Here is a 71,069-nt window from a genome sequence, read left to right on the forward strand (position 1 = left end):
AGGAAGTTGTGAAGTGTGACGCCAAATGTTGGTTATCATAATTAAATTACTGAACAGTAAAAACCAGTGAGACAGCCCTGGCTGGTGTGCCTCAGTGGATTGAGTGCCAGCCTGCAAACCAAGGAGTTGCTGGTTCAATTACCAGTCAGGGCACATGCCTGGGTTGGGGACCAGGTCCCGGGTGGTGGGTGGACGAGAGGCAACCACACACTTATGTTTCTCTCCCTCGTTTTCTCCCTCCCTTCTCCTTTGTCTTAAAAAAAAAAAAAGGTATCAGTGTGACAGGCTCAAAACTGCCTCAATGTCCCCTCATTTTCTAGCACTTAAAAATGGCAGAGGGGGATCCCTGCTTTGCAACCAGAGGGCCGAGACAAGTGAGGTGCATGGTGTGGAAGGGAAAGTGATTACAAACTCACCCAATGCTTTTCCTCTGTCCACTTCTTGTTTCACCCAAACCAGACTGGGCCCATAAAATGTGCATCAGAGCAGAGAAAGACTGAGCACTCTCAGGCTAGGCCCGAGTTTCAGGCGTTCACACCCAGAATGTCTCCCAGGTCCACATCACCCTTCTAGAAAAGCAGATTATCTAACCAATGGACCGACTGCGGGACTGCCTACACCTTGATGCTCAGAGGATGGAGCCCAAACCCCATAGCTGGGGACCCCCGGGGGCCCAGGTGCACTCTTTCCCACTTCCTCCCCCTGCCCCACTCCACCAACCCTGGGACTGGCCATGTCCTTCTTTTTTCAAAGATTTTATTTACTTATTTTTTTAGAGAGGGGTAAGGAAGGGAGAGAGAGAGAAACATCAATGTGTCCTTGCCTCTCTTGTGGCCCCCACTGGGGACCTGGCCCGCAACTCAGGCATGTGCCCCAACTGGGAATTGAACTGGCGACCCTTTGATTCGCAGCCTGCGTTCAATCCACTGAGCTGCACCAGCCAGGGCCCTTCTTCTTTTTTTAAAAAAATTTTTTACATATTTTATTTTTAGACAGAGGGGAAGGAAGAAAGAGAAGGGGAGAAACATCAATGTGTGGTTGCCTCCCGCATGCCCCCCACTGGGGACCTGGCCCACAACCCAGGCATGTGCCCTGACTGGGAATCAAACCCTTTGGTTCACAATCCACTGAGCCACACCAGCCAGGGCTGGCCAGGTCCTTCCTAAATACCAGGTCTTTTGATGCCACCAGGTTTCCATATATATTGAGCTGGCCAAAAAGTTCTTGTGCTTTCTTCCCTATAAAAGACGTTTTTCATTTTCACCAGTAACTTTATTGATTTGGATATTTTGAGAATGTCAGCTATCTCCCACGTGGTATAACATTGATTGTTCTCAGTTAATGTCTTGATTACTATCAACTTCAACTGGTCTACCCAACCAGGGAGCATTGTCCAGCATAAAACTTCACAAACCACTTTTGACACAATCAGTCACAGCACCTTCTCCATACACAGCAGACTTTTTGCATTTCAGTTGCTCTTTACTTTTCTTGAATGACACACGTCGCGTATTTTCTTCCACTTTCAATATTAAAATGGCTGCACAAAAATTCACTAATTTTTTAAATGCAGACTGATATGACAGCTGTCACGATACAATCTTACAAAATTCTTCTGAAGCTCCGTATGCATAGGGACCACTTAGAAGGAGCACAAGGGCTTGCTCAGTGGAGGCTTCCCCCGGGCCTGTGCCTACCACGACACTGATGTGACATCGATGGAGCCAGTTTTGGCGATGAGGCAACACCTGTCTGCTGGTACCTGTCTGCTGGGGTGAGTGGGCGCTCTGGGGAAAAGGCGGGTGAGCACTGAAGGGGGAAAGGTTCAGGGAAAACTGATGGATCAGAGCTGTTCACTCGGTCCCTGTCTGTTCCGAAGGCTTTCACCTCTCCCCCAGCACCATCCAATAAAGAGTGAAAACACCCACCTGCTTGTGTGAAGAGGTAGAGGTTTATTGAAATATAAACATTCAAGAACATGTAGATAGAAAACAACCACAACATATACAGACACTTGCTGCAAGAGGGCATCTGAGGTATTTCTCCACTGCCTAGGCTACCCATGTGCTATCCTGCTTTTCCTGGTTGGAAACCACAGAAGACAGGCAGGGTGAGTGGATGGCGCTGCCCTGGCTGCCTGCCATGCGGCCTTCAGGACTGCACTGCCAGGGAAGTTCCTCTTGGCCCAGGGACACCTGCCGGCGCCCCCACTCTTGGGCTACAGGTTGAGGCCCCTCTGTTGTCCTGAGGTCAGCAGGGGCTCACTGAGAGGAGGAGGCTGGGCAAGTTGCCTACGGGAGAGAATCCAGTGACCAGAAAGACACAGTGTGCTGTCCCTGCATCCTCTGGCTGGGAAGAGTCCATTCTTCATGACCAAACCCCTGAGAAAGATACACTGGCAAAATGTCTGTGACATCAAGTGGGCCCAGTGCCAGCCAACTGGGCTCCTCCCTGGCACCAGACCCCAGAAGCCCTTCTCTGCCCACACCCTCACTTGCCTGGTGGGTAAGGGGGGAAGGCTTCTGAGGCTGGAAGGGCGTCAGCCCAGGTGGAGGGGGGCTGTGCATGTGTGTAGAGGGTTGGGGGAGGGAAGAGACACAGTCCAGCAGAGCTGCAGCTTACCAGGCTGAGGCACGTTCTGTGCTCGAGCTCTGGAATTCCCTTTCCTTTCCTAGATGCTACGGAATGTCAGCTGGGCGTGGGCTTGTGCCGACACGGGCTCCCACCACAGCCGGCAACGTAGCGGTGGGTGGTGTCTGCTGAACGGTGTGAGGTGAGCCTTGTGTGAGAATCGCCTCCCCCTTACCACGCAGGAGCAGTCTGCTCCGCCCCAGGGTCCAAGAGGAGATGGAGCTCTCTCAGCATCACACCCTCTGTCAGGGCCACAGCCTGCCTGTCCTGAGGTGGGAGTGTGGAGTGAAGGGGAGACGTCTGGCCCCCACCGGAGAGCGGGCAGTAGGGGCTGGGACTAGGCCTGCTCTGGCAGGAACTGAGTCAAGGACCGTCTTCAGACACGGTGTGGTCGTAGGACCCAGCCTGTGCGAGCGCGGGCTTCTCTCCCACCGCCTCCCTGCCGCTGTGATCCCTGAGTCGTCTCTCCTGCCTGCCTCCCAGCCTCCTCACCGAGCTCTCAGAGGGGCTGGGGTACCAAATCATTTGTTTGGCTTTGGGGTGATCTGCTTTCACTTCTTTGGTGCTATAGTAACAATAAAAATTTTAAAATAAAAGAACAAAAGTCAGCAAAACACATATAAAAAAGATTTCAGAGATGCAAATACTTCCTGAAGAATCAAACATCAACAATTACAAATCTGAGGTATTTCAATGGACCTGACATCGGCAGGCTTGGGGATACTGGGGCAGAGACGGCCCCGTGAGAAGCAGGTGGGTGGCCAAGGGACAAGTGGGCTGTTCTTGGGAGAGCTGGCCAGCAAGGGAGAGTGGGCAGCAGGAGGTCTGAGGGCCGGAAGAGGGTTGGTATGAGGTGGGTGCCACAGCAGACATCCAATGGGCCCTGGGACTTCAGGACTGCCTGCACGTGACCTTTCGGAGCCATGACAAGGGGACTAAAGGGCCATGAGGACTGATTCAAATTTGAGGGACCCATACCTCAAGAACCAACATGGGAGACGAGGAGAGCCCCATCTCATGCTCAGTAGAGAAAAGCTACGAAGGCATGCTCTTGGCTCCTGGCAGACCCACATGAAAGAGTGGAAGATTGGGGCACTGAGCAGGGGAAGGAACGGTGACCCCGGGGTCATGACAGAAGGCAGGGCAAGGAAAATAAATTAAAGGGGAAGGGATGCAAGGGCTTCCAGCCCTGTGTCGGTTTACAGATTGTCGATACACTGTGCCCAGGAAGGGGGGTGGCCTGGGAATCCCCAGGAAGCTGGCCGCCCACAGACCCCACCCGTTTCCCCAGGACAATCCCTGATTGGACAACGCTGCCCTGTCCTGCCCTCCAGCCTCTCCCTGTCCCCAGAGTACAGCAGGACCGGAATGGAGCCCGGACAAGTGGACACATCCAAACTCTCAACATCTGGCCAAATGGTATTTGACATGGGATCCGTGAGATGAGGTAAACTTTGTGCAGCAACTCCCTCCACTCTCAACAGGACAGTGGGGAGGAGGAGCTGGGTCCTGCCCCTCAGAGGGACCAGCTGGTGGAGGGCTCTGCACTGGGGGTGCCCCGGGATGAGGTAGGACTGGGTGAGCAGTGAGAACTGCCACTGCTGCTGGCGCTGCTGCTGACGTTCTGGGGAGCAGACCCGGCGACGAGGTGGACCATGGGCTTCTGGGCAAACAGCACGCCTGGATGGGAGGAGAAGAAAGCGTAAGCACACAAGAGACAAGAGCTGTGTTCCTTCCATTTCCACTGATTATTACTGCCCAACTGTGCAAGGCTCCGCTCTGGACACCGTGCCAGGTGCCAACGCAAGTCCCAAACACTGCCCTGCTTCCGGATGCTTAGAGGCCGTGCGGGGGCACACTCAGGTTGGTACAGTAATCTTGCTGAAATGTTACAAATGCTCTGAGCAAAGGTTTTGGAAAGCAAGGGAAAACTGGCCAGGAAAGCTCCAGGGGGAGGCTGTGTGGACTGCTAGAAAAAGCAGCCAAATGAGGAAGGGAGTGGTGTGCCAAGCAGGGGAACCTGAAGGCGAAGAGAGCAGAGAGCAGAGGCAGCAGACATGCTGGAGGCCACACAGTGCTGCGGTCGGACTAGAGTGCAGGCAGGTGAGGCTGTGGGAGGCCTGGGTCCCACCCTGTAGGTGAAGCTCCTCGGGCTTCGGAAGGGAGGGAGCCCCTGAGACGTGTGTGTTGGGACACTCTCTGTGGGGCTGGGAGGGGTGCGGGTGACGGAGGCCTGCAAGGGGGCTACTCCGACGGGAAGAGAGGACTGGCCTAGGGCACCGGTGGCGAAGAGAGGACAGGAGAGCGCAGCAGGGTCTGCTCAGCTCTGGGTGGGGGCAGCATGGGTGCGAGGGGCCCTCAGGAAGGCCCTCCAGGTTCCTAGCCTGGGCGACTGCCAACTGAGAAAGCGCACAGGTGGAACTGGCATTGAGGGAGGCGAGGTCTGGGGAGCCTCCAACCCGCTTCTGAGGGAGGAGGCATTACGTCCCTCCTCCTGATGAAGGATCAAAATGATGGCAATATCAGGCCCCCATATCCTCCTTCCCCGCTTTCTCCACGGACCTACTCCCAACCCCCAAGCCTCTCAGGCCATCACAATGCCACCAGAAGGCCATGAGCACCCAAGCCCTACCCACTGACTCGCCCAATCTCCTTGAAGGCCTTCTGCGTCAGGCAGAGACCTCTGCTTGCGGCCTGAGCGCTGCTGCTTCTTTGCCGGCTGCTTCCAGGGGCCCTGCCCCTTCCCTGCCCCCACTCCCCCTCCCCCACAGCAGGGGTCCAGAGGATGAGGCCTACAGGGTGTGTACCCTGAGGGAGCCTTGTCCCCCGAGCAGGAGCACACAAAGGGCAGAAGCATGCCCCGAGGATGTGCCCCCGTTTTGAAGGACGGGGCACCTCCACGCCCTCTGTAAAACCGGGGGCTGATGCCGGAGCTCCTGGCAGAGGCCACCGGCTAGAATACCTGGGTACATTAGCCCCAACTCACCGAGCTATGCTTAACAAGAGTCAGCTGGCTTTGTTCCCAAACTTAGCCCTAAACCCACAAAATGGGAGTTGTAAGAGAACTGATACCATGAAAACTAAGCTGACCGTCTTGGGTATACTTACTTGATAAAGGTGTTCAACCACCCACCCACCCACTACTGCCAAATTAGACTGAGGGAGAAACAACTGTAAATGACGGGAGAGTCACAAACATACAGGCACTTGGACCCATGTCTGTGTCTGTCCTTGATCCATTTTAAAGAAAAAGAACGGCAGCAGCTTAGAAAGAGAACTGTTGGAGCACAAAGACAGGAGGACCGTGCATGAGAAGACCACAATGGTGGACTCAGAACACAATTACTTTCACTGTATGCGAAGGCATTAACACAGAGTTGACTGGGACTTCACACTGGATGACTTATGTCACAGCAAGCCAATCATCAGCCCGAAAGGGTTCGGCCTCAGGTTCCTCTCATCAGGTCAAAGGTGGAGGGGGACCTGTCACCACGTTAGCTGTCCTCAGCCTCTACTAGTCCAGAAGGACAGTGTAGCTGTGGAACTTTGAGACCACCTAAAAGGAAGGCATCCGGGAAGGTATGCAGATAGGAGGGTGACAAGCGGGGCCGGTTGGGCCGCTGCGCACGGGCCTCACCTGCGTAGGTGGTGCCGTCGATGTCCACGGACATGCTAATGCTCCCGACGCCGCCTGTAGGCAGATTCAGCGCCGTGGCCGAGGCCTCTGATCTGTCTTCTGCTGGGACAAGGGGGACAGCAGGCGTGGTCAAGCTTTTCAGCGCGTCTGTTGCCCCAAGGCTCTCCCGTGCCCGGGTCTGGCCACGGCAGCCCGAGGCGCTGTTAGAAAGCATCTAGACAACCTTCTCCTGAGCACAGGGTCTGGCAGGAGGACCCAAGGCTGCTAATGTCCTGCCTCTTGTTTTCTCCATGGGCCACTTTAGCCCATCAACTCTCTCTGCTTGAAGAAAAGGGGATCACCATCAGTAAGGAGGCTGCCCTTGGCTCACAGCTGTGTGCGGGCACTTTCACAGTGATCTGGCAAACTTCACCGAGTGCCCACTATCCATCTGCTGGGCAGCCAGAGATCAGGGAGATCTAGCCAGTCTCTGCCTCGAAGGCCTCACCCTGCCCCCTCCTCCCCTTTACCAGGCTGGGGGCTCCTCAAGGAGACGGTCTACCTGCCCAGCACCTGGTACTCCATCTCAGCCTGGGCATCTGGGGCTCGTGAAGGCCACTGCCCAGCCCACCTCTGCCCTGTGCAGGACCGGGGCACCTGGCCTCGAATGGCGAACGCAGCAGAGACCCGCTGCCTGGGCCATCACCTCCAACCGCCCTCTGCTCCTCACCCAGGGGAGAGTGGACAGGGAGCGGCTGCTTGGGAATGTGCACAGCTTCCTCCACCCCTGGTTTCTTTCCCATGCACATGTACTTCATGTTTGTTCTGGGACAGCATCAAGGGCAGGGACGGCCAAGAAAATGTGTGTGAGGAGGGGAAGGGAGGAAGAGGAACTAGGGACATGGAAAGTGTGGTTCCGGAGACATGAAGGTCGGGCACCTGAAAAACGTGGCAGGGAAGGGAAGGGTGTCAACTACGCTGCCAGGCTCCTCTTTCCTCCCTCCCTCCTGTCCTGACAGCCACAGGCGGCCTGGTCTGAGGAGACCCAGTCCCTCTCAGAGCCTCAGGAATGGAGGTGTCGACGTTCTCCCAGATGTGCCCTGCGCTTGCTCACACTCCTGCACCCTGTTAGGCACTGGGGCAAGGCTGAGCCCTTTAACTGAGACAGATCAAAGACTGGGGCGGGCAGGGGAGGGAAGACAGCTACTGTCCCTGAAGGTCTCTGACTCCTTCTTGAACACTGCTTCTTCCTATCTGCTGGAGAGTAAGTCACTGCCTGAGGCAATTTCTGGTCCCCAAGAAAATAACCTCATCTTGGTGAACTGAGATCTCTATGGCCACGGAAGCTCCGTGTGACTTTTTGGCCTCTAGACCCTTCCGGGGGCCTGCAGGGCAAAAGCTGGAGGAGCCCCAACCCAGTCTTGGGGGACGTGAATGGGCCCCTCAGTGCAGTGTGGCCTGGCACACTCACCCCGCCCATTGACCCGAATCTTCATGGGCAGCTGCCGTGCCATGCTGAGAAAGTTGCGCTGAAAAGCCTGCTGCACCAGGCGCTGCTCCTCCTCTGACAGCCTGGATGCCTTCTTCTCAGGGGGCTCCCCCGACTCCAGCCGCTCCCGCAGCTGCTCCAGTGTGGCTACCCGGGTGCCAGCCTGCTGGCCTGCCAAAGTCAGGGGCACAGCCAGTCGATTTGGCACAGGCACTGTTGTCACCGGGACTCCATCACCTGGCAAAGGCACCAAAGCTAGACTGATCAATAATCCACCCTCCCACCCAGGTCCTGGACACAGAAACTTGGCTCCATTCCTTCCTCCTCCCCCAGGGCCCTGCAGACCTTTCCTGAGGGTAGTTGCTGGAGATATCCGAGGGCTGCTGGCACTGGTACCACTGCTGGAGCCCAGCCCAAGGATGGGGAAGCGGATCTTGGCTGTGGAGAGAAGGGCAGGGGCCCCGGCGGCGGCGGCAGCAGCAGTGGCAGCGGGTGAGTAGCCAAAGAGGGAGGAGCTGTAGCTGGGCCGCCGGCCCTCCCGCCTGTTGCCGTCAATGGCTGCCTGGAGCTCAGCTGGGGAGCTCAAGGCTTTCTTCTCACACTCGTAAGCATAGAGGTACTTCATGTACCTGAAAGGAAGGAAGGGAGGAAAAAAGAGTAATCCAAAACATGGCACCAGACACCGCCTCATTTAAGTTGCTGGGTCTGTGGAAGCAGCCTCTGCAGGCAAGCCTCCAGGACAGAGGCCCCAACCTGGGGCATCACTCAGAAGACAAAGCTCCGGGACCACCGAGCACCCTGGCCCAGGCCCTCTAATTGCCACTCAATTCTGAGCACTGTGCAAGGGGGAGGCGTCAGGCACTCAAGGAAATAAGGGCCATATGCTAATGCTTCGTGGTCGTGCTGGTGCCTTTTCAGTGCCCTGGGGGACGCTGGGACCATGCTGTGACATGGCTCTGTGGCTCCTGATCTCCTAACCGTCCCAGTCGGGCTGGTCAGACAGGCAGTTTCCCCGTTGTGGATCAGGTGCCCCCGGAAGCAATTCTCCACCCGAGAACGCTGAAGTAAGGACTGCTGGAGAGGCTGTAGCTTTGCCCCCCACTTCCGCTGAACAGTCCCCACAGGTGAACCCTTTCTACTTTTCAACAAGGACGTGACATGCCAGCTAACTGGTATGTCAGCTGCTCATTCCATATTCTTCACAGAGCAACTTCCAGAGTGCTACGGAAGAAGAGAATCCCTCCTGGCCCTCACTCTCCATTGTTGCTCTTAGCTTCACTATTTCTATCATGTTTTTTTTTTTAAGATTGTATTTATTTATCTTTAGAGGGGAAGAGAAGGAGAGAAACATCAATGTATGGTTGCCTCTCATGAGTCTCCTGCTGGGAACTGGCCTGCAACCCAAGCATGTGCCCTGACTGGGAATCAAACCTCGATCGTGTGGTTCACAGGTCCTCGCTCAATCCACTGAGCTATACCAGCCAGGGCTCTATCATGCTTTTAATTAACTCATTGGTGACAAAAATTCACCGACCCCAGTGGGGCCCAACCGCCTGCCTTCTCCTGGGTCCTGTGTTGCTGGGTAAACTGAGTGTCAGCTGGGAAGCGCCAGGCTTAGGGTGGAGGCGCAGTGTGGGAGGCAGCGTCCCAGAAAGGGTGTGGGTTTCAGGGACGAGGCCCAGGTGGAATGAATCTCAGCTTCACCACTTATCAGCTGGTATGGCCTTCATCGATTTAAACTCCGAGACTTAGCTTTGATGACTTGGAAAACGGGAATAACTCCTACTTTACAGGGTTGACGGTGAGGTTTGAAGGCACCATAATGGTGAAACGGCAGCACAGAGGCCATGTGGGAAATACCGGCTCTCATCACTTCCGTCTCATGAGGGGTTCATCTCAGAAAGCTCCTGGAGACTGTCAATGGCTGTCTCCAAAATCCTCCTCACCTTGTTCACTATATAATGGAATTTTCTTCCCTTCTCTCCTCTAAGTTAAAACATCCCCTTTCTGCCCTCGCCGGGCAGCTCTGTCGACTAGGGTGTCATCCTGACATACCGGGGTTATGGGTTCAATTTTCAGTCAAGGGCACCCCCCCGCCCCCGGCAAAAAAAGAAAACAAAACATCCCGTTTCTCCAGTCTTTGCTTCCTTTCCCCAAGGCCTGGCCACTCACTGGGTCCTCAGGGTGAAGGCGGCACTGGTGATGGACGTGGGGAGGTTTAGGCCCTTGGTGATCTCCCGCCAGATCTTCTTGTTGATGATCTCCACCAGGCCCCCCTTCTCCGTCACCAGCTTATACAGCATATACAGGTCAAGGATTTGCTTGGCCATGATAGGGATTCGGTTGATGGGGGTCCCTGTGATTGTCCAGAGAGAGAAAGAGGGTTGCATCATCTTCAAGCGGAGAGGAAGACCTCTATGTATGCCCACCTTTTGTTCAGTTAGAAACATGTTCAGAAATCTGCTTAGAAGTACAATTCAAGTCAAACTCCCAAAGCCGGAAAGCTGTCAGACTAGCTACCACTTCTCTTGGGATGAAGAGAAAGAGGTCCAACTCTCAGGCTGTGTGGCCCTTGGATGAAACACTCAGCCTCTCTGGGTCAGTGTCCCCATCTATAAAGAAGAGGATTGGACTAGATTTCTTTTATAGCAGCACCGAGTCCAGATGCTTTCCCGATGATGTGGCAACTCACTGCAGCCTTCACGTGCCAGTCAGCCCTCTCCCCCAGGAGGCCGTCCCTGACTCCTTCAACTGGGGGCTCCTGCCCAGCTCATCGACCTGAATTAAGTGCCTGCTTCCTCCTCTCCTGCTGCAGGGGAGAGAAATGAGTTTTTCTGTCCTGTATCTCCACCGTGTCAAAGGATCTGCAGGAAACACAGGTTTCCAGGGGCAGGGGGAGGGGTGAAAAAGCTACTCATCGATTCTGTCCTCACTAATCGCTCCACCCCTTCCCTGGCCTTTGAAAGGGAGGGGTGGGTCAGAGCAGCTTCCACCCACTAGTCCGGAAGGGAAGTGAGAGGAGCCAGAGCTGTGACCAGGAAACCTGGCTCTGAGCAGGAAGGCCCACTAATGAGCACCAGGGGACGCAAGGAGGGTGGGGCCAAGTGCCTTCCCCAGGCGCTCCTCAGTTCATCTGGAGGCGTGATGGATGACTGTCATTTGGCAGCCTCTGGATTAATGATCTTGAGGTCAGAGGGGAGAATTCCAAAGGGAAGGGTCGCCGTCCAGGGCAGGGTATGAGACCTGTTGCCTTTTAATGGCAAGCTGCTAGTACTGTACACAGGCTGCTCCTCCCCTCGCCCCTCCCACTGCCCCATCTCACTGCCCGCCTGGCAGACATTAGGCCAGCCTGACTAGAGAAGGGCTTTGTTTCAGCTCCTGCTTCTTTTCCCTCGAGAAATGGCATTCTCTGCCCAGCCCTGGAATGTTGGCCTCGCCAACTCTTTTACAGGATAATTTAAGCCAGAGAATGGTGTGAAGGCTCCCACATTTACGAAGAGGAAGCAGCGTGAGCATGAACACGCGGGACTGCTACAGCACCTTTCTCAGCGTGGGGACGGAGCAAGAGGCCTCCGAGGCCTTTGCCTCAATCAGTTGGTCTTTGGAGAGTCAAGAACAAAAGGGTCACAGAGTTAGATCCCAAGATTCATAGGTAAACTTTCAGAGGATTGCTGGGACACTCTAAGACACAGCTTGTACATTGGTTAACTTTTCCTCCCCATGCTGCTCTGGACATTGGCCCTTACTCCTATCACAAGACAAGAGCTTGGTGCAGCAGAACCAGTCTCTGGCAGGACAGAACCGAGGTCTATGTCCTTTTGGAGGTCTGTCTGCCCAAGCACACTGAAGGCCTGGGCATGTTCACACCCTCCATGGCATCGCCTAGAGACTGCCAGGGAGGGAGACCACTTGCAAGGTCCCCTCACAGAGGCCTCCTAAGCTTACATTTCCAGAAGGTCCCAGGACATCTTCACATGTGTGACCTGTTCATTCCAAGTCAGAGTGTTTGCACTGAGGTTTTAGGCAGGAAGCTCAGAGGCGCACTGACTCCTCGTCTCTCTTATCACCAACCTACAGATCGTTAGGGAGCACCACTGATTCTTCCTGGAGGTACCTTGCAAAGGTGCCTTCCTTTCCAGTCTGCAGCTACCATGCTGAACCAGGCCCTGGCTGGCTAACAGACGCCTGCGGCAGCTTCTCATCCATGCAGTCAACTTGCACCTTCACCATATTACTCACCTCCTTGTTCAGAAACCTACAGAGACTCCGACTGCCCACCCACCCCAGCCCACAGGTTCAATCTCATGACTGAGTTCCCTGACACTCCATAAAAGATAAGGCACAAAGTGTATCTAGTACACCCAACAGCTCACTCACCAACTACTTGGGTCTCCGTCTCCTCACTATCACCCCCGAACTAAGCTCATTACTCTTCTACCTTTTGCTTTGTGCTCTCCCTCCTCATCAGGACTGAAATGACCACTCCTGCTCAAGCCCTCTGGGCACTAGCCTTCGATGTTCACTCCCTCTAGGAATAATGTTCCCACTACCCTGGTGCACATGGTTGTCCTTCCTTACAAAAGTTGTTATAACCCCCCATGTTCAGCATATAATTACTCTCTAGTCGTTTAATGGACGTTCACCTGGAAACCCAGGAGGACTACAGATCTCTGAAGGCGGTGGTTGTTTTTCCTTCACCATGGCTTGAATACTATACTTCATAGTATTCAGTAAACTAAGCTACTATGCAGATTTGTAAAAAAAATCCTTTACTTAGAGTCAAAGCAACCAGCTCCATGGTAACCCAACTGGGAATCTTAACCACAGTTCCCTCAGGCTGTGCTGGGTCTGCCTAGACCTGTCACTAGCTGTGTCACTGCTGACAGCCCCGAAAGGAGCCACCTTCCTGGCTCAGGCCCTAGAAGGCTCATTATGACGCGGACTAAGGAAATGAGGCCCAGAGTCGTCAAGCACTTGAGTTCAAGTTCTATAATAAGGTGATGGTTTTGAGCTCCATTTGTGAATAGCTGTCAAGAGTTTGCACTATTTTCATGGGAGCCTCTCTAGTGGTGGTAAATCAAACGGGAAGGGTGTGTTTTACTTTTAGAAACGGTCGTGCATGGAGGCAGACCAGCAGAACAAGATGAAGTGACCAGGCTATTCAGACTGATTTTGTTTGGCCATACACCAAGAGACTTTCTAGTGTGGTTCTAACGGCCTCTGAAGGCCAACTCCCCAGGTAGAGTTACAAATTCACTTTGAGTAGTCACTGGACTTAACGTCTAACCATCGGACATGGCTTGCTTGAAAAACAATGTTATAGACAGATATGGAAAAAAATTCGCCTTTTTATCTTCACACAGAGTGTGACTGCGTTTGCTGAGAAATGCTCAGGGGCAAAGGAAACAACAGGTAGAGACAGGGCCTGAAAAGGTAAGGAAGAGACAAAGTGGTGTTTAAAGTCAAGGCTGTAAGCCTAACCAAAAGGGACCTCTTTCCAGAACCTCTACCGAGAAACCCCAGGCTAGGGGTTGTACTGGAACCCTGGTGGTGGCCCTGAGTCCTGCTTCCCCCAGCCCTGCCCTGTGTGGCTGCAGAGACCAGTGGGGGAGGGGAGGGGGTCGGCCCTCGGCAGAAGAGCTAAAAGCAGTTCCCAGGGCAGGCAGATACCTTGGGACTGCCAGAAACAACGCTGAGGCTATTCTGAGCACGAGCTCTGGATGACGGTCTGGTTTTCTCATGTTACCCAGATGATCCAGACACCAACCAGCCATGGCTTCATTCCCCTGACAACTGAGGGACAGGCAAGATCCTCAGGCTCCTCCACCTCGGCAGTCTGCGCTATGCCTGATGGACCTGATAGCCAAGGAGACCCAACTATGACAAGGCAGGGGAGAGGCCTTTGAGCAGGTTTACCTGCCTGAATAAAAAAGAAAACAATACATCATACCGGGTGTGGGGATGGGAGAGCAACATATTCATACCTCAGTTTCCCCATCTGTGAAACAAAGATTTTGGACTAGATGACTTTCAGTTCTGAAGTCCTAGGAGACTACGAATAAAAACTTAACACAAAAATTGATAGTTGTGATGATTACCAAAGGGGGGGTGACCTGGTTTTAGGAGCTTGCCTGAATTATGAAATAATGTTGCCAACTGATCTTGGCAGGGTTTGGGATCTTCTGTGTAGGGTTCTGAGTGGCTTAGGACTATCAGTTAAGTTTAAGGCCTTAAAGGGAAGGCTCAGTCTCTGGACTGCTCTCTGGGCTGGACTGCGCCTTATTATAACTAAGGACCCTCTTTACCTGAGAGGGACAGGCCTTTTCGCACAACAGATGCAAGAGCCACTTGTTTGGAACCAGGAAGGAGGCAGATAGCCATAGAGAGAGCCTCTTGCAGGTCACTAGTGTTGGCCTTGCAGGAGGCTGAATCTCAGCCCCATCTAGCTTCTCAGAGGGGTGTGAGCACCTGCCAGGGAAGCCTGAGAACTGTCAGTCACTGAATCAAAGCAGGAGCCAGGACTGAGGGTAATTAATCATGCTTCCTCTGACAGGAACCCAGGGGCTTATCTATCCCAGCCCCAAGAAATGCCACTGCTCTCCAGCTCCCTCCTCAATAAAGGAGACTGACAGTCCCAACAAAGCGGCCTCTTATCAGATTTCAGCCAGGGAGACTAAAGCAGCCCAGAGGCTAAGTGGAAAGGCTTTTATGAGGGCCTGTACCCAGGGAAGCTGTGGAGCTCCTGGGCTTTTTAACCCTTGGTGGTGGGAATGCTAACGGTACCGGCACCAGCAGGCCAAAGCTGTGATCAGGAGCTTCCCATGCAGATGAGCCAAACACACACGGCTCCCTGGCACCTGGCTGCCTCTCCTTCCTGCCACTCAGACTATGAAGACAGAGTTGGGGAGAGGTAAGGAGATGGCCTCCTCTGGCACAACAAAGATGGGGTAGGGTGGGAATGCTGAGGGAGGGTCACTTCCTCCCCAGAAGAGAAGGGGTACTTCCCAGTGAAGACCAGGAGCAATCAGAAAGGAGGGAGCCCAGGCAGAGTCACATGGCGGCTGCTTTCCTACCGACTGGTCAGGGGTAAGGGCCCAGGCCCAGGCCCAGGGTGTGGCTACCCTGCAAGGAATCTCGCAGCTTTTTCTTGGCTTTGAAAAAGATCACTAATCATCTCCATAGCCTGTCAATAACGTTGGGAGGCCATACAGGAAGCATGGAAGAGTTCAGACCCAGGTTAAGCGGAGAAGATAATGCAGGCAGGCAGGCAGGCTTCCTGTCAGTCCCTCTGCATATTAATTTTTTTCCCTACCTAAGTCCTGCTCCCCAGGAACAAGCAGAGAAATGAATGTTCATTCCCCAATTTGTTTTTGTAGAAAACACCTGCCTCCAGGAACTGAGCAGCAGTGTCTGGCAGGGTACAGTGCAGCGTGAAGCTGACCACTTAGCAAGACTGCGCAGAGGCCAGGGTGCACAATACCCTAGAAACGGACTGATGGGCACCCTAACCCTCCACTCTGACTTCTCACCGAGTGGGTATGACATACAGCTCGCATGTACTTCTGCGTACACCCATGCAACCATTCCTCAGCTGAAACAGAGAGCACTGCCAGTCCCCTAGGAAATGTCCCCAACCAACAGCCACTGCCCCTGCAGCCCACCCAGAAGGTAACTACATCCTGACACGTACCCCACAGCTGATTTTCTATAACCTTAAATAGTGGAATCATGTAGCATATATTCTTTTGCTCAACAGTCAGTCCGCTGTGTGGCATTCCACCAGCGGTATGACGACGCGCCATTTATATTTACCCATCCCACTACTGATGCGCGTTTGAGGCCTTTCCAGTGTTTGGCTAGAATGAATATTCTTGCATGTGTCTTTCGGTGATGTAAGCACTTGTTTCTGTCGGGTACACTTAGGAGCAGAACTGCTGAGTAATAGGGAGGGCATATGTTTAGCTTAAGTGAATACTACAAAACAGATTCCCAAAGTCATGCCATTTATATTCCCTCCTGCAATACTTGGAAGTTCTGGAGGTACCACAACCTGGGAGGCTAATTTGAAACTCATTACCTTTATTGATATCGTAACTTAGATTAACTGCCTTAGGGGAAATTCAGCAGTATGGTAATGTTGTATTCTACCATGGGAGATAGTAACATTTTACTTTTGACTGTGCTGTCTCCTTCTTTAAAAACTATCCCCAGAGAAGTTGGCCAAGGAGTTAGAAGGACTGCCAGGTCTTCTCTCCTTTGCTGCCGATCCACAGGGGAGGCTGGCAGGGGAGAGGCGCCGCCCCAGGGCTTCCGGCCCGGGCAGGGCACAGCCGTCTGGGCTTCCACCACCATCTACACCACCAGCCTCTCAAGACCCAGCAGATTTCCCACAGTGTAAGTGGGCCAAACCCTCATTTCACACTTTCCCTACACCAACCCTCAGACAAATTACCAATATTACCTCACCTTGGAACAAAAGAGGCAAAACTATCAACCCAATTTTACCAAGTGCTAGAAGTACTAATAAAAGATTTTGAAGGGGAAAAAGCTGAATTTAATTTTAAAAATGGGCTATTCAAATCAATCATGCTTTTCAAACATCAGGATCCCTTCCCACTATCATGAATAGCCGGGTCATTACAGGATATTACCTGACTATTAAAAGTGGAAAAAAGACGCCAGTGTATCAACAGTAGTCAGATCACCCAGGGAGAGAAAAGAAAAAGATCAGGCCTCAGACAAAGGGCTAACTCTTAAACAAAGAGGGAGAAAGAGGGAGAAATCTTAAACCAAGATTTGCATTTTAGACTTCCATTCGGGATAAAGTTAGAAAATGAAGCCCCAAAGCCTATTTCATCTGACAGAGACAACGGATTTTATTTTATTAGGAAGAGTGTTCACAGCACAGACCATTTACTGCAAGATACACAAGAAACCACCTCCACCAAAAGGCAAAGCAATGCATGTCACGAGCATTTCCCTGCCCAAGATGGATAGATAAGTACACAACAGAAGGAAAACACTCAAATTCCATTTTAAGGCAGATCAAGCCCTTTTCCCACAGTAAATTCTTTGCATATACACACACAAAAACAGAGCCGACCGTCCACTTGGAAAAACCAAGGTCAGTCTGCAGCCTTGCACCGAACTGGCGGAGGAGGGAGGGCGGCTCTCCAGGTGAGGTCTGTACAAAACTGTTCCTCATGACCAAGTGGCTCCTCAGCCTGCTGGGCCCAGCTGGGGCACAGGCTGGAGAGGGTGGCCTTGTGTGCGGGTGCTCCAGGTGTGTGCATGGTCCTGTTGTCTCCTGTGCCCCTCACCTCAGCGCCTTCTTGCCTGGACAGATGGCAGCCTTTGCGCCACTGTGAATCTGCCCTTCCCTGAGAGAAAGGCGTCACACAAAGATTTAATCTGCTAGATGCTATCAGACCCTACGAGATAGTGGCCTGGGGAGACAGACCGGCATTCTCAGTAGGGCTTCAGAAGGGTGGAGAAAGAAGGCTTATCCACTGCCCCCACAGGGAGTGACAGAGCTGCTGGTGCTAGGGACCAGTTTCACAAAGGCAACCAGAGAGGGAGAAAGCACTGGCTGGCAGTTAGGAAACCAAGTGCTAAATCTGCACCGTGGCCTCAGGTAAATCACTTAACCTGCAGGCTAATTCTTCATGGCTACCTGATAACCTCTGCTCTCTGCCCCAGGGAGCTGAAGCTGTGGAGAGCAGCAGGTCAGATAGCAGGTTGCAAGGGTTCTGTAAAGTGCATGGGATAATCATAATGAAAACAACAGTAAAACTATTGTCCTCCTCCTCTTCCGATAGGATGAGACCACACTTCTGTTTCATTGCCTAGGGTACAAGAGAGCAGACTTTTCTTCCTTACTGAGGAAGGAAAAATGAAATTGTTTGTCAGCCTTTCCTTATCAAATTTCCATATTAGGCCCTCCCACCCAGACTTCCTCCTGGAAAATCTACCAGGGAATGCCATCTCAGAAATCACCCACAGTGAGTTCAATCAGCCATAGAATTTTATCTGCAACTATTTGACTTCATTTTTGGCAAAGAAACGTGTACCTGAAAAAACCTGTACTTATTTATAAAAAATTGTGTATTTATTCTTACATGTTTAAACTTCAGTTACCTTCAAAGTACTCTCCATTTGATGCAATAAACCTACTGGGACTTTTTTTCCCACTGCTCAAAACAAGTTTTTTTTTTTTTTTTTGGAAGAGAGGGGAAGAGAGGGAGAAAGAGGGAGAGAAACATTAATGTATGATCACCTCTCACGTGGTCCTCACTGGGGACCTGGCCTCCAACCCAGGCATGTGCCCTGACTGGGAATCGAACCGACGATCCTTTGGTTTGCAGCCCATACTCAATCCACTGAACCACACCAGTCAGAACTCAAAACAGGTTTTGAACTCATTGATTTTGATGCCTTTTAGTGCTTCTGGTGTTTTTTGTTTCACCTCTTCCATATCAGCAAAACGTTTCCCTTTGAGGACTTTTGTCATCCAAGGTAACAAAAATGGTGACTAGAGAGGGTGGGGCATAGGGATCACACTGTTTTTGGTCAAAAACTGGCGAACACTCAATGCAGTGTAGGCAGGGGCACTCATAAGTCACCCATCATGAAATGGGCAAACGTGCTGAAAGAATCTTCAAAAAAATTCACGGAAGCTGAACACAGCCTCTCACAGTAACATCAGCTGGTACACCGATATAGATGGGTTACTAGAACATTCGCCTAGTCGGGGAAGCATGGACTACAAGGGGCCCGCCCTCCAGAAGATCATTCTGGCTTTTGGAGGTTCCCCCCTCGTATTTTACACACGCCTATGCATGTGGCAAAAGGTGAGCAAAATGGAGTACCTAAAATCTAAACAATCATTCTGGAGAAACACTTGGGGGAACGGGAATCACACCAAATCGTTTAATTCAATTGAGCTTCAGTCAACAAAAGAGGAAACAGCAAGAAAGGGGGAGAAGCATCCGGTCTTGGGGATCCCTGGTCTTGGGGATCCCTGGTCTAATTTTTGCACAATGCTTTAATCCTCACTTGAGGACATGTGTCTTGATTTTAGAGGGAGGGGTAGGGAGGGAGAAAGAGAAGGAGAGAACATGAATGTGAGAAACACTGCTCAGTCACCTCTTGCACATGCAAGAGGTCTGGGTATCAAACCCCACAACCTTCCACTTTGCGGGATGATGCTATAACTAACTGAGCCGCACCAGCCAGGGCTATACAATTATTTTGACAGAACATTGCTTTATAAAGCTTTTTTTCTTTTTTTAGTCATCAAGGGTGGCTCTTCTCTGTTGGTAGCTCAACAGACACAGTCAAAAACATGTAATACAGAACACAGAACTTGGGAGAAACTTCCAGATTGACTCTCACTGAACCCTCCCATTTTATAGATCAACAAACTATGGCCCCTCAGAAAGGGAAGGATTTGCTCAGTATCATGGGGAAGGTGGCATGTTACCCTTGGCTTTACACTTAGGATAAAGCTCTTTCCCCTGCCACATGCCTCACGGCCCCCTCCTGAGGCAGGTGGAAGACAGTGAGCCCAATTGGGTGCTGCCTAGGCCTCCTCTCAGGCTCCTTCTAAGGCAGGTTGCTCTGATGGTAGGGAAAGGGTCACCAGGGCGCAAGTCACACTGGTCTGGCCTGGACACCAAGGTGCTGTGAGCTGACAGGCCCACCTGTTACAGTCATTCACCCAAATGCTAACAAGCAAAGAGCCAGCACAAAGTAGTAGCTGTAGCGGGCCCCTCCTGCTGAAGAGCAGGTTCATCACCTGCAGTCTTCAGGAAGGCCTGCTGGGTTCTGCCTCCCTGGGAGCCCTGTCTACTTCCTGTGAGGCGTGGCTGGCTGTGTCAAAGCTGCCAGCCCCACTCACAGCCCAGGTGGGTGTCACCGGACTTTCAAACTCAGGCCGTTTCCAGTAGCCCCTGTGAAATCCACCACTTACCCACCATATTAGCTATGGAGGGTGACCTGCTGCCTGTTGCTACCAGCTGCTGAGGCCTCTAAGGTTTTTCCTTGGACCCAGCTAACAAGATCTGGCTTCTGAGTACCTCAGACACTCCAATTTGGGAATGGCAAATAAGTCACAAATGTCTAGGGCCCCTGGGTTCACCATTCTGTGAAGAGCAAATATAGCAAGCTTCACATTGAAAGTGCATTTTGCTCCTAGACCTCTTCGACTGCCCACTTGAATTCAGCTACAGCGGGCCCCTCCTGCTAAAGATCATCAGACACGAGTCTGCCAGGGAGATCACTGAATTTAAGAAAACAACCTCCACACTGTCCTCCTGCCTCGGTCTCCCTTCTCCAGCCCAGCTTCACACTGTTTGCCACACCAAGTGTCCTGGAGTCTCACCTTTGGTGACGCTCCCAGCACTTTAACTTCAGTACCTGCACTGTGTCCACAGATAGGAATGCTAACTTCTTGGCCAAATGTGTTCTTCAGTCTGGTGACAAATGACTCACCCAGGACTCAGAGAAGGGTTCCTCCAGCTGTCTTGGCCATGCATGCCCTTGCATTTCTGCCCCCCATCTGTGTGGCTCCCTTCACTCCAATGACCCCAGTACACTGGGGCTCAGCTCTTCTCCAAGGCCTGCCTTATACTCCACCCAGGGGGCCCAGCACCCTTGCCTTTGGCATTCAGCCACAGAAGGGGCTTTTGCAGTACGGCCTGGGACACACCTCACTGCCCTCAGATACCGCTACTCGAACGGAAATAAGATGGTTTCCACGAAGAGTTTCTCTGCTGAGGAAATTTTAGATCTTCACCCTCTTTTCCACCTGTGTATGGCAGTGGCTCTCAGTAGGGGCAACTATGTCCTCCAGGGAAATTTATAGTGTCTGGAGATATTATTTGTTATCACAACTGGAGAAGCGTATACCCACAACAAAGAATTAGCCAGCCCCTCAACTCATATGCTAACACTGAGAAACCATTAAGTATTAGAGTAATGAACAAGTAGCAAAACCAACTCAGCCAGTTCCCTTTATTGGTGATGCCAGCAAATACTGAAACACATCCAGGAAGAAGGATTCCTCAGGACCCGAACGGACACAATCAAAGGGAATCACTTACTCCTGCTTTGGGTTCACCCAGAAACACTCCAGATGGCAGTCTGGCAGCCCTCACACTGCAGAGTACCAGGAGACTTGGTACTCGTCGCTTCCTACTGCACCTCCAGTTACAGCCTGAGCTGATATCAACCTGTCTGGCCCTGAGTTAGCCGTGGGGACACAAAGAAGTGACAAAGTGGCTATCCTCAAGGAGCTCCTAATGCAGCAGGGACAAACTGTACTAAAGAAACAATTACGGATCCTCACTCTTGGCCAGGATGATGTAACATCCACTTTCCTTTAAAAATCCTTTTGGGAAAGGAGGAAAACAACCCAATGGAAAATAAAGCAGCGGCAGCCCCAGCGCTGATTAAATCTACATTGCTACAGCAGCCCCCCTGAGATAAGAGTGGCTCCTGGTCTGCACCAGCTGGGCTGGTGGAGCTGCTGAATAATTAAACGGTAATTGGAGGGGAGACTGAAGTACTGAGTGGATTTCTCCTTCTCGGTGCAACCAAGGCATATTTCACTGCTGCTAGTCACGTTATCCTTTGGGATTACAGTCTTGTTTTTCACCGACACAGGCAGCTCTAGACTACAGCTCCAGAAGTAAACTAATGGGGGCTGCTTCGACTGCTCCGATATGCTTGAAGACGGGGTGGGATGCCAAAGCTCAAAAGCCACATGACTGCCTTTGGTGAGCAAAGAAATGACAAAGTAAGTAACAGGCATGTACTAGGAGCTACTAAGAAGGCAGTCTGGCTTTGGAAGGTAAAGGAAGAGGAAAGATGGGGGGAGACAGGGGATGAGAGGGGAGGGAGAGGAGCTCACACAGAGTCTTTAGCAGCTGGGGCTGCCTTCAGAGCCCGGCCCCGGTTAAAGGGAGCCTCACACCGCCAAATCTCAGGGAAGGGGCTGATACCACAGCCAAGGGGTGTCAGGGGTTGGCTAAAAAGTTCTTGTGGTTTTTCCCATAAAATAAAAAATACATTCTTCAATTTCACCACCATATTAATCTGGATTATTTTGAGTATGTAGGTCATCTGCTGCGTGGTACAGCAGTGACTGTTCTCTATCGCTGTCAACTTCAACTGGCCTACCCAACGGTGGGGCGATGTCCAGTGAGAAATCCCCAGCACGAAGCTTCGCAAACCACGTGTGACATGTCTGATCAGGCACACACCTTCTCTATACACTGTACAATTCTTTTCTTTCTTTTTTTTTGCATTTCAGTTGTTTTTACCTTTCTTTTTTAGAGAGATGGGGAAGGGAGGGAGGGAGAAAAAGAGGGAGTGAAACATCAATGTATGGTTGCCTTTAGCACACCCCATAGTGGGGACATGGCCTGCAACCCAGGCATGCGCCCTGACTAGGAATCAAACCGGTGATGCTTTGGTTCACAAGCCTGCACTCAATCAACTGAGCTACCCCAGCCAGGGCTACCTTTCTTGAAATAAAGCTTAATATGCCAAAAATGTTGTGTATTTTCTTCCATCTTCAATATTAAAATGGCTACACAAAAATTCATCAATTTTGGCAATTTTTAAAAAAATGCAGGTTGATATGTCAATTGTCACAATATAACCTAATAAAATTGTTTCAAATAAAGTTAAAGACAACTAAGCACTACTAGAGCCATCATACAGAAAGAAACCAAAAGAATTTTTGGCCAATCCAATATATTATCCTGGGGAAGAGGATGGTGGGAACAAAGCTCTCCCAAGGCTTTGTCCTGAGGGTGACAAAGGTGGAGCCTGACAGATTGTGGGGGACCTTCTCCTGGGGAGCCTGGGGCTCTGGCCATGCTTCCTGAGGGCCGGCCGTCCCGGGAACCCACTGCTACGAGAGGCGATAAAGCCAGAAGGTTGAGTCACTGGGCTCAACACTGTTGCAACCCGGTCCCATCTCACAAAGTGAGATGGTTGGGGGCGAGTGAGGGGGCTGAAAGGGGGAACAAGAGAGAAGTAGGCAGGTGCATTATAAAGCAAATGTCCATATATCTACAGTTAAACTGCAGAAATGTCCCCACCGAGCCAGTGAGTGCAAAAACCACAGAGCCAATGGATATGAAAAAAAGATCTAGCCTGTCCTTATCACGGGTCATTTCCGAACCTCCCAACAAACACTAAAGGGTGCCCTCTCAGTGGCCTTTCTCAGTCTCTCTAAGACTAGATACGGCAACAGGAAGCCCCACATTCCAGTCTGAGTGATATCCAGCAAAGCTATAAGGCTAAGAAAAAAAATGTACTTAAATTCGAAATGACTCCAGAGGCCAGTCAATCAGAAGAAGAATGGAAAAAAAAAAAAGCAAGACCAAATCTGAATAACCAGTCCATTCATTTTCTGCTAAGGCCCTCTCTGCCCTCCTCAATCTGGTTCAATCATTTGGCTAAATTCATAACCGCTCAGCAGGAATGCCTCTCGCCTTCCTGGGCTAAGACTCTGGCACTCTGTGGGAGAAGTTAAGCCCAAGTGTGAAGTGCACACAGTAGGCACTCAATAAATAGTCATAGAATTGAAATAACGCACACTCACCCCTCTTCTGCATAAAGATGAAGAGGTCATCCAGGAACTCTTTCCTTTCCGGATCACCATCCAGTTCATACAGCTGTAATCCCAATGCCCCCAGGGGGAAAAAACACAATGAAAAAATCCAATTTATGCAGGAAGTCTTATACCAGAGATACACAACCATCTGAATGACTGACTACAAATGTGCCTCAAAGGCCACTCCTGTCCCATTCCTTGGGGATCAGACACAACGACCCCCTGCAGAACTGCCCCTTTGTTATCACAAAGGAAACATTACAGACCTTGGCAAAGTCTCGAGAGATCTCTCTTCCTCGGCCTCCATCTGCATCATCACTCCACGCCAAGCCACCATTCTGAAGGGGAACAAAGCAGAGAGTTCAGAAGGGAGTAAGAGAGCGTCAGAGAACAAGGCAACCAGGGGGAAAATGAAGAGCATTAGCAATGATGCTATTCTGGGTTATACTATGAGAGACTGCTCAGGTCATTATCTTTGCCACCCTCATAGGGGGAGCTTGTTTTTTCTTCTTCTGTTTTGTTCTTTTCTTTCAATTTTGGTTCCAAAACGAGAGGGAGTCAGGTGGAAGAATCATCTCCGTTTGTTGGAGGGCGGGTGTTACCTATGCCTGAGAGTCCTGTCGAAGGAGGACACCAAGGCCCGATTCTCTGAGAGCCTGCTCGCCTTTCACACACCATCAGGAAGCCACCACTCTGACAAGTGCCACTTGTCAGCAAGTTCTGTACGGCATATGTTTGTGTATTTTACAGTATGTTTGTATATTATATGGTATGTTGTGAAGATGGCTGGCCTGCCTTTTCATACGACACTTAGAGTGTTGTGAGAAACACTTAAGGATCAAAGGTAGAAGGGGTTAAAGGATCAAAGGAAGAGGACACAGATCCTGAAGTTGCCCCCCCCCCCCCCGCATGGCCACACCACCAGCAGCCCCAAGCTGAGCACACAGAACCCCCTAGTGATGTAAGGATCCTTAGCGCCTGAGATTATCCCCAAGGTACAGAGACTGTGCTACCATGCTGAAGTTCATTTTCGTCAGAGAAACAGTGATTTGATTAAGTTAAACCAACACCATTCAACTGAACGGAGGAAATGGTAAATGTAAGTAAGTATGCCTCTGTTTATGTTCTTGGAGCCTGCTTCCCAGGGCAGTCTGACTCGGTTGGGTAGCTCTTATTCCTCCAATCAGGCATCATTTTCCACGGGGCTCCTCTTCACTTCCGGCTGGGCTAAGTACGCTAGAAGCAATCCCTGTACACACTGAGTTTAGAATTTAATGTACTATTTCTGAATTATCTGCATTGTAAGCTCCCTGACAGCGAAGGTGTGTTATTCATCCCTGTGCCCCCAGCACACGGCGCACTGCCTGGCAGGTATTAGGCCCCAGTGAATGCTCGATAAGCTACAATCATTGTTAAAAGGAATTAACCGGCTATTTGAGCCAACTGAGCACCTCTTCAAAATACATACAAACACATGTACCATTCAGGAGAGTGAAAACCACCCTCTGCTAGTGGGGTGTATAAAACTGATATGAGCCCTGGCTGGTGTAGCTCAGTGGATTGAGCGCGGGCCTGCAAACCAGAGGATCTCTGTTCAATTCCCCGTCAGGGCACATGCCTGGGTTGCAGGCCAGTTCCCCGCAGGGGACGCATGAGGGGCAACCGTACATTGATGTTTCTCTCCCTCTCTCCTTCCCTTCCCCTCTAAAGATAAATAAATAAAATATTAGAAAAAAACTGACATGAAAAGCCTACTGTTCGCCCCTGACCCAGTGGATGGGACTGGACGCAGTGAGCCTGTCACCTCATCTCTTCTCCAGGACCATAGGCTCACACACTCACACACATGCACACACACAGGCACCTGCCACCCAGCTGGCTGGGGTGTGTAAGAGGTTAAGGGAGGGCATTTTGGAATGGGGAGCAAAAGTTTCTTGGGAAGACATTCCTCGGACTACATAAGGATCCTGCTGTGAGACCAGGCCAATGAAATGGAAGCCTGGTCCAATTCTACGATTTCCCTCCTCTGCCTTAATAAAGTTTGCCTGAAAGCAGGAGGTCGTATCAGTTATATTTGGAGGCCACCCTTTGCTTCCCATATTCCAGGTGGACTTAAAGGAAAGGTGTGACCCCACCTTCTGGCGGCAGCCGTCTAGCACACTGGGAGGGTAAGCACAACCAGAGGTGGCACCTGTCAGCTGAAACGGAACAGGCCACATCAGACTGTTTCCCTGCTGACCGAGTAAAAGATGCGTGTGAGGAAGTGCTCAGTAAATGCTCTGTCTACATGCTCATCGTCTCCCCAGGCAGACACTGTAGAAACCTGCCTACAGCACCTTCAGGGGAGCCGATAACCCAGTAAGTGAAGCACTTTTAACGAATAATAAAAAAGCCCAAACTCACCCCCAGGTTGTAATTACAGTCAACAGAAATCTGGTGTCACCTGGTGGCAACTAGGGACAATGAATATCAAGATGAATTATGCCTGTCAGGTCAGCAAAACTAGACAGTCACAGGCCCCTATCAAAAGATGCAGTAGGCTTCCCTAATGCCCAGTGATTTAGTTCGAACCAGTAATTCCTGCTGGAAAGTCAATTATCCCGGGAGCTCCTACGAGCTGAAAGACATTTATTTAATGGGGGATCACTGCTGCTCCTGTTATGTCAGCTGGTTACTGTGGCCGCTGAATTTCCAACTCCGTAGCCGATGATCTGAAGCTGGTTCCTCACAGGATTCTCAATCAACAGGACAGATGAAAACACCGGTTTTTGATAATTATAGTACCTTCCAGCACTCAGGTGGCGAGCACAGAATCCACAACCTAGAACCTCACACAGGGTTTCCCACAGGAGAGGGGTGTAAACGCTGGCAGGCCAGTACAGCCACTGAGCGCCTGTGTGTGACCATAAACACCAACTGTGACAGCTCTCAGCTCCAGGAACACACAAGGGTGGTGCCTTGTAGGATAAGGGCAGGGGGTCAGCATAACCCCTTCACTTGATCTAGCTGAAAAATCTTCTTAGTGGTGCGATTTCAGTCTGAAATGCCCCTACCTCAATGACCAGAGAAGACAAGGACACCTGCCAAAATGGGAGAGAAACAGGACACTAAATTCCTTGAGCAACCCCACTGTTTGACCCATTCCACAGACAGGAAGGTCAGTTACTATTTAAAGAAACACAGGGAAAACAGTGGCAGAGGAGAGAGGTGTTCCCTGTCGATCAGTTCCAAAGCAGGGACAGTCCATTACTTAATTTAAAATATTCAGCTGGGGCTCATGGGGGACTGTCCATGCTCTTCGCATTACTCTCTGCACTGGGGCAGTTCAACTTCAACCCTGCTTCACAGGATACGCTGGCTGAGGTAAGAGTAATTCCCGGGCCCTGCCCACCCTTCCCAGCCCAGCTGGAACCCTGTTTCCTCCATAAAGCCTCCACCTCTGCCCACCGGGCAGAGTTAACACCTTTCTCCTCTGGGCTGTGGCGCTTGGGTTCTCCTTACTTGTGCCCCTGCCTCTGTCACCATTCTGTAAACATCCTGTCAGGGGAGTCCCGGCCCCCAGCATAGAGAAAGCACTGACACATCTGCTGAAAGACAGGGATGGGCTCTCCCATGGGGGGCTCCGCCCCCACAGTTCTGCTCTCCCTCCGCCTTTCATTGGGAGGATTACAGATTTCAGTCGTTTTCTCCTTGGTTCTTAACTCTGACCGGCTGCTGCAAAAGAAAGCTTCCCTTATCCTACCCAAGTGGGTGGGCAGCAGGTCTCCTGGCCTATCCACAGAGCACGGGTGTAACTGCTGGAAACTTATCAGCCAAGAAATGATTTTTTTCTTGGATGCTAAGTATGCAGGGAACATACAGTGAAGGAAAGCAGGGAGCAGAAGAGGCAAGTAGGAGAAAACAGCCCCAAAAGCCAGCTCAACAGTTTAGGGATCAAGAGGGGGCCCCAAGAAAAGCCTTCCACCGCATGCAAGTCTAACGGCAAGAGGAACAGCCTCTGGCAGCCTATGGACAGCGGGAGTGTTCCCTAGCCCAGAATGTGCGTGGGAGGCGACAGCAGCCACAGTGGTCGCTTATTGTCACTTACAACCTTCTAGGCCTCTCCTACTTGAGAGATCTCTTACCAGCTTTGATCTCCCTAGGAGCTCAATGGAAAATGAGAGTTTGTCCCCAAATACCTGACTAAGTCAAGCTTTGCCTACTATATCCACATTCAGCTCATTTCCCCCAGGAAGCCACAGTGCATTTTGCCTTTAAGTCCCTCAAAAGTGGTAGTGAAAGAAGGTTGGGGAAAGGAGGAGGAGAAAAAGGAGCAAAAGGGAACAGGAAAACATGTTTACGCATCTTCTATGTAGCAAGGACTGGGCCAGAAGCTTAACAAAGTATTTTCTTACTTAATTCTACAACGTAGAGGTGGGTGGATATCTATCAACCAATCAATCAATCAATCAAAATTTGTTGAGAAAGTCACAGAGGTAGAAAAAGTACGTTGTAGAAGAAATTGACTCAGGAAACAAGTTACAACAAAAGAAGGGCCCTTGGAGCTTGGGGGGAGAGAGGGGGAAAGGGGGACAGAGAGAGAGAGAACCGGTTAACCTGTAAGGGGACCAGAAGAATATGGCACCTAGCACGGTGACAAGCACAGAAAAGGCCTTCAAAAATAATGAATCAAGAGTTTAAGCTGACTGTTGCCAAAGTTAAAATAGTGCTTCCGCAACACCTCAACCCTGGAAGATGAAAACACAGACAAGAGTGGATCCACCATTTTGGAAGTCTAAAAGGCTGTCTTGTGGGAGAGGAAGCAGGTGGTTACTTTTGTTTTTTCTCTAAGCCCCAGAAGGCAGAACTAGAGTTAATGGGCAGAAGTTATGAGAAAGATTTCAAGTCAAATAAGAACTCTTCTAACAACCAGAACGGCCCAGGAATGGAGTGGGCCTTCTTTGGGGGTGGGCAGCTTCCTGTCCCTAGATGACCGCCACCTGGGATGTCACGGTGCGGAGTCCAGCATGAACTAGGGCTGGACAACAGGGCCTCTAGGGGCTTTTTCTGCCCTGAGATGTGAAGATCCTGTCACAAATTCATTCAACACTGTTTTCCTGAGAAACCATCCTAGACAGAGCATTGCTGCTGAGGAGGGGGAAAAAGCCATTCTCACATAGCTGGAAAAACAAGCAGGACACACAGAGCATTTAACAGAGCAAGGCATCCAGTACCAAAACACAAAGTGCCCAGGAGGTGGGATCAGAGGTGGGGACAACGCTGGCCTGGAAGAAAGGGTGGAAGGGGGTGGGATTTACAGTTTAAATGAGCCTGGAGTGGATGGTAAACAAGGTATGTTTTGGCAGGGAGGCTGCGGGTCTGAATAGTTAAGGGGAAAACAGGCTGTGAGATGCCTCAAATACCAGGAGGAAATTTAAACTCTGAACTGTGGACAGTTGGGAGGCAGTGGGTACTTTCTGAACAGCAAAACAAATGCTTAAATCAGCACTTCAGGTGATTTTAATGGCCCACTTTTGTAGGAAAAAATATAATATAGATGTACAAATGTATGCAGACAGCTAATGGATTGAGATCATGGGGAAATTTCACTTTTCATTACATTCATTTGTGCACAAACATTTGACCCTCTAAGGTACACTAGATACCGTGAAAGGGTCTGAGAGAAAAAGAACACAGACAAGAGCCTCTGACCTTGTGAAGCTGACAGTTTAATGGAGAGAGACCATTAAAATACAATTGTTTATTTTTTTCTAGAGTTACTTTTGAATCATCTGTCCAGACCCATCACTTGCTCTCCCCCTTCTTACAATTAAAATTTGGATTGCCCTGAAATGATAGAATAATTTTTGCAAACTGACATCTTCACAATATTCAGTCTTTCAAACAACAGAGCAGTATGGCTCTTGATTTAAAAAAAATATTTTAGTGCCCCTCAGTAATAATTTACAATGTCAACATATTAGTTTTGTAAACAGTAGTGAAGGGCTGGCTGTCAGCAGTCCACACTGAGAATCTGGGTGGGCAGTGGGGGTGGGGGCAGAACCAGGGAGAAATGACTCTTAAGATGCAGCCAAGTCAGAGAATCAGATGCATCTGGACTAAGGGCATGAAAGAGAGGGATGAAGTTAAATCCCATCATAAGAAAAGTATGTTCTAATGGAAATGGAGAGGCACGGAGCAAGGAGGGGATCACGCAGGAAGGAGACCTTTGGGCACTAATGAAAGTAGACCACTGCCCCTGGATGCGTGGGGGGGGGGGGGAAACACGTGACAAGAGCAATCCCACAGCCTTGGAGGAAGCCAGGTTCTGCCACATGGCAACAGCAGGAGCCCAAGGCTTACCGCCAACCTTCCATGAGGAGAAATTTAACCAGGGTCTCCTGTCCCAAGCAGGCAGTCTTGGGCCTTTCTTTTTACTGGGATTTAGGGGGGGAAGCGCCCACCAGACCACGCCTCTAAGATCTTAGGAGCCAGCACTGCATTCCTTAGAGCTGTACCTCCCCAGAGACGGCAGCCCCAGCCTTTAAAAGCAATTAAGTATCTAGGCTATTTTAGGATTATTCCTTGGCCACCTGGAATATCTTATTAAAGCACAGTTCGGATGTCCAAAGCAATTTCAGTTCCCATTCCTCACTCCTCCTCAGGGCAAGAGTTAACCCCTTCCTCAGGTTTAACGTACAGAGGCTAAGCAACCAGCTCTCCACTTGGGCTCCCCTATTCTGAAACCCTGAGGAAAATGTCCTGTTATGCACACACAGACAACTTTTATAGTGTTCTCTGAAAACACAGACCAGTGACGTTTCTCATTTCTTTCTATGCTCTATAATGTAATAAATTCAGAACCCCAGGGTCAGGGATCTTGGCAAATTCCTAGGACCTGAACCTTAAGATTTTGTTTAGCAAAATCACTAGACTTCATAGGGGCGGATCCCAGGCTAATGGATACCCATGAGTTACTTTGAAAGACCAAATGTAACTAAAGTATTTGGGCTAAATATTGTGCTGTTGTTGTTATTTAAATAAGCAACACACACTACCTTCCCTTTGACTAGACCCATGGCTCTACCACACCCTGGACTGCTCCCACTGCCGCTGGGTTGGTGATGTGGTCATGCTAAAGTCTAATGCCCAGATCCTGCTAGGAAGAAGGAAAAACAACTTTGCTCTAAAGGGATAATAGACAAGATTATAAGAGAATCCTAAATGGAGAGGGGACTCCCAGGAAGTAAAACAGATACTGTTCTAAGCAACACCAAAACTTCCTGATAAGATCAGGATTACTGCTCTTAGATAAATGGCTCGAGCCTTGGAGGCACCAGAGTTATCACTATCAGATGTACACCTTCCGCTGTCAGGTAACTTTAGCATGAACCTGAAAGTGCCTCCCCACCTCTTATTAGCAAGGAAGATCAACTCCAACTCAGTGGCTTAGAAAAAGAGCTAGGGGGCCTTTTCTGATTAAGCAATAGAAAGGAGGCTAGGTTAGGGAGGGCGCGTTGCTACCTTCCCATCTAGGCACACAGTCAGCCACTCCACACAATAATCAAGAACACTGCCCAGAGGAGGGGTGTTCCTATAAAAGGAGGAACAAAAACTGAAGTGCAATGTTGGTGATGAGGACAACTCTGCCAAAGAGTGAATGAACCAGCCCAGTCAAGTCAAAGTGTGAGAGTGAGAGCCACAGAGGAAAGTCCCAGCTCCCTTTCTGCGCAGAATCTGAGTTGGCAGCACTGCTCATTCCACCCCATGAGCTACCAACCACTTGAACTTCACAATGGTTGCTGACATACATTCACACCACAGGGCTCAGTAAGTCAGAGCTAGAGAGCCTATGGAGACACACTGCATCTCACGAGGGGAAACTGAGACCTGAGGAGGTTAGGAAACTTGCCCAAAGTCAACGCTTCAGAAAAGTTGCGTAAGACTTCTCCTTTTTCTCAAATTGTATCTTTGTTTGTTTTTTATTTATTTACTTACATTATTATTATTTTTTAGACAGAGGGGAAGGGAGGGAGAGACAGAGAGAAACATCAATGTGTGGCTGCCTCTCACGGGTGAGGTGGTGGGTGTTGGACCAGGAGGTCCCACATTCATGTGCAGATAAATTGGGAGGGACAACTGTGGAGTGAGACAGACCATGCAACCCAGGGCTCCGGAGCAGGGAAATGAAGCCTCAAAATCTCTGGCTGTAAAATCTTGTGGGGGTTGCAGTGGTAAAAGAAAACTCCCAGTCTCCTAGGAGAGTCTGTTGGATGGGAACAAAAGGTCCTAGGACGTATACAAGTCCCCCTCCCCCCACCTGGGAATCAGCACCATAAAGGGCCAATTTGCTTGTGAGAAGTGAGGGAAGTGACTAAAAGTGGGGTGAAATCAGAGCAAGTGGCATGGTTCCCTCTCTGACCCCTCCCCCACATACAGTACCACAATGCAGCAAAGTACGTTGCCCCACCCAGGCCAATACTTAAGGCTCCATTCCTTACAATGTAACAGGTGCCCCGAGACAAAGAAATATGGCCCAAATGAAAGAAAAGATCAAAACTCCAGAAAAAGAACTAAGTGACACAGAGACAGCTAATCAGATGCAGAGTTCAAAACACTGGTAATCGTGATGCTCACAGAAATGAGCTGAGTACGAACACAAAATAAAGTAAGAAATAAAGGCTATATAAAGTGAAATAAAGACAAATGTACAGGGAACCAACAGTGAGGGGAAGGAAACCAACACTTAAGTCTAACAGTTCGGAGCACAAGAAAGAAGTAAACATTCAATCAGAACAGAATGAAGAAACAAGATTCAAAAAAATGAGGAGGGGCTTAGGAACCCCAGGGACAACTTTAAACATTCCAACATCCGAATCATAGGGGTGCTAGAAGGAGAAAAGGGAGAGCAAGAAATTGAAAACTTATTTGAACAAATAGTAAAGGAGAACTTCCCCCAATCTGGCAAAAGAAATAGACTTCCAGGAAATCCAGGAAGCCCCGAGAGTCCCAAAGAAGTTGGCCCAAGGAGAAACACACCAAGGCACATCATAATTACATTAGCCAAGATTAAAGATCAGGAGAGACTCTTAAAAGCAGCAAGAGAAAAGGAGACAGTTACCTACAAAGGAGTTCCCACTAGACTAATTTCTCAAAAGAAACCTTGGAGGAAAGAAGGGGCTGGAAAGAAATATTCTTCAATGTCATGAAAGGCGAGGACCTACATCCAAGACTGCTCTATCCAGCAAAGCTATCATTTAGAATGGAAGGGCAGATAAAGTGCTTCCCAGATAAGGTCAAATTAAAGGAGTTCATCATCACCAAGCCCTTATTATATGAAATATTAAAGGGACTTATCTAAGAGAAAGATCACAAATACGAATAGTAAAACAACAACTAACAAACTACCAACAATTAAACCTAAAAATAAAAACAAAAACGAAAGAAGCAAACAACTAGAACAGGATCAGAATCACAGAAATGGAGATCACATGGAGGGTTACCTACTGATAACCCTCAGGGGACAGAATGGGGGAAAAGGTACAGGGAGTAAGAAGCCTAACTAGGCCTGGCTGGTGTAGCTCAGTAGCTTGAGCCTAAGCTTGTGAACTAAAGGGTTGCTGGTTCAATCCCCAGTTGGGGCACATGCCTGGGTTGCAGGCCAGGGACCAGGCACACAAGAGGTAACCACACACTGATATTTCTCTCCCTGTCCTTCCCCTTCCCTTCTCTCTAAAAATAAAATTTTTAAAAACATCAAAGTTGGTGAATTTAAGAAAAGCTAAATAGTAGGTACAAAATAGACTGAGGAAGAAAACAGAGGGAGTTTAAGAATAGTATAGAAAATGGAGGAGCTAATAGTAATGGAAATGGTACAACCCATGGACATGAACTAAGTGGGGGGGGGATGCTGGTGGGGGGGGTGCAGGGTGGAGGGGATTAAAGGGGAGAGAAAAATGGGACAACTGTAATAGCATAATCAATAAAACATTACTAACCCACACACAGTCAACAGATCTTTGGTACAGTGTCAGGAGTACACAATGAAGAAAGGATGATCTGTTCAACAAACGGTATTGGTAAAACTGGATATCCATGAGCAAAAGAATGACCCGGTCCTTACCTTACACCATACATAAAAATCAACTCCAAATGGATTTAAGACTTAAACATAAGACCTGGAACTGTACAGCTTCTTAAAGAAAACAGAGGGTGAAAACTCTGTGACGTTAGTCTTGGCAGTGATTTCTTGGGTATGACACTAAAACCAAAGGCAACAGATGCAGACCAATGGGGCAAACCGGAAGGGTTCTGCACAGCAAAGGATAGAGCCAAAAGGCAGCCTACAGACGGGAGAAAATATCTGCAAATCGTGTATCTGACAAGGAGTTAGTTCCAAAAGATATAAGGAACTCCTATAGTTTAACAGCAAACGCCCCCCCCACAGAACAGCTTCATTTAAAAATGGGCAAAAGACATGATAGACATTTCTTAAAAGAAAACATATAGCCCTGGCTGGCATAGCTCAGTGGATTGAGCACGGGCCTGTGAACCACACGATTGTGGTTCAATTCCCAGTCCAGGGCACATGCCTGGGTTGCAGGCCAGTTCCCAGCAGGGGGCGCACGAGAGGCAACCATACAGTGATATTTCTCTCCATCTCTCCTTCCCTTCCCCTCTAAAGATAAAAAAATAAAATTAAATAAAAAATAATAATTTTAAAATAATGTAATTTAAACAAACAAAAACAGAAAACGGGTGTTGGAAAGGTTGTGGAAAAACTGGAATCCTTGTGCCCTTTTGGTGGGAATGTAAAATGGTGCAGTTGACATGAAGAACAGTATGGAGGGTTCTGAAAAAGCCGAAAACAGCACTACCACATGACCCAGCAACCCCACTTCCAGATATCTATCCAAAAGAATTAAAATTAGGGTCTTGAAGAGACAGCTGCACTCCTACACTCACTGTAGCATTGCTCACAATTACCAAGGTATGGAATCAATCTAAGTGTACACTGATGAATGAATGGTGTATATACAAAATATAGATTATTCAGTCATTAAAAAGAAGAACATCCTATAACATGTGATAACACTGATAAACCTGGAGGACCTTATGCTAAATAATGTAAATATTTCCACAAAGAGTTAAATAAGTGTAAATAAATTGAACTAAGTCAGTTGTAGATAAATACATGATTCCACTTACATGAGGTACCTAGAGTAGCCAAACTCACTGAAGCAGAAAGGTGGATGCCAGAGACCAGGGGGAGGAGTTACTGTTCAATGGGTATAAGTTTCAGTCACGCAAGATCAAAGTTTGCCCTGGCTGATGTGACTCAGTGGATTGGGTGCTGGCCTGTGAACCAAAAGGCTGCCAGTTTGATTCCCAGTCAGGGCACATGCCTGGGTTGTGGGCCAGGTCCCAGTTGGGGCACTTGTGAGGCAACCAGTCGATATATCTCTTGCACATCTATGTTTCTCTCCCTATCTTTCTCCCCCGCTTCCCCTCTCTATTGAATAAATAAATAAATAAATAAATAAATAAAGTTCTAGAGAGCTGCCACACAACATTGTGCTTACAGTTAACAATGTGTACTGAGCACTTAAAAATCTGTTAAGAGGGGATACATCATGTTTTTTTACAATATAAAAATAAAGAAAAATGGGCAAAGGCTATAAAAGCAGGTAAGTCAAGAGAACAAATACAAAAAGCAAACATATGAAAAGATCGTAATATGATGATACAGCAAATTAAACCTTTCAAATAATCTATCCTACCCCAGAAACATAAACACAAAAGACATAGTCACCCAGCATCTACAAAGACAGTCTATGCTGCGCACACACACGTGTGCTGTGGCCGCACACTTACATAGGTGAAAACATAGAAACAGCCCTAGAAGTTGATTCACGCCTAACTGCGGCCTCCTGTGGGAAGGTAGAGGGAATGGGGGAATGGGAGGATGCGGAGAGTAAGACATTATATTTTCTTTTTTAAAAAAATATTTTATTTATTTTTAGAGAGAGAGGAAGGGAAGGAGAAAGAGTGGGAGAGAAACATCAATGTGTGGTTGCCTCTCATGTGTCCCCTACTGGGGACCTGGCCTGCAACCCAGGCATGTGCCCTGACTGAGAATCGAACCGGCAACCCTTCACTTCACAGGCCTGTGCTCAATCCACTGAGCTATACCAGCCTGGGCAAAGCCTAATTTTAAAAAATAAACAAAATTGTGCAATTTACATGAAAAACAGGGCAAATTAAAAGAAATGAGAAGAAATATAATATTTAGCATCTATTACCTGCCATCACTCTGTTGGGTGCTGGGATACAATAATGATAAAACAGGTATGGTCCCTGTCTTTTTAGAGCTTACCATCTAGTATAGAAATCAGATATCAAAGAAACAAACCACACAACTATAAAACTATAATGTTCAATGGCAGCATATAACCTGTATTACACTAAAGGTAAAGACAAGGCCTCTGAGGAGGTGTTTTTTTTTATTTAAATAATTTTTAATTTTCAATTATACTTGACATATAATACTAGTTTCAGGTGCACACCCCAGTGAGCGATCATCCCAGTAAATCCCACAGCCATCTGACACCACACATATTTATCAGAACATTATTGACAACACTCTCTATGCTGTACTTTACATACCGAGGACTTTTCTGTAACAATCAGTTTTACTTCCTAATAATCCCTGCACCTTTTTCATCCATCACCCCCAAGCCCCCTCCCAGCTGGCAACTGTCAAAATGTTCTCTGTATCTATGAGTCTGTTGCTCGTCTGTTCAGTTGTTTGTTTTTTCAATATTAAAAAAAACATTTTATTTATTTACTTTTAGAGAAGGGACGGGAGGGAGAGAGGGAGAGAAACATCAATGTGTGCTTGCCTCTCGAGCACCCCTACTGGGGACCCGGCCTGCAACCCTACATGTGCCTTGACTGGGAATCAAACTATCGACCCTTTGGTTTGCAGGCCAGCACTCAATCCACTGAGTCACACCAGCCAGGGCACTATTTCATTTTTTCTTTTAAAGAAAAGATTTATTTTTAGAGAAGGAAAGGGAGGGAGAAACATTAATGAGTGAGAAAAATATTAATAAGTTGCCCCTTACACACCCCCAACTGGGGACCTGGTCAGCAACCCACGCATGCGTCCTGACCAAGAAACAAACCAGTCATCTTTAGGTTCACAGGCTGGTGCTCAATCCACTGAACACATCAGCCAGGGTGCTTTTTAAAAAATATATATATATATTCAATTGTTGATATCTACTTATTGCCATTTGATTGTTCATATTTTTTGTCTTTTTTCTTCTTAAAAAAGACCCTTTAACATTTCATGTAATAGTGGTTCGGTAGTGGTAAACTTATTTAGCTTTTCCTTATCTGGGAAGCTCTTTATATGTCCTTTTTATTCTAAATTATAGCTTTGCTACTATAAAGTAGTCTTGGTTGTAGGTCCTTGCTTTTCATCACTTTGAATATTTCTTGCCAATCCCTTCTGGCCTATAAAGTCTGCTGAGAAATTATTTGACAGTCTCTCTCTCTCTCTCTCTCTTTTAATCTTAATCCTCAGTCAAGGACTTACTTATTGATATTATAGAGAGAGGAGAAGGCAGACAGAAAAAGAAACATCAATGTGAGAGAGAAACATCAATCCATTGCCTCTTGTAAGCACCCCAGCTGGAGACTGAACCCACAGCGTAAGCATGTGACCTGACTGTGAATCAAACCTGCAACATTTCAGTTTATAGGATGATGCTCCAACCAAATGAGCCACACCAGCCAAGGCCATCGGACAGTCTTATGGGAGCTCCCTTTTAGGTAACTAACTGCTTTTCTCTTGCTGCTTTTAAAATTCTTTGTCTTTAACCTTTGCATTTTAATTATGATTATGTGGGCCTGTTTGGGTTCATGTTGTTTGGGACTCCTTGGGCTTCCTGGACTTGTAGGTCTACTTCCTTCACCAGGTTAGGGAAGTTTTCTGTCATTTTTTTCAAATGGGTTTCCAAATTCTTGCTCTCTTCTCCTTCCGGTACTCCCAGGATATGACTGTTGATACACTTGAAGTTGTCCCAGAAGCTCCTTACACTATCCCCGTTTTTAAAATTCTTTTTTCCTTTTGCTGTTCATATTGGGTGTTTTTTGCTTCCTTATATTCCAAATGGTTGATGTGATACTCAACTTCATCCACTCTACTATTGATTCCCTGTAACTTGTTCTTTATTTCAATTACTGTATTCTTCTTTTCTGACTGGATTTTTTTCTGCTGTTGAGGTTCTAAGTTTCTTGATCATCCATATTGTAAGTATTTTGAATTCTGTATCTGACAGATTGCTTGTCTCCATTTGTTAGTTCTTTTTCTGGAGTTTTATTCTGTTCTTTCATTTGGGACATGTTTTTTTTTGGGGGGGGGGTCTCTTCATTTTCACAGCCTCCTGTGTTTGTTTCTATGTATTAGGTAGAGCTGCTACATCTACCAGGTTTGGGAGAGTGGCCTAATGTAGTAGGTGTCCTGTAGAGTCTAATGGTACAGTCTCCTCTATTACCCAAGCCTAGTACTCAGGTTGCACCTCTGTGTGAACTGTATACACCCTTCTGTTGTAGTTGAGCCTTGACTGCTGTTGGCATATCCAAGGTCAGCCACCACCTGTGTCCTGCCCAGGATTACACAGAATTAGCTACAAAGCAATCTGCAGAAATGTGCTGCTAGTGCTGGGATTGGAGGTGCCCAGGAGAGTCCAAGCTGTGCTACTGCTAGTGCCTGGCCTGAGGCTACTTAGCAAGAGGTAGGGGCATGCTGAGGCAAGATGCTGCTTGTTTGAGAGATTTTAGTAAAGTATAAAGCATGAGCCAAGACAGGTCATTCATATAGAAAAGCCACTGGGAACAGCTTGGGTGGGCATGCAAATTTGGTGGGGTCTCAGGGAATCCCTGGGACAGGGCAAACAGTGTGAATCAGGTTGATGGAGACTCCGATATGGTGTCCCCCTGCAGGCTCTGTAGGGGGAGGGCTGAGAAAAGAACAAGGGCCTCAGCCAGCACTTCTGTCTGGAAGAAAGCTGCCCCCACAGCGCTTGCCCTGATAACAGATAATGTCAATTCCACCTCATATGTCCCTGGTGCCTTTGAACTGCGATCCCAGCACTGGAGCTCAGAAAGAATAAGTCCAAGTAAGTCCATGTGTGAGCCCTTCAAGAGAAATTGCCTGGGATTCCAAAAGCCCTCTGTCTCACTCAGCCTCAATTCCTGCTGGTTTTATAGCCAGAAGTTATAGGGACTTCTCTTCCCAGCACTGGAATACTAGGCTTAAGGTCTTGTGCGGGGCTCAGACCCCTCACTACTCAGGGGGAACCTCCATAGCCGAGATATCCCTCACAATTTTTATCTGCCACAAGTAAGCACAAGACCAGCATGTTCTGCACCTCCGCCCCTCAGTCTCGATGTGGCTTCTTTAAATTCCTAGCTGTAGGACTTCTGTTCAGCTAGATTTCAGGCAGTTCTGAATGATGGCTGCTCTGTAGTTTAGTTGTGGGAGGACTGAGTACCATGTTTACCTGCGCCACCACCCTGACTGGAATGAGGAAATGATGTCAAACTGGGAACTGAAAGCTAGGTAAGAACCTGGGGGAGTGCAAAAACAAGGCTGGAGAAGCAGGCAAGTATCAGATTATGCAAATTACAAATAAAGCAAGTGACATCATACTTGGAGGGCATTAAAGGACTGACATAATTTGATTTGTTTTTCAGAAGGTCACTCTAGGTCAAGGGTGTCCAACCCATGGCCACAGGTCACATGCCACCCAAGATGGCTATGAACGCATCCCAACACAAAATTGTAAATTTACTTAAAACATCATGAGACTTTTTTTGTGATTGTGTGTCGCCATACCACATAAAGTAAATGTACATATGTTCTTGCTATTTGTATGCATGAGTGGCTTCATTTTATAGTGGTGTGTGAGGGCAGATAATAAAATCATCACCATCAGATGTTACATGTGTTCGTGGTGACTTAGCAAGGCAGTGATTATCAGTATTTCAATCTACCATTGGAGCTTTAGGTGTTCAAAGCTATTTTTAAGTCAGGTAAGCATTCTTACTTGATTATTAAAGGTACTTCCACACCACGCTTTACAGATGGCCCTCCCACTCACTTTGCATTGGCAACTGAGAGGGCTGTGAAAGGGCCCAAACCTTGCTATTTTCCTGTCAATTTTCGTAATATAAGCAAATAAAGCCCCTTATCTATTATTACTGTTTTAATCCCAGCATGGCTTCTACAACATCTCAAAAGAAAAAAGAACCCCAAAAAGAAAAATTATGGATGAAAGCCCCTGGCTAGTGTGGCTCAGTGGATTGAGTGCCAGCCTGGGGACTAAAAGGTCGCCAGTTCAATTCCCAGTCAGGGTACATGCCTGGGTTGTGGGCCAGGTCCCAAGTTGGGGGCGTGAGACAGGCACCTGATTGATGTACCTCCCGCACACTGATGTTTCTCTCCCTCTTTCTCCCTCCCTTCCCCCACCCAGAAGTAAATAGATAAAATCTTTAATACAAATAATAAAATTAAAATTTTTTTTAAATTACGGATGAGGGAAGATTGTTTAATGAAAAGTGGATAGATGACTCCTTTTTTTTTCAAGGCAAATCCTACGGTGTTCTGCTTTATTTGTAGGGAATTTGCACAAGCTTTCAAAGACTGTAATTTGAAAAGGCATTCTATACAAAAACATGCTGTCAAGTTCAATGCATATGAAGGACTGTGCTGTAAGGACAAAAGAGTGGAACTGAAAAAACGTTTGTCTTCTCAACAAAATTTTTTCAACAAGTTATAATCTGGGCAGACTCCATTGCAAAAGCTAGTTATGTGGTAGCATATTTAAGAGCAAAAAAATAAAAACCATTTACTGATGGTGAGTTTATTAAGTAATATATACAAAGTGTGGCAGATGTATTTTGCCCTGAATAAAGGGGGATACTTCTAAAATCAGTTTGTCTCACCAGACTACAGGCAGGTGAACTGAAGAAATTGGAAAATCTATCGAAAGAAGTTTGGAGAGTAAACCTGCTACTTTTAAATTGTATTCTCTGGTGATGGATGATAGCGCTGATGCTACAGATATAACAACTCGCCATTTTTATTAGAGGTATTAATGATGAATATAAAGTCACTGAAGAGTTGGCTTCTTTAGTGCCATTAAAACACACAACTAAATCAAGAGATTTATAAGAAGCAGTAAAAAATATGTTATGGTGATTTTCTTTGTCTATTGTCAAGAAATCTGGTACAGTTACTGATGGTGCCCTGGAGATGGTAGGTAAAAGAGAGGGACTTGTAACAGTAATAGAAGACGATACAATCACATTTTATGAAGTATCATTGCATAGCACATCAAGAAAATTTATGCACAAAGGCTTTAAAAATGGGTAACACCATGCGAATCATCACCAAGACTGAATTTCCAAGGGCCAAGGTACTGAATCATTGCCAATTCCAGGAATTCCTCGAAGTGTTGATGCTGACACTATGGCGACATAACTTACTTTTCAGAGGTAAGATGGCTAAGTTGAGGCCAAATGTTGAAAAGATTTATGATTTGCTACATGTTATTAAGTTGTTTATGGTATCATCAAACAAACTTGTGCCAAATTTGATGATGAAATTGGCTTACAGATTTAGCATTTTTAGTGGATTTAATTGCTAATTTAAGTGAGTTAAACATGCATCTTCAAGGTATAAACCAACTGATAAATACCATGTTTCAAACCATAATAGCGCTCCAAACGAAACTGAAATTACGGCAAGCTCAAATCAAGACAAACAACTCTATGCATTTTGACACGTTGGCTAAACAGAGTCCTGTGAGTGGCGAAAAATATGCAGCCTTGCTTTTCAATTTGACACAAGAATTTGAAAACAGATCTCAAGCTTTCTGGAAAAATAGTCAATATTTTCCTATATTTGTGACCTCATCTTCTTTTTTTCTAACTTTTTGTATGTTTTAAGATTTTATTTATTTTTAGAGAGAGGGGAAGGGAAGGAGAGAGGGAAGGAAACATCAATGTGTGGTCACCTCTCAAGCACCCCCTACTGGGGACCTGGCCAGCAACCCAGGCATGTGCCCTGACTGGGACTGGAACCGGCGACCCTTTGGTTTGCAGGTACTCAATCCACTGAGCCACAATGACCAGGGCTACAACTCCATTTTCAACTGACATAAATATGTTACCTGCTAATTTTTCAATGGAATGCATAGACCTGCAGTCTGACATTCAACTTAAAGAGAAATTTGATCATCTCTCTCTCGCTCTTCTTTTTTCACTGGACTTTTATAGGTCCTATCTTCTCAGAGACAAATTTCCCTTGCTTCACAACCACACCTTATTCATGTCATTGCTATTTGGCAGCACCTACATTTGCCAGCAACAATTTTCAAGAATGAAACACATTAAGAGTAAAATTAAAACCAAAATATCTGTTGAGCACCTTGAGAACTCACTGGGAATGGCAACTGCTTCTATGAAACCAGATGCTGATGCACTGGCTTCTCAAATACAACATCAAACATCCCACTACTTTTATGTTGCCCTCTTTTCTTTTAATTTTAGAATAAAAAATATTTCAAAAAAATCAATGACATTTTATTACTTAGATATGTACATTTTCTATATTAATGATGACAAACTTGGGACCTGCTCAACGATTTAAAAGGTTATCAAAAGGGCTGCTGCATAATTACGGTTATTACGTGCGGACTTTTCTGCTTAGCTGCAGTGGTGGATTTCACAAAAATTATGCACAGACTTTTTTTTTGCTCATCAGTTTTCATTAGTGTTTGTGTATTTAATGTGCAGCCCAAGATGATTCTTCTTCCAGTGTGGCCCAGAGACACCAAAAGGTTGGACATACATGCAGTATGTCCAACATATGCCTATGTCCATACATGCAGGGGCTGTGTAGAGAACGTATTCGAATGGGGGAGGGAAGACAAACGAGTTGGTATCCACAGCAGTAGGTAGGTAGCTGGGATTGGGCCGGTAACAGTGGAGAAGGGAAGTGGCAGGATTCTAGATATTTAGACGAGACAATTGATAAGTCTTGGTGATGGACTGGACATCACCATATGGAGTGACAGTATGACAGATAGTCAACTCGAAGGTTTCTGATATGACTGACCAACTCTATAGAAATGCCATTCGCAGAGAAGGAAAATAAAGGAGGGAATAAGTTGGAAACCAACAGATTAGTTTTATGGGAGTTAAACNTCCACAGCAGTAGGTAGGTAGCTGGGATTGGGCCGGTAACAGTGGAGAAGGGAAGTGGCAGGATTCTAGATATTTAGACGAGACAATTGATAAGTCTTGGTGATGGACTGGACATCACCATATGGAGTGACAGTATGACAGATAGTCAACTCGAAGGTTTCTGATATGACTGACCAACTCTATAGAAATGCCATTCGCAGAGGAGGAAAATAAAGGAGGGAATAAGTTGGAAACCAACAGATTAGTTTTACAGGAGTTAAACTCGAGATGCCAGTAAAAATCTAAGTGGAAATGTCAAGGAAGTAAGGAATATACCCATTTAGCTCAGAATGGAAACACTGGCTCAAACATTAAGTATCAGAATCAAATGTTTGCAGAATAATATTTAAGCCATGAAAGTGAAAGAAATTGTCCAGGGGGAACATATAGAATAGTTTATGACTGAGCCCCCACCCCCACCCCCGGAGGAACTTGGGAGTTCTAGAGGTCAAGATAGAAGAGAAAGAGATAAGGAAAATAAGCTAATGGGGCTATAGAAAGCAAAAGAGAACATTTCAGAGGCAGGGGTCAACTGTATCTGATATTGCTGAGGCAGCACATGAGGGGAAGGCCGGCTGGGCTTCACAACATACGGGCCATTAGGCAGCCTTACCAAGAGGGACTTTGGGGACATGGAAGAGACAGTCTGGACGAGTGTTGAGGAGTGAGCAGGAGGTGACAAAGTGGAGGTCAGCAGTGCAAGTAATTCCTCCGAGAAGCTTTGTTCTGGGGAAAGGGTAGACAGGACTACAGAAAAGCTGGAAGATGTGCTAGAAGGAAAACATTTTTAAAAGTGACCTCTCATTTTCTTGTAACAATCGAATCTGGCATATTTATTAAGGGAATTTTAAAAAATTTGGTGAGATACTAGAAGATCTGTGAATGTGGAAAAGGTTTCAGAAGAGAGTCCAAAGTTTCAAGGAAATGGAGGTTCACTAATAGAGCAAGTCCCTGAAAAATTAGGACAGCACGGGAGATGGGACACACATGGAGGAGTCAGTGTTTGGTTGAAAGGATCAGGACCCAAGTTAAGTCATTGATCTTGTCTTTGTAACAAGTTACTATGTAGCTTACTTCTACCTAAAGAAGAAATATGCACACATTCCTACTTTAAAATGGAAGAAGCAGCTTCAAAAGTGCAATGGTGTCAGCTTGCATAATCCTGAAATGTTTCAGAGAACTCCAGAACACGAGAGTTTGGCCCCAACTCTAGAAAAAAAGGAGTTATTACAGCTCTAGGATTCATGGAGCATCTTACCTACAAAGGTAGTACCTACAAAGTCTGAAAAGTTGTAGCTCCAAAGAGTATTTAGGGGCCGATAACAATTCAACCTAGCTTTTGTATGACAGTATAAACTTTACAAAGATCTTTCACACTGATATTCTTCTTCCACTTTTGTAGTATCTTTATTTTTTAAACGCGGGGTCTAGAGCGATATGAAAACTACATCAAAATCTCTGTCATACTAGATAATTTTGAGCTTTGGGGGAGAAAGTGAAATTAATGAATCCAATGCACAATAAATTTTAGGAAGATCTGAAATGACTCTGGAAATGCAGATAAATGATCAAGAAGCTTGGATACAAGCAAATACAGAAAGAAAGTACAATTTGTGTTAATAGGAAGATGGCTTTTAGTTGCTTGCTATAATTTGGGAGGGAGATAATAAAATAAATCAAAAGGGAAAAAACCCCACCTTTGTAATACCTTTAAAATCACTTCCTGAGGATGGTGAGGGAGGATTACCATCCTCTGGGGCATTTTGGACCTGAAAATTCTTTCTTATGGAAGACTGTCCGGGCATAGCAGGCTGTTTAGTACTATCCCTGGTGTCCACCGACAATTTGCCTGTGGCACATTCTCCCCCACTCCCCTCAATCAACATAACCAAACAAGTTTCCAGACACTGCCAAACATGCCCTGGAAGCAGGAAGAGGTGGGGAATCCCTCCACGTGAAAACCACTGACCTAGATGAATTCCACTGTGACTAGATGCAAAGGGCAGGCAAGATAAACCTACAAAGAAAGTAGGGAAAGCTTTGACCTTATTTTTTGCCAGGCAACAGTTTGTACACTCTTTACAAAAAGCATCTAATATTCCAAAGACATGCAGTATGTACCATGAAAACCAGGCTGAACCCAAGAGAAGACACCTTACTGCTTAGAGGGACTCTCGGCTAAGAGATTCTGGAGACCAAGTAGGCAGTCATCCTTTTTCTTTCCCATTTAGAGTAACTAACTGCCAAGGTATGGAAAATCAGACCCACACACTCTGGCTCCCACATGCCTATCAAGCCATCTTTCATCTATCTAGGGTATGGGAGGGAGTCCATGCCCTTCTGGTAACTTGGCTTCACTAGTGGGTTCCAGACAAAGCCTGTGCTGCCTGAACTGCTCTCTTCGGGAGGACAGAAGACTGACTACCCAACAGCCCCTAGCTGGTTGTATGCTGACAGCTCACTGATCTCCCTTGAGAGAAAGGCTACTCAGCTCTTTGTTGTCTTGTTTTACAATTATTTACTCTGCCCATTGAAATCTGATTGGCTTTAAAACCCTGGGCTCAGAGGCATTATTCATCTTCCCACCCACTCTGATGTAAGAGAATCCTACATTCTTTCTAAGGATCCAGGCTGGAGAAGCAATTATTTTCTAAAAGATTTTTCAAAGAGAATCCATGAAATTATTTTGACTTCACATGTTCTAAGGGATTTCAGAAATAAAGGATAATCTGTGGAGCCCTTAAGCTTTTCAACTTCTGCTTTTCAGTTGAAAGATACATGCCGCCTCTCCTACCCATCAAAGTCTTGCAAAATACCTTTGAATATTCTTGTTGGTTTACCAAGTTATGCTAGCTATGCTATCGACCAAATTAACTCTTTTACCCTGGTGTGTGAATGTTTGAAGCAAAATCTTGTTTTAAAATTATCTGCCCACACAGCTCAGACTGAGCAGTTTGGCTTCAGCAGACTTAGGACAGAGTGAAATCGTTGCGGCTCCAGGTCCAACAACCCCTCTTGAGGTTCCCACACCGCCTCCGCTAGATGGTGATGGGCTCCTTGAGGGAGAAGCATGCCTTAGTCCATGGAGCATGGCCCAAAGAAGCCTCTCCTGAAGTTTGTTGTATAAAAAGAACAAAATGAACACTACAATACATTAACAATTAGAACATTTTGTGTCAATCTTTGTAATTAAAAAAATTTTTTTAAAGATTTTCATTTATTTATCTTTAGAGGGGAAGGGAAGGAGAAAGGGAGAGAAACATCAATGTATGGTTGCCTCCCATGCATCCCCTGTTGGGAACTGGCCTGCAACCCAGGCATGTGCCCTGACTGGAAATTGAACCGTGATCCCTTGGTTTGCAGGCCCACGCTCAATCCACTGAGCTACGCCAGCCAGGGCAATCTTCGTAATTTTTGCTGAAGCAAGAGATCCTTTATTTCTGCTCTCTAGTAAATAACTGCTTAAGAAATGAAAGATTTTGGATAATAAAAAAACTAGTCTTATGGTTCCTGATGATTGCTATAGGTTCTCCCAATTATTTTTTTTAGCCCCTCTTCCAAAGCAGGACTTAAAAATGGCTCTTACATCCCCAAGCACATCATTTACTGCTTTATAAGCAGGATCAGCCATGGATGGGTAGCTCAGTTGGAGCATCCTCCCAATACACCAAGGTTATAAGTTCGATGATCCCTGGTCAGGGCACACAGATAAGCATCAACCAATGAATGCATAAATCAGGGGAACTACAAACAGGTTCCTTCTCTCTCTCTCTCTCTCCACCCCCCCTGCCTCCACCCCTCTCAAATCAATAAATAAAAAATTTAAAAAGAAGAATAAAAGCAGGATCAGGCAAAGGAGGAGGGCACAGACCACAATGATTTTATAAAATTAAATTTCAGAAGGAAAGGAGGTACATATCTGAGATTTCAAGCCACTGTTACCAATGACCCCCTCACCCAATTCTTGATCTTCAAATCCAGGGGCAAAGTAAATTCAGGAGTCAAGATTAGGCCTCAGCTACTCTGGCAATTATAAAACATTTCAGCAGTGCTCTGCCATGCAGTCTATAATTAGTGAGTATGCCTCAGAGACTTAAAAGGAACTCAACGAGTTTCAGAAGCCCACAGCCAGTCCCCCTGAGCCCTGAGTTGTGTAGTCACCAGGCTGCTGCCGTCCAGAACCCAGTGCTGGGTGCCTGCCGTCACATGCACATGTGTGCACGCACACGCCAGTTCTGAAGAGTCTCTTTTTTCAAAGCTCTAATGGCTTGACCTCAACACCTGCTGCACTTCCTGAAGACAGACAGGCTCTGGAGCTCCACTTGCTCCTCGCACGCGGCTGCACTTTCTAGGAACGACCGCACACACGCAAAGGCTGGCCAGCTGCCAACGCAGGGGCAGCCCAGCCGCCTCAGGCCTGAACTTTCCCAGTGCCGTCAGGGCGGGATCCCACTATGAGCTGACTCAGCGGCCAGCATGGAACCCTGCCAACCACTCAGTAGAGTGCGGGGGCTGCCGGCAACTCACAGATGTCTTGCTAACCAGAGCAATCAGCCGGGAGGCAGGTCTGGGCTGGCGGCCAGGCTGCTGCTGTCGTGGAAGCCAGGCTTTTCTGATCCTTGTCCTATCTCTGCCACTACCTCCCTGGCGATCTAAGAAAAAACCTTTGTGTCTCAGCGTGTTCGCTGCCTCAAAGCAGGGCTGTGCAAAATCAGCAGAGGTGGTACTGTTTGTACGAAAGAGCACCTGGAGGAGCAACACCACCTAACCACACGCTAGCTCAGTCAATCCTCACAACATTCTCTTCCACTCCCTCCGCAACCCGACAGAACTCCTTCTCTTGAAAGAACTTTCAATTGCAGACCGTCTCTCCGCAGCCCCTTCTAGGCTCCCAGCAGACAGTATCAGAATAATACATGAAAATGCAAGACTATGAAACACCAGTTTACTGTAACATCAGAAAAAGAGAGAAACTAGAGCCAGAAACCTGTTATTTTATTAATACTTTTGTTATCGCCTCCATTTTTTCATTTCTTTTCAATCAACAAAGAAGATGCCAACCTTCAAGAGTGAGACCTGGCAGGACGTGCTAATACACTGGCTCCCTGGTAGGCCTTGCACCAGTTCTCTCTTCCGCTTGCATTCAAACATCCTTTCACAGTGTGGCACTTCTCTACCAGAGAAGGCACTGAATCAGGCAAGGGAAACGGTATGCCACAAGGAAAAAGGAACTATATGGAGCCGTAAAATGCCTTGGGCTCCCCTTCTAAAGTTTTCGTTGTTATTCCTGGCAAGTAGCTCACAAAATATTTAAATATCTCTCAGCTAGCCACTAAGTCTGATAACTTCTGTAAATCTTTCATTAGAGTGTGTGATTGCCATTTGCAACTGGGGATTACAATAAAAATAGTCTTTTATTCACTAAAAAAAAAAAAAAAAAACCCTGTGAGATTTTTATCTCACAGACAGAAGACACAGGCTCAGAGAGCTGAAGAGTCCTATTAAAAGATCACAGGGCAATAAATGAAAGAGATGAGATTTGGACCCCACTTTGCTGGCTTTGGAAACCTCCTGCTGACACTGCTGTTATAAACTCAGATCAACGGCACAGGCTCCTTTATATAAAAAGGCTGATTTTTCAGGTTCCAAAGAACTTTTCATAGGTGACTTAAGTTGCTGTGTGAAAATTCAGTTTTTGTAACTGATGTCTAAACACCACCAGTGGACCCGATGAAGACTATGCACTTACGGGGAGTACGCAGAAATTACTAGCTTTATCATGAGCTCCCCACCCAAGCACCAATAAGTCACTTAATCTGGAACAATTTATCACTGATCCTGTTATTTGGGTGAGGAAAAGCACATGGCAGGTCTTAGAAGTCAAAGGCTTTGTTGGGAACGGATCCCTTAGGCTCCACTCCCTGAGATAATTCATTATGACTCTGCAATGTATATGTAGTTAAAGCTCCCTAGATGACTCTAATGCTCACCATATTTAAAAATCATTTAAGTTTGCCTTGGCTAAAATGGGAATTTTGAGGTCTACTTTTCCTGTGAAATAAAATCCTGACTAAAGGCTTCTTGTTAGAAAATGTGCACACAATGCAAGTGCTTCTGGTCAGTTAGAGTTAGCATCAAAATAACAAAACCATCCTTAAAGAACATGATCCTGGGTTAGCCTGGAGCTAAGAAACTGTCTTCAGCAAGACTGTTCTTTGCTCTGGCCTGGTGGCTCAGCTGGCTGGAGCTTCGTCCCATACACCAGAAGGCTGTGGGTTTGATCCCCTTGCAGTGCACAGAACAGAAGCAACCAATCACTGTTTCTTTCTCTCTCCCTTTCTCTCTCTAAAATCAATAGATGTATCCTAGAGTGAGGATTTTTTAAAAAGTTAAAAAAACCTGTTCTTTAATATTACTACTAGAAAAACTATAATTAGAGTCATATACCTCATTTTTAGCTACCCCTCATAACATTATTGCAAACTCATCCTTCCTTTAAAAAAAAAGATTATACTGACATTCTTTCACTTCAAACTTGGAATAATGTATATGAGCAATGACTCACACATTTCATTGCTTTTTAATCAAGAAAACATGTTATGATAAAAAAATCCAGTCTATTCACGCCTAAGCTGCTGGTCACTGAAGTAGGGTGACAAGGCACACACACTGGCACAGACCTTGGTCCTGGCAGCTCACGACCCGCTCTGGCTAAGCCTTTAGGAAGAACAAATGACCCGCACATGAGAAAGACTGACCTGTTTGAGCTGCTCATCCTGATTCCAGCCTGGCTGTCCAGCTGTGGAGATTGCAGGCGGGGCCTTGGTATGGTCTTTGGTATGGTCTTCTTGGGCTTGCTGTCCATGTGGTGGGAGACCTGGTGCTGGAAGGAGACCAGATATGGGTGCCACTCTGGGGTCTTGGCAAGCCACTTTCTGCCCTTGAGAATATTTTGAAGCAGCCCGGGCCTCTTTCTCAGCCTCCTCTGCAATGTCATCATCCCCACCGTCATCTTCCAAGCCTCCCTCCTCTTCCTCAGGCTCTGAGTTTGCGCTGCTCCGTTCAAAAACTCGGGTCACTGCTGTGGCCGGAGGAACTCTGACCAAGGGACCCAGGGAAGAGCTACCAGAAGGCCGCCCTGGTGTGGCAGAAAGGAGAGTCTGCGTGACCAGCTTCTGGGCATACAAGAACTGGGCTTCTCTCATCTGCTGTCCTTGCTTCTCTCTGGCATCCATCCCCAGAGGAGCTGGGTGCGGTGGCTGCGGTGGCTGTGGTGGCTGTGGCTGTGCTGCTTGCTGTTGCAGTGGCTCCATCACGGCCACGAGCTTCACCCTCCAATTGGCATGGTTCTGAACCTGGGTACAGCCCAGGAAGCACACTGGGTCTAAACCTAAGTGATCAATAAAAAACACAAAAAAGGAGAAAAAAAATGGAAGAAAAAAATAACCCACTTCTGTAAAACAGGTATAAGAAGGCTTTCTTTTCTTCAGTAAAAGGTATGAGTTCTGAATACTAAACGTATGTTCCTGAATTTTAAGATGGGTGAGTGGTGGGAAGTTCAGGGATGGGTAAGGCAGGGAAGCGTGTGAAGAAGAGGAACGGGATTTAAGAGGGGAATATGGGATGAATCTTAGTAGGGATGGACTACTACAGGTATAAAAAGAAGTAACTCCAGGCATATCTAGTATATACACATCTGTGTTCTGATCTCTCTCCCTCAACATACCAAACACTAATGTGTTTACTACTGGAAAGGCAACTAGGCTTGCATTGTACAAAGGCTGTAAATATGAAAACCACAATAATAAAGAAAAAGAAGAGCTTGCCTACAAAATAGAAAATATTGCTTATGTTCTCAGGACCATCAGAGAAAGAAATTATCATCCAAACTAGACACAGAACTATCAGGTGGACAGAATGATTTCTTTCATAGACAAGAATTTAGAAAACTGCTCTTGAGTCTAAACTTTTCAAATTTCCCAGATCAAATTGCTAGCCTGCTTTTCAAGTGGGCTGGGCCATGCCAACAGGACATTATAGCCTAAAAAGAATCCAATTTCAACAACATGAAAGAATGTATGCCCCCCTCCAATCCAGCAAGGAGGCAAGAGTTTCAAATTGCAATGGTCACTCAAAAACAAACAGGGGGGTATGCCTCTGGAGATTTGAAAGTTAATTAATTTGAAATAGATATCACTATTATCTAAAGAGCAAGTTAATGCTTTTTTTTATACACAGCCAAGTAAACTTCCTATTCCCTTTCTTTCAGATTCACTTCTACTATATTCTATGATGAATACAAGAAGAAAAGGCTTTCAGGCCAAAAATATTCCGGGGGCTGGTTTATCAGCATTCTTACCAATCAGTCTCCAAATACACACCCCTTTCACAAGCTCTCCTCCTTTTACTCCCCCTTCCCTTCCGCCTCTCCAATCCCTACCCCCAACAAGCGTCCCTTGAGTTCTGATGCCTCAGCAAGGCTTCATAACTGAATGGGGCTTACTACTATGCCTGGGCAAATTTTAAGTGAACAAGGCTTGCAATATGGCATACAATGTTACCATCACGTGAAAAGAGAATGCACTGCACACAGGCTGGGACTTGCTATTTGCATTGTTCTGTTGTTTTAGGACTGGTTGGAAAGGTTAAAAAAAATAAAATATCTTCAGCATCTTTAAAAATTCATGGGGAAATAATCACATCCCCAGCAATAAAAACTGCTTTGATGTATAAATATTTTAATGGGTTAGGCAAAAAGGGTCTAATTTTTAAAGCTAGGCAAAAAACAAATAAATAAATTCTAATTTTGTTTGTCTTAGAAGCACTGCTTTTACTTTTTGAATTCTAACAAAGATTCAAATTCCAATTTGCCTCCTACTACTTTTAATTCTTTGCCTAGCACTTTACAAAGTGTGTTTTGCCTGTACCATACTTTCATTCTGCTTTAGCCCTTTTTATAGTGTAACGAAGCAGGAAGATTTACACCCACATTAAATCCAGTTAGCAAAAGTGTTCATTTTAAAACATGAACAATTTACATCAAAGAAAACTAAACCAAAGAATAAGGCAAATTATTCGTTGGCCATTTTAATTTTCCTTATAATCATTACAGTCAACCAGGGGCAAGACATTTTTCAACCAAGTCCTACCAGTCATTGAACCGCTTCTTGTGGCACCATCTATGCTGTCCCCAGCAGAGGATGTGTCTCGCAGCATCTTTAGTAAGACTGAAATGACTCAGTTCTACAACTCAATACACACACCCTACCCCCAAAAGCCTATCTTCCCTGGTCCCTAAGCAGCCAGTTGATCCAAACAATACCACCTGCTTACATTTAAAAAGCTCGTCTCAGAACTCTAAGCCACTTCATCCCTTCACACGGTCCCCTCCCCCATTTCCCCTAAAGTTCCCCGACAACCAAGTCCGGAGCAACGGACTGTTTGCAGCTTTGAACCAGGTCTCGTTCACCACTTCCAGTACCTTCGCTGCAGGATCTCTCTAGCCCCGGCCTCCTTCGAGCCCCATACCTCCCTCCCTGATTACTCCCCCCCACACACTTTTTATACCCCCCAATCCAGTCCGATTACTTTTACCTCTGCCCAGCCTTCCCCGCCAATCCCCTGGATCTTCTCTGATTGTCTCTACCCCATCTATCTCGCCTCCTCAGTTCCTGGGGGATGGGGGTAGAGCCTTACTCGGCCCATCCCTTTATCTCCAATCACCTTAATGGGCGCAGAGCGTCTCCGGTCTCCTCCCAGCGCTCTGACTTTTTCTCCGCGGTCCCTGGTCTCCGCCAGCCAGCGCCTTCACGTCTATCCTTGCACACCTGCCCCTCCGTCGCCTCCACCTGCTACAGCCCCCGCTCCCGCCGCGACTGGGGTAGCCAGGCCCGCATGGCTTACCTGTACTAGGAGCTCCAGGTCCGCGGGCGGTGGAAGAAGCAGCAGCTCAGACCCCAGCGCCACCGCTGCTTTTCGACTAGTCCGCAGCCGGGGGGCCACAGCCGGGGCGGGGCCCGCACCGGAAGCGGCGCCGCGGGGCCCGCCCGTCGGCCCTGGGTGGGGAGGGGCGGGGCCGCTGAAGATGGGGCGCGGCCTGAAGCCGGAAGAGGCCAAAAAGGGATCGAGGGGCGGGGTCAGGCGGAAGTGACTTCTAGGGACGGACCCGCCCAATTAAATCGTGAGCGGAAGCGGGTCGAAGCGGGCGGAAGCTTCCGCCAGTCGGAAAGCGCAGACCCGGAGGAGATCCATTACGAGCACTTCCGCGGAGAGTTGAAAAGAGCTGGTGTATCTACGTTTGTTTTGCATACTTTCTGGTTGCGGAGGTGTGTGTGGCGCGGCCGGCAGGTTTTGAGGAAGGTAAATAAAGGAAAGGGAGTGTCAGTGTTTTCTGTTGCTTCGGTTCCCTTCCCAGCCTTAAATCTCAAACCAGTCTTCCTCTGAGATTCCCGCTTTCAGATCAGCTTTTCTCTAAACTCCATTCCTTCTAGGCCTGAGACCTGGCTGTCCTTTAAGGCTTTCTTTGGGACCACGCCCCTCAACATGGATTAGTATTCTCACTTCCCAGGCTCCAAAGGTAGGGAACCATTTACCTAATACGGTCACCTCGTAAAAACCGTTGCTTGTCCGACGCTTACTCACAAGACTCTCCAACCATTTAACCGTGTCTGTAAAGAGCATCTGCTTATTTGTGCATGCAGCCCCTTGCCTTACTTTTCTCTGTCTCCCTTCTCGATAATTTCATAGTCAATGTGGTCAACCCGGTTAACAGTCATGAATCTTTTCTAGCAACCCTCATTATTAGCCTCCCTCCCCCCATCCCAGGCAGAAACCTGAATCTTATCAGCAGAAACGCTCTCATGTCAGGAGTCTAATTAAAACATCCCTCTGCCCAACTACAACCCGACATCCTTTTAGCTTGACTGCTCAAGAACTTCCCCAAACTGTTTTCCCTCTCTTTATCAGGACCTCCAATCTGTTGAAAGACTGTACTTAATCCTTAGGGGACCTGACCCGCAGCCCAGGCATGTGCCCTGACTGGGAGTAGAACTGATGACCTTTCGCTTTTGGTAAGACAACTAAATCCACGGAGCAAAACCAGTCAGAGCCTGCTCTTGCATATCCTTAAGCCTACCCATCACTCCCTTTTTCCCACCTAAGCCCTCTACCCTGAATGGACCAACATGCTTCTCCAACATGCTCCACTGGTGTAGCTCAGTGGATTGAGTGCTGGCCGGCAAACCAAAGGGTCACTGGTTCAGTTCCCTGTCAGGGCACATGCCTGGGTGCAAGCCAGGTCCCCAGTTGGGGGTCGAGTGAGAGGCAACCACACATTGGTATTTTCTCCCTCTTTTTCTCCTTCCCCTTCCCTCTTTCTAAAAATAAATAAATAAAATCTTTAAAAAAATGTTCATTAAACTCCCACTATATGTCAGGCAAAGCACTCATGTAGGTACTTGTTGAGTGTTAAAAAAAATCCCTGTTCTAAAGGATCTTTCTAGTGTAGGGAGACAGAGAAACAAATACCTATCTGCTATGGAGGGATATGTGCTATGAAGAAGAAAGCAGGGTAAGGTTTAGACATTGGTGTCAAGGTATCTGGTATTTTACATGTTGGTCAGAGAAGGACTCATTGTTAAGGAACATTTAAGCAGAAACTGAAATTGACTTGATGGGAGTAAACCATGTGGCTATCTAGGGAAATAGTATTGCAGACAGAGGCAACAGCAAATTCAAATATTCGGAGGCAGGAATATGCCTGACATGGTATAGGAATAGCAAAGAGACCACTATAGTTGATAGAGAGTGATGGGTAGAGTGGTAGGGGATGGCATTGGAGGGATATCCAGGGGCCCAACCATTCAGCGCCTTGTAGGCCATGATGACATCTTTGGATTGTTACCATGGAAATCAGTGGACAGTTTTGAGCAGAAGAGGATCTTGATTCCATTTGTCTCTAAAAGAATAATGCTATGTACTGTGTGGAGAATAGAGCATGAGAAGTGGGGCATAAGGGTGGAAACACTGGTCTTGGGAGAAGATGATGCTGACCTAAACTAGATAAGAGTGGGGTGATAAGAAATGGTCAGGTAAGGAGAGTCTTAAAAAGTGCTCACAATTGTCATTTGCTCTCTCCTGCTGCTGGGTACTCTTCCACCACCTTATGAAAGAGTCCTGCTAACCTGATGGATGATGAGAGACATGTGGTCATCCTCCCAACTGACTGACCAATTGCCAGATATGAGTGTGGCCCCTTATGTCAGCTAGCCTGCCAACCACCAGGGAATGTGAGCCAGGCCACTATAGATCCTCTAGGCTCAGCTACACTAGCCCATTGCAGTAGAATGCCCTCCAGAGAACCCACAGACCAGTGAAAAATAATGTTTATTGTTTTAAAGTTGAAGCAATGAGTTTTGAGATGATTTGTTTTGCAACCAAAGATAACTGATACTCAAGACATTTCTCTGTATCTGTTGGACTGGATTTGTTTGGGTATACTTGGAGTCACCGACTACCTAAAGGAGAGCACCACCGTGCATCACCGTCGTATAGATGGTGTATGTTAACTTAAGTTCTCCCATCAAATTTCTCATGGTTTCACTTATTTATGACAGGAATAATCTTACACATCATTTCTGTTGCACTTCAACTTGTTCAATAAAAGTAATACCATGTGCATGGTTTTCATTGATTTAATTACTTTTAAAAAATAAAGGTTGAATTGTATAAATATTGGATAACATTTGTGTGTTGTTATAAACTTAATCCTAAATGTACAGGGCATAAAAGCTAAGAAACAACAGGAAAATGGCCTTATTACAGAATAATGTGATTAGTTGTAACTAATGAAGGGAAAATGCCTGAAGTTTGTGTTTATGATAGCCAGTGTTAATTATTGATGTAATTGTGCCAGTCTTAATGAGATTTGGTATTTAGCTTGAGTGGGTGCCAATTTTATGATGCCCAGAACATATAAAATATTTGTCTGTTGAATTACATTTTCAACTTGCATTGGCCCCACAAGAAGTTTTCCAGGATTGATTACTCTAATGACTGTCCTACAGTTACCGTACCTTTTACTGTCATGGAAAGTTAAAATGTTAACCTGATGAGTAAGGTGTCTTCTTGTGCTCAGATCAAGGTATGGCCTCAGGGAGGCTGTATTAGCATGTGTAAAGCCTCTGTTGAGCAAATAGTGTTAATGCGGTGAAGAAAGAATGTGACAGTGTGTGTGTGTAGGGGGGGGAGCCTGAAAGGGAGTGTGTGGAGCCTACACATTTCCTCTTTCAGTGTCCAGTGTGTTTTTCTAGATGGGGTAAGGGAGGGGGAGATGGGCCCATCAGACAGACCCCTGGGTCCATCCTTTCACAAAACTGTTCATATTTTGAGTCAAACAATTGCTATTTGGTGCCTGGCATCCTGAGTTACATGATGTGTCACCCTCCACAAACCTGTCACCTCTGGGGACCTGACAGCTCCTAGTTACTGAGGCCCAAAGCTGAGCTTTAGGAAGGTCTTCTACGGAATGAGGCCTCTTGGCAGTGGGCAGCCAGCATTCCCCTGCAGGTAGCTGCACTCGCTGCAAAGGTCCTTTCCCACCCCGTGCCTCTGGAATTTGACAACATTCTGAAAACCGCCTTAATTATATTACTCTTTTCCTCACCTGGGAATAGAGGTCAGACCTCTAAGGCAAGTAATAAGATCAATCCCAAAGGGACTTACCTTTGGAAACACTGGGTTGTTTCATTCTCCTTGGTACTCTGCAAGGTTCCACCCAGATTTCTGAGGTGGCCCCAGTACTCAGCTGTCCCACAGTGTAGGAGGGCAAAAGGGAGCAGAAGGCAGTACATACCATCTGCCCTAGAACGAGACATCTACACAGGTCCGTGCCTCTGGTTGGGGCTCTTTGAGAGCCATCTGGCCTCCCATCTGAGAGAGCTGTCATAAACCACATTTACAAGTGCTGGGGACACTAAGGAGAGGGTGCCTAATCTGAAGCATGCCTGGCAGTGAGCTTGGTTAGCTGGAAGAATCATGGGCCAACTAATTGCTGTCAATGTGTCCATAGACACTTATGCATGCCCAGGGGCTTTGCATCCATCAAGAAAGAACCTTCTAAGCACCAACATTGAATGTTGTTACTAATGACAGTAATATGCATTTTCTATTGTTAAGGTTGTCTTCTCTGAGTTTAAAAAAACAAACAAACTGTCAATTTTAAGAGAAAAGTACAAAGAAGTTATGGAGGATACCAGATTAAGTATTTTGGTAACAAGCTAAGGGAATACGAGATGTCCTGGGGGAAAAGAAGCTGCCTAAATACAGGGTCGGGTACTTGCTTTTGTTAGGGTTGGGGTGTTTGGGCCCCTGGCTCACGGTGGTGTCTTTACTGCCCTCACACAGCACATGCCTCACAGCTATATTCCTGTTGCAAACTTAATGCTAAACTAAGCATATATATAATAGGGGTTCCTGGTGTTTTATTAAGGTGAAATATATTCAGTGTCAGAGGTGTTGAAAAGGTTATTTATACCTCAGGCCCTCATGTACTACTTTATAGCAAGAAGACATGTTGAATGCTTTGATTCAAACCAATCTTTTTTAATTCTCACCCAAAGGTATGTTTCTGTTGATTTTAGAGGGAGGGAGGGAGGGAGAGAGAGAGAACATCAATGTGAGAGAGAAACATCGATTGGTTGCCTCCTGTATGTGCCCTGACTGGGAATAGAACCCACAAACTTTTGTGCATAGGAGCAAAACAGCCACCTGGCCAGGGCAGTTCAAAACAGTCTTAGCACATTGTTTTTTGTTTGTTTTTATTCTCACTGGAGGGTGTGCTAATTGATTTTTAGATGAAAGGGAAGTGGAGAGAGAGGGAGAGAAACATCTATGTGAGAGAGAAACATGGATCGGTTGCCTCTTGCATGCATAGAACCTGCAACCTAGACGTGTCCTGACTGGGAATCGAACCCACAGCATTTTGGTTTATGGGGCGATGCTCCAACCAACTGAGTCATGCCAACCAAGGTTTACCACATGTTCTTAACCCTGCTGCAATTTTAGGGATTAATACATAATCTCATTTGGAAATCTGATTCAGGAACTTTATTATTAAAAATATCACTGGGTATTTTCAGTCTCTCCAATTGAAGTGAACATTTGGTTTTAGAGTGCTTATAACTGCCCTGAGATTATGTTGGAAGAGAATAGAGTGGTTATAAAACTAGGTGATTTAGCCCTGGCTGGTGTGGCTCATTGGACTGAGTGCCAGCCTGTGAACCAAACGGTTGCCAGTGCAATTCCCAGTCAGGGCACATGCCTGAGTTGTGAGCTAGGCCCTCAGTGGGGGTGCTGGACACATAGCCACACATTGATGTTTCTCTCCCTCTTTTTCCCCCTCCCTTCCCCTTTCTTTAAAAATAAATACATAGCCCTGGCTCGTGTAGCTTGGTGTATTGAGCGCGGGCCTGCGAACCAGAGGATCGAGGTTCGATTCCCAGTCGGGGCACATGCCTGGGTTGCGGGCCGGTTCCCAGTTGGGGGACCCACGAGAGGCAACCATACATTGATATTCTCTCCCTCTCTCCTTCCCTTCCCCTCTAAAGATAAATAAGTAAAATCTGAAAAAAATAAAAATAAAAAAATTTAAAAACCATATGCAATCTTAAAAATATATAAATACATAAAATCTTTTTTTAAAAAAACTAACCGATCTAATAATAACATCCTCCTGACCCATTCCATTCCATGCTCCTTCCCCTATCCCTCTCATGCTCCCCCGCCCCCGCCCCACCGCCCCAAGAAAAGGGCAAAATTCTGATGGCTTAACTTTCTGGTCCTCAAGCCATCATTTATTTCCTAATATGGACAGTTCAGCCCTCCAGTTTTGCTTCTGGAATTCAAGAGCTAGGAGAATGGCATTTATATTCGTGTGTGTTTTCTACAACTCTCTCACTCCCTAAAGCCCATGAAGCCTCTGTGTTGTTTGCTTTAACATTGATTATGGCATGTGCAATTACTGAATTTCCTGTATCTTCAGTATAGGATCAACTCTGACCCAGTACAACCTAACCCTAATTTAATAGTGTGATACAAAATTAAAATGAATTAGTCACAAAATTGTAGGGCTCTCTTCTTATTAAAATATGAACAGCTACCCACAGAAAAAAGGATATATTCACTAAAAAGAATGAAGTCAATACATTTCTACCAACATGGGAAGGTGTCAGTGGTAGGATTTAAAGAGTTTATTATTTTTAGAGGGAAAGGAAAGGAGGGAGAAAGGGAGAGAAACATCTATTGGTTGCCTCTCACAACATGCCCCAAGCAGGGACTGGGCCCACAACCCAGGCCTGTGCCCTGACCAGGAATCAATGAACTTTGCCTTGTGGTATGATGCTCAACCAACTGAGCTACACCAGATAGGACGGTCAGTGGTAGGATTCAAAGAATCTAGCAAGTTACAGAAAGGTTTGTAAAAACAGTCATTTTGAAAAAAATTGAGGAAAAAATACAACAAAGATACAAAAAATACAAATACAATACAAAAATACAATTTGAAAAAACAGGCAAAAATACAAAATACAAAAAATACAAAAATACAATACAAATTTTAAAAAGAAAAAAATTGAATGATTTACTCTTGAAAAACAATGTTCTGTCCTAACAATAAGGATATTATAATAAACGTCCTAACCTTAGACTCAAGTTCACTTTTTGCTTTCTTTGGTAATTAGAAAAAAAATATGTATTAAGAGTAAACTACAGTACTTATTAACTGATAGTTATCATGCACTAAGCACTTCACTGGCATTATCATTTAATCCTCACAATAACCCCCATTTTACAGGTGAGAAAACTAATATGTATGGCCATTAAGTAACTTGCCCAGATTCAGTTACATGTTACAGGTAGCAGAGCTGAGATTTGAACCCTGTCTGATTGAACGGCTGACTGCCATTCAGGCTATTAAGCACCATGTTATATTTCTCCTGTCAATATAAATATTTGACTTGTAACCATTTGAGTTTATTTTTCAATATGTACTTTACAATAGTGAGCCACAGAGAATCAATATGGTTTCATATCAGCTTTGCAATTTGGTTGAAGGAAGGTGTGTGAAGTCCTAAATCAGAGAGTAAAACCAGATCATGTTGGACATGAAGCTGACCTGTACCTTGCATTTGCAGAGTACCAGCTGAAAGAACTGGAGCACAGGACACTAGCAAAAGATTAGAAACAGCGGGGTTATCCCCCCAAATGGCATGCTTACCACTTCACTGAAGCCATGGAGAGCAATGGCTAAGGGAGGACTTGCCCGAGTGCAGAACCAGGAAATAAGGGGACCAATGACAAGACAGTTTTTCCTAAAGAGCAAAATTGGGGGTAATGGAGGACTTGCCAGGAAAGGGCATCTTCACGTACACCTACCAGGATTCCATTGTTGCTTTGGACATGACTAATCTGTGTTTCCCATTCTCTTTTTTCATTTATTTCTTTATTCCATGCCTCTCCTTTTTTCCAACTTCATGGAATTTACAGTAAGACCATACAAAACAACAGGCTTAGGTGGAAGGAAAGCCTTTAAACTGTTCTTTGCAACACTGCTGAATTCCTCTGTTTAGTTGAAATGTTAGGGGACCTTTGTTTCTCAAAGCCTTTCAGTCTTTTTTCCTGCTGTTGGGGTTCAGTGGCTTCTCCAACTTTTTAAGGGCCCACTTCTGGACTCCTATTCCTTTTTATTTCTGCTTGCAAACCAGTATGTCCTTGCCTGAACTTATCGCTCTCTCTTTTTTTAAAAAAATATATTTTATTGATTATGCTATTACAGTCTTCCTGATTTTTCCCTGCTTTACCCCCCTCCCCCCTAGCATTCCCCCCATTAGTTCATGTGCATGGGTTGTACATATAAGTTCTTTGAATTCTCTGTTTTCTATACCATTTTTTATCTCTCCCCATCTAATTTATGTCTACTAATTATGCTTCCTTTTCCCTGTACCTCTCCCCACCATTCCCCCCTCTCCCTCCCCACTGAAAACCCTCCAAGTGATCTCCATTTCTCTGATTCTGTTTCTGTTCTAGTTGTTTGCTTAGTTGTTGTTTTCATTGTTTTTCTGTTTTTAAGGTTCATTTGTTGATAGTTGTGAATTTATTGTCATTTTACTGTTCATAGTTTTTGGCCTTCAATTTCTTAGATAAGTCCCTTTAACATTTCATATAATAAGGGCTTAGTGATGATGAACTCCTTTAACTTGACCTTATCTGGAAAGCATTTTATCTGCCCTTCCATTCTAAATGACAGCTTTGCTGGATAGAGTAATCTTGGATGTAGGTCCTTGCCTTTCATGACTGTGAATACTTCTTTCCAGCCCCTTCTTACCTGCAAGGTTTCTTTTGAGAAATCAGCTGACAGTCTGATGGGAACTGCTTTGTAGGAAACTGACTCCTTTCCTCTTGCTTCTTTTAAGATTCTCTATCTCTAATCTTGGGTAACTTAATGATGATGTGCCTTGGTGTGTTCGTCTTTGGGTCCAACTTCTTTGGGACTCTCCGGGCTTCCTGGACTTCCTAGAAATCTACTTTCTTCGCTAGACTGAGGAAGTTTTCCTTCATTATTTGTTCAAATAAGTTTTCAATTTCTTGCTCTTCCTCTTCTGGCACCCCTATAATTCTGATACTGGAATGTTTAAGGTTCCTAAACGAAGAGAGGTTCCTAAGCCTCTCTTCATTTTTTTAAATTCTTGTTTCTTCATTCTAAATATCTTGTTAAACACAGCAAGGGACAACCAATACACTGTAGCATTCTGACTCATGGTATACAACTTCAGAATACCATGGAAAGAAGGGTTTTTTTTTTACTTCTTCAAGTATCCCTATTAAAAAATGCACACCAAGCCCTGGCTGGGTATCTCAGTTGGAGCTTCATTCAGTGCACCAAAGGTTGTGGGTTCGATCCCCAGTCAGGCACATACTTAGGTTGTGGCTCTGCCCCTCAGTCAGGGTGCATATGGGAAGCAACAATTGATGTTTCTCTCTTACATCAATGTCTCTCTCTCTCTCTCTCTCTGCCCCTCCCTCCTTCCCTCCCTCTTACCCTTCCTCTCTCTCTAAAATGAATAAATATAATCTTGGGTAAGTGTTTTTAAAAAATGGACACCAGGCTTTTGTGGGGTAGCTCAGTTGGTTAGAGTGTCATCCTAATATACACTAAGGTTGGGGGTTTGATCCCTGGTCAGAGCACATACAAGAATCAACAAATTAATGCATACATAACTGGAACAACAAATTGATGTCTCTTTCTCCCCCTCCTTCCTCTCTCTCTCTCTCTAATAAATAATTAGATAAATCAATAAATAGTTTTTAAATTTATTTATTTTAGACAGAGGGGAAGGGGAGGAGAAAGAGAGAATATTAGAAATATCAATGTGTGGTTACCTCTCACTCGCCCCCAACTGGGGACCTGACCTGCAACCCAGGCATGTGCCCTGACTGGGAATCGAACTGGTGGTCCTTTGGTTCACTGGCTGGTGATCAATCCACTGAGCTACACCAGCCAGGGCATAGTATGTATTTCATAAATACAAGTACATTGTCTTACATAATGATAGTATAATTATCAAAATGATGTGAATGATGGAATACTTGAAGTTGTCTCAGAGGCTGCTTACACTATCTTCAATTTCTTTGGATTCTTTTTTTTTTCTTGTTGTTCTGATTGATTTTTTGTTCTTCTTTATGTTGCAAGTCATTGATGTGATTCTCAATTTCATTCATTGTAATGTTGTTTCCCTGTAAATTGTTCTTTATTTCAGTTAGTGAATACTTTGATTCTGACTGGACCTTTTTTATGCTGTTGAGTTCTTCACTAAGTTCTTTGAGCATCCTTATAACCAATGTTTCGAACTCTGCATTTGAGAGATTGTTTATCTCCCCTTTCCTTACTCTTTTAAAAAAGTTTTTATCTGTTCTTTCATTAGGGCCATCTGTCTTTGTCTCCTCATTTTGGCAGCCTCCCTGTGTTTGTTACTATGTATTTGGTAGAGCTACTTTGTCTCCCTGTCTTGATAGCATGGCCTTGTGTAGTGTCTTGTCGGGTCCAGTGGCACAGTCTCCCCTATCACACAAGCTGGGTAGTGAAGGTGCATACTTTGTGTGGGCTGAGTACACCCTTTTCTTGTTGTTGAGTCTTAAATGCTTTTGGCAGGTCAATGGGAGGGATTTACCTAGGCCAGTCAGCTGTAAGGATTGGCTGTGACCGCTGACCACCAACCTCAGCCCTCCGTGGAGGATCAGCTGTGCGAGGGCAGGGTGGAGGTGCTCGAATGTGGTCAGAAGCTGTCCACTGGGTGCACAGGCTCCGGGGTCCAGGGTGGTGCAAGGTAAGGTCAGCTCCCACTTTTGTTTTGCCTGGGCCACCTTGTCTGAACCATAATGCAGTCTGAGATGGCTACTAATTGTGCTGGGTTTGGAGATTCCCAGGCAGAGCCAAGCTGTGAATCTAGGCTGGCTGCTGCTAGTGCTGGGCCTGGGGCTCACTGAGGCCAGCGTTGCTTGTTTGATAGGAATTAGGAAGTTGTGAAGCATGAGCAGTCAGACAGTGTTAGCCAGATTGATGGAGTCTCAGATACGGCACCAGCTTGCCGGCTGTATGAGGGAAGGGTTTGTAAAAGGGACAGTGGCCTTTGCTTGCCTTGATGCCAGACACTTCAGTTTCTCCCTTTATGCTACTGGTGCTGGAGCTTAGAGGGAGTGAGGCTCAGTAGGTGAGTCCATGTGTGGATTCTTTAAGAGGAACTGCGTGGTGCTCCAGAAGTTTCTTCCACCAACTCAATCCCTACTTGTTTTTGCAGCCGGAAGTTTTGGGAACTTATCTTCCTGATACTGGAGCCCTGGGCTTGGAGACCTGGTGTGGGTCTGGGACTCCTCACTCTTGAAATATCCCTCCTGAATTTTTATCCACCTCATGTGGGTCAGGGACCAGCCTCTTCCACATCTGCACCCCTCCTGCCAGTCTGGATGGATGTGGTTCTTTAATTCCGTAGTCATCAGACTTCCATTCAACTCAGTTCTGATGGTTCTGAGTGATAATTGTTCTATATTATAGTTGTAATTTTGATGTAGTTGTGCAAACAGGTGAGCTGTGCTTAACTATTTTGCCATCTTGACCAGAAGTGGACTTGTGTCTTTTTTTCTTCAGATTTTGGTTGTTATTTCTTAAAATAGGTTCTCATTCTGGTATTCCCATGATGTGGTTGTTGTTATGCTTCATGTTGTCCAAAATGTTTCGTAAGCTCTCTTCATTTGAAAATTTTTGTTTTCCTTTTTGCTACTCTGTTTGTGTGTTTTTCTTTTAAAATTTTATTTATTTGTTTCTTAGAGAGAGGGGAAGGGAAGGAGAAGGAGGGAGGGAAACATCAATGTGTGGTTGCCTCTCATGGACTCCCCATTACCTCAGGGATCTGGCCTGCAATCCAGGCATGTGCCTTGACTGGGAATCAAAGCGGCAGCCATTTGGTTCACAGACTGGTGCTCAATCCACTGAGCCATACCAGCCAGGGCTCTGCATGGGTGTTTTTATCTACAGTATCTTCCAAATCACTGATTAGATTCTCTGCTTCAGCTAACCTACTGTTTTTTCCTTCCAGTGTATTATTTGTATCAGATATTGCATCTTTGTTTCTGACTGGTCCTTCCTTTTTATGGTTTCTGTGTCTTTTCATGCTGTATCTTTATAGTCATTACTCTAAAGTCTCTATCTAATAAATTGCTTGCCTCCATTGCATCTAGTTTTTATGGAGAATTCTCTCATTCTTTCATTTGGGGTGTTTGTCTTCTCATTTTGCCTGCTTCTTTGTATTTGTTTCTATGTATTAGCTGCAAAGACTCTACTTGGTCAAATGCTGCTTACGATTGGCCCTCGGCAACCTATTTGAAGCTATCATTTGATCCACAGCCTGTGGCTTCCTCTGCTGGGCCTGGGTATATGCAGAGAGAACTATGCTGTGCTCCAAGATCAGCTTTTAACAGCAGTGGGCCGCAGGGAGGGTCAACTAAAATGTCGGAGCTCTCAGAGATCTCCCTTAATTTTGAGACTTAAATCAGCGATATCACCTCAAGCTGTACGCAGCAGCCTGTCTTCAGTCCACGGGATGGGGCAGCATAAATCCTATGGGTGGGGCTATCGCTTCCGCTCAGTCTGATGCCATTTGGAGGGAAGTGCTCTGTCTCAGAAAGACAGCTTCTGCAGCCTGGGGACTGACTCGGCACAGGGATTCTGGCAGCTGTCCCTTGGTTCTCCCCACAGAGCCACCAGCCCCACACCCCCCTCTAACATCGTTAGTCCACCTGCTCTCCCTCTGCCAGAGCCCAGGATAGTGGCTGCAAATGAGCATTTGTTGGCTGGTCCTTTAAGAGGCTTTGCATCTCTATCCATCTCTCCCTAACAGACAGAAACCCTGCTGCTTTTCATAGCCTGATGTTATTTGGGTTCCTCTCCTGGTTCTGGTGCTCTTGGCTGGGGAGCCCAGATTGGGGTTTAGACTCCACGCTACTCAGGGGAAAGGCCCTGGCCACTGAAAAACCCCTCTGGAACTTCAGCTGTGAGCCCAGCCAACCTTCCTCCACCTCCTCCACACTCCCTACCAAATGGCCTCTTCCACGTGTCCTTGGTTATAAGGCTTTCGTGCAGCTAGTGTTTAGTCGGTTATTCAGGATGATTTTTCTTTAATTTAATTGCAATTTGTTCATACGAGGAGGAAATGTAGCTTCTATTTACTCCTCTGTCATCTTGGGTCTCCCATTTCATTGCTTTTACAGAGAGAGGGAAGAAAGAGAGAGAAACTTTGATGTGAAAGAGAAACATTGATCAGTTGCCTTCTCAAATTTGCCCCAACCAGGGATTGAACACACAACCCAGGCACGTGCCCTAACTGGGAATCAAACCAGCAACCTTTCAGTTCACAGGCCAGCACTTAATCCACTCAGCTACACCAGCCAGGGCAATACTGAGTAAGTTTAGACCTTTGCTAAGCTAAATGTGCATGCTACACTTTTCTGGTTTCTAAGTAAAAAAAAAAAACAGAAATACATCTGAGACTTTGATGTCCATCAGAAGGGAAGGGCAAAGGAGAAATTTGATTAAGCTAATGGAAAGCAGGAATGAAGAAAAAAGCAGCAAGGAAAAGTAGATATGATTTAAAAAATAAAGCACAAAACTTCATGATTCTTATAGAATAAAGGCAGATGTATAACTCTCTGCATAATCTTCCTTGCCACACAGATCAACACTGAAAGTGAATGAAATCACCCAGCCCTCACCTATAGCATCCCAAGAGATAGAGAATGCCTCAAACTTCCATTTATAGGTAAATGGAGAGATAAATATCTGACAACTGACAGTTGCAGAGCCGGCTACAGAGCTAACATCTGAACTGAGGGGTTGGGGATGGGGATGTTTTGTGGAAAAGAGGAGTCCAGCCTGGTCCTAAAGGGGATCAGACACCAACATCTGCTAGAGCTACCCCTAGGAGGAGAGGGTCCTGTCCCGAGAGGAGAAACCCTGAGGTCAGGCCTGATACCTGGTGAATCTAAAAACTGTTGATATGTTAGATCACAAAGAAAATCTCAGTAATTAAAAAAATAGCCATAGTACAAGCAACAATCTCTGATTACAATGTAATAAAATTGTGTAACAAAATTAAAAGCAAAAAGATTCCTCCACCTAGAAATTTTTAAACTCTCTATTAAACAACTCTTGCTCAATAAAGTAATACAAACCAAAATTGCAGATTTTCATAAAAGAGCAATAGTGAAAACACAGCTTACCCAAATCTACAAGATACTGCAAAAGCAGTTAGAAGAACATGTATTACATTAAATACTTGTATCAATAAAATTAAACATCAATTGAAAAGCAAAAAAAAAAAAGTAAACCGAAAGAAAGCAGAATAAAAGAACTCATAAAGATATAAGAGGAAATTAATAAGCGAGGAAAAAGAAAAATATCTAAATAGTATATACAGATCTAAGGGCTGGTTCTTAGAAAAAAAATCAAATTTCTGGCCAAGGTGTAGGCATAGGTAGATATGCTTTGCTCCCTCACACAACCAAAAGGACAACCAATTTAAAAACAAAAAAACAACCAGAACTGCCAGGTCAAACTGTATGGAAGTCTGTCAATCAAGGAGTTAAAGAAGAAACATTCATCCAGATGGGTACGAAGGATGGGGATGGGTAGCCAGGAAAGAGAGGACACATAGCAAGGCAGCAGCTGGCGGACTGGGCAGTCCCACATTCAGGTGCAGGTAAACCAGGAATAAGAACTGGGGAACAGGACAGACTGTGCAACCCAGGGTTCCAGTGTAGGGAAATAAAGCCTCGAAACCACTGGCTGTAAAAACCTGTGGGAGTTGTGGCACAGGTGGGAGAAACTCCCAGTCTCACAGGGGAGTCCATTGGAGGGACCCATTGAATCCTAGAACTACACAAACCCACACACCTGGGAATCAGCACCAGAAGGGCTGAATTCAAGAAAGTGGGCAAGAGCTGAGCAAGTGGCATTGTTCCCTCTCTGACCCCTCCCCAACATATGGTGCCACAAAGCTGTAAAGTGGGTTGCCCCACCCTGGCCAATACCTAAGGCTCCACTCCTTAAAATGTAACAGGTGCACCGAGACAAAGAAATATGGCTCAAATGAAAGAATAGATCAAAGCTCCAAAAATAGAACTAAGCGATGAACAGATAGCCAACCTATCAGATGCAGAGTTCAAAACACTAGTCATCAGGATGTTCACAGAAATAATTGAGTATGGTCACAAAATAGAGGAAGAAGTGAAGGCTATGCAAAGTGAAATAAAGAAAAATATACAGGGAACCAAGAGTGAAGGGAAGGAAATCAGGACTCAAATCAATGATTTGGAGCAGAAAGAAGAAATAAACATTCAATCAGAAAAAAAATGAAGAAACAAGAATTCAAAAAAAAGAGGGGAGTCTTAGGAACCTCAGGAATGACTTTAAATGTTCCAACATCCAAATCATAAGGGTTCCAAAAGGAGAGGAGGAAGGGCAAGAAATTGAAAACTTATTTGAAAAAAAATGAAGGAAAACTTCCCCAATTGGTGAAGAAAATAGACTTCCAGGAAGTCCAGGAAGCTCAGAGTCCCAAAGAAGTTGGGCCCAAGGAGGAACACACCAAGGCACATCATATTTACATTAGCCAAGATTAAAATGAAGGAGAGAATTCTAGAAGGAGCAAGAGATAAGGGGACAGTCACCTACAAAGGAGTTCCCATCAGACTGTCAGCTGATTTCTCAAAAGAGACCTCACAGGCAAGAAGGGGCTGGAAAGATGTATTCAAAGTCATGAAAGTCAAGGACCTATATCTAGGACTACTCTATCCAGCAAAGTTTTCATTTAGAATGGAAGGGCAGAAAAAGTGCTTCCCAGATAAGGTCAAGTTGAAGGAGTTCATCATCCCCAAGCCCTTATTATATGAAAGGTGAAAGGGACTTATCTAAGAAAAAGAACAGCCCTGGCTGGTGTAGCTCAATGGATTGAGCACAGGCCTGCAAACCAAACAACTACGGTTCAATTCCCAGTCAGGGCACATGCCTGGGTTGCAGGCCAGTTCTCAGCAGGGGGCGCACGAGAGGAACCATACATTGATATTTCTCTCCCCCTCTCCTTCCCTTCCCCTCTAAAGATAATAAAATTTTTTCTTTTTAAAGAAAAAGAACAGTAAAATGACAACAACCTCACAATTATCAACAACTGACCCTAAAATACAAAAAAAAAAACCATCACAAAAACCAAAAAACCCAAACCCCAAAACACAAAAAAACTAAGCAAACAGCTAGTACAGGCACAGAATTACAGAGATGGAGATCACATGGAGGGTTATCAGTGGGAAGGAGGAGTAGGGAGAATGGGGGAATAGGTACAGGGAATAAGAAGCATAAATGGTAGGTACAAAATAGACAGGGGGAGCTTAAGAATAGCATAGGAAATGGAGAAGCCAAAGAACTTGTATGTATAACCCACGGATATGAACTAAAAGAGGTGAGGGTGGATGGGGGTAAAAGGGAGAAAAGAATGGGACAACTGTAATAGTATAATCAATGAAATATACTTTAAAAAAGAAAGATATAAATCAATTGAAAATTATAGCTAATCTAATGAACAATAAAAATTTAAATGAATAAACATGTAAGATAAATGATTAGGAGGAAATAATCACTTAAATAGAAGAAAATTTTTTATTTTTTTAAGGTTTTATTTATTTTTCTTTAGAAGGGAAGGGAAAGAGAGAAGGAGAGAAATATCAATGTATGGTTGCCTCCCATAAGTCCCCTGCTGGGAACTGGCCTGCAACCCAGGCATGTACCCTGACTGGGAATCGAACCGCGATCATGTGGTTCGCAGGCCCGTGCTCAATAGAAGAAAATTTTTTAAATATTAGGATACTACTTTTCAAAAATCTAGACAAACATTTTTTTTAAAAAATATTTTATTTATTTATCTTTAGAGGGGAAGGGAAGGAGAGAGGAAGGAAATATCAATGTATGGTTGCTTCTCGTGCATCCCCTGCAGGGAACTGGCTCCTGCTGGAAACTGGCCTGCAACCCAAGCATGTGCCCTGACTGGGAATCGAACCGCGATCGTCTGGTTCACAGGCCCGCGCTCAATCCACTGAGCTACACCAGCCAGGGCCTAGACAAACATATTTTAAAAGCTAAATTAAATAGATATTTTTCTAGGAAAATGATATTTCCCAAATTTGTCCCTAGTGAGATAGGGTATGTGGTGAAAAAGCTGCAACTGAAAAAAGATACAGGGACCGTCACTAAGGAAATCAGACCACCCCCCAGTGGATTTATGGCTTAAAAGCATCAGCGACCAGCTCGATCCAACATAGTGACTAGTTTCACCTAACAGTAACCCCGAGCTTTACTATACGCTCATTGTAATATCTTAGCATGCTAAATGAAACACCTCACACCCCCATAAATGGAAAGCCCGCATAAGCCCACAAAAGGGCTTACAGAGTTTCTCTGAGAAATCTCCACCCTTTCCCCAAAGAGATCCTGAATATTTTTCTCCATTATTGAGTACACTGTTGCCAGACTAAATGAACATCAACAAAGGGACCACATTGTGCTGAAGGGGGCTCCTCTGTCTGTGAGGGGGCCCACTTTCTGTATCACTGTCTCTCTAAGACACTCATTCTCACTTTAAAGTCTACGCTGGCTCAAATTTTAATTCTCTCCCCCCCCAGATATTTATTTATTTATTTATTTATATCTTATTGACTATGTCATTACAGTTGTCCCATTCCCCCCTTCATTCCTCTCCACCCTGCACACCCCCTCCCACCCACATTCCCGCTTCAGTTCATGTCCATGTGTCCTAAATTCTTTAGCTTCTACAATTCCCACCATACTCTCGCCCTCCCCATCTACTTTCTATCCACCTTATTCTCTATAACTTCTTATTCTCTGTACCTTCTCCCCCCTTCTCCTCCCCGCACTCCCCTGTTGCTAACCCTCCATGTGATTTCCATTTCTGTGGTTCTGTTCCCGATCTAGCTGTCTGCTTAGTTTGCTTTTGTTTTAGGTGTGGTTAATAACTGTGAGTTTGCTGTCCTTTCACTGTTCATATTTTTTATCTTCTTTTTCTTAGATAAGTCCCTTTAATATTTCATATAAGGGCTTGGTGATGATGAACTCCTTTAACTTGATTTTATCTGAGAAGTGCTTTATCTGCCCTTCCAGTCTAAATGAAAGCTTAGCTGGATAGAGCAATCTTGGATGTAGGTCCTTGCATTTCATGACTCGGAATACTTCTTTCCAGCCCCTTCTTGCCTGTGAGGTCTCTTTTGAGAAATCAGCTGACAGTCTGATGGGAACTCCTTTGTAGGTGACTGTCCGCTTATCTCTTGCTCCTTCTAGAATTCTCTCCTTCATTTTAATCTTGGCTAATGTAAATATGATGTGCCTTGGTGTGTTCCACTTTAAAGTCTATGCTGGCTGAAATTTTGATTCTTTCTTGCTTGAAATTAAGAACCCACAGTGGATCCTTGGGTCCCAGAACCCCAAAATGCCTGTATCACTATTAAATATAAAAAAATGTAGCTCTGGCTGGTGTGGTTCAGTGGACTGAGCACCAGCCTGCGAACCAAAGTCACGGGTTGCGGACTTCCGCCAAGATGGAGGCATAGGTGGAAACACTGTGCCTTCTCCCACAACCAAGTTTGAATACAACAAAGATTTGGAGAAACAAAGACACAACCAAAGGACAGAAAATTGAATTATACGGAAGTCCGACTACATCTAACCGTTCAACGGGACGGTAAGAGGGGCGGAGCCAGCAGCGAGCAGGGTCGGGCAGGACAGGGCCCCCGACCCAGGC

The 71,069-nt window shown here is 46.1% G+C and overlaps 1 protein-coding gene across 4 annotated transcripts; it reads right to left on the bottom strand.

Annotated features, from left to right (window-relative positions):
- Nucleotides 1-1,932: 1,932 nt before the first annotated feature.
- On the bottom strand, nt 1,933-52,674 carry ARID3B (AT-rich interaction domain 3B). Of its 4 annotated transcripts, none has more exons than XM_037047042.1 (9): nt 52,567-52,674; nt 49,422-50,053; nt 23,631-23,702; nt 23,353-23,425; nt 9,909-10,092; nt 8,082-8,365; nt 7,719-7,907; nt 6,269-6,370; nt 1,933-4,311 (listed from the first exon to the last, which is right to left on the bottom strand). In XM_037047042.1, the coding sequence occupies exons 2-9, from the start codon at nt 49,974-49,976 to the stop codon at nt 4,148-4,150; spliced, it is 1,623 nt and encodes a 540-aa protein (XP_036902937.1). In that variant the 5' UTR covers nt 49,977-50,053; nt 52,567-52,674; the 3' UTR covers nt 1,933-4,147. The 4 variants fall into 4 exon arrangements, with proteins under 4 accessions (XP_036902937.1, XP_036902936.1, XP_036902934.1 ...); XM_037047041.1 differs by having other exon boundaries at nt 6,269-6,367; nt 7,719-7,973; XM_037047039.1 differs by having other exon boundaries at nt 7,719-7,973.
- Nucleotides 52,675-71,069: the final 18,395 nt, after the last annotated feature.

Source organism: Sturnira hondurensis, unplaced genomic scaffold, assembly GCF_014824575.4.
Source record: "Sturnira hondurensis isolate 20B ecotype Veracruz unplaced genomic scaffold, ASM1482457v3 Scaffold0005329, whole genome shotgun sequence".
NCBI classification, from domain to species: domain Eukaryota; kingdom Metazoa; phylum Chordata; class Mammalia; order Chiroptera; family Phyllostomidae; genus Sturnira; species Sturnira hondurensis.

Coding starts and splice junctions, on each gene's coding strand:
- ARID3B (XM_037047039.1), bottom strand. CDS start 49,976: ATGGAGCCACTGCAACAGCAAGCAGCACAGCCACAGCCACCACAGCCA. Junction 8,366..9,908: donor GCCTTCACCCTGAGGACCCA/GTGAGTGGCCAG, acceptor CCTTCCTTTCAG/GTACATGAAGTACCTCTATG. Junction 6,371..7,718: donor GATTCGGGTCAATGGGCGGG/GTGAGTGTGCCA, acceptor CCCTTGTCCCAG/CAGAAGACAGATCAGAGGCC.